Here is a 72,089-nt window from a genome sequence, read left to right on the forward strand (position 1 = left end):
AATTTTTATCTTTTTGTTGCTTTATAATCCCATTAATGCAACAACCTGTGTGCTATAAGTATAAAGTATAATAAATCGCAAATTACTTTGGGTATGCAATTGTCAGGCGTTTTATGCTAAATGTGGGGTATGCTTGGGGATATATAAAATGTTATACACTGTTATCTTCATTTTAAGGGTAAATAGGTTGTGCGGCTCCCTGAGCATTTTATTTTGTGGGACGGGGGAAAAGTGGCTCTTTTGATAGTAAAGGTTGCCGACCCCTGGGCTAGGGGATATGGCCAAAAACGTTATCGTGATAAAATAATAAAATAATTTTCATATAACTCGATATCGATAATTATCGTCGATATACATTTCTGTCAAGTTTAATTAACTTCTTATGGCCGGCGCCGACGGGCTATTCATAGACTCACTTGTTTTGCTGCGATAGAACCAACGAATAGTCGAAGACGTCATTACGAGACGAGTTGGAGCCGTCGCGTGTCGAGCCAACCCTTTGAGAAGCGTCGTGGTCCCGGCTTGAATTCTCCATGAATGTGTCCAAGTCCATAATCCATATAAATCCATTTTGTTATATCCAACAGTCTGAATGAATGTTTCTTGTTATTATGCCGCGTGATTTCAAACCACCAAAACAACTGAATGTCTCGAGTTGATGTCGTCATCAGTCCGCGCACATTCTTCTACGCAGTAATCACGGCCCAGTGCATAGATTATTATAATCCACCAGGGGGCAACCTACCGCCACTGGATCATATGCATGTTGTTTGGTCCAAGCTTGGAAAATTGATATATCGAAACTTTGCGACCACGTTTCATGTTTATTTCGAGGAAATAATTATCGCGATGATTCAAGTTTCAAGTTTCTTTAATAGTTGTCATACAGAAGTACAGAATACTTTTATACAAAATGCTTCTTACTGTATGATTATCGTTATCGTTATATAGCCCAGCCCTAGTGTAGGGTATTAGATAGCAGGTATATCTTGTATAAGACATTTATCTAAATGGTGATTTCATTGGATGTGCACTGTTAATTAATGCTTGTATATCTAATTTTATGTTGTCATGTTTGTTTATGCGTTTGTTTAAAAAATTATTATATAAAAAAAAAAAAAACGCCTGGAAGGGTTAAAGAACGACACGCGACGGCGCTTCCTATTGGTAACGGCGATGGGCTACCGGCAGCGGAACCAGTTGGCGTTAAGTCAGCTACGTTACTTGTATCTTTTTGTGTGCCAAGTGCCAACGCTAGCGTTTTGAGAGTTATAGCGTCAAGTAGGCTTGGGCGGTATGACGGTATTAAGGTATACCAGGGTATTTAGAAATACCTACGGTATTGATTTTCAATACCGTCCGTCACCGTCAAAATCACAGATGCGCTTCAGTTTCTATAACAGTGAAACGGAGTTTTGAGTGTAGTGCACACACTGAGTGTAGTGCACACACTCGCCAGCAGAGGGCGAGACCGCTCTAGTGGAGCGAGTGGGTCACAACGGTGTAATGTTGCGACAGTGCTGTCTGCTGTGAAAATACCGTAAAGCGTTGTGACGAGAGCAGTGTTGTTGTGGTCCTTGTGGAGCAATCAGTCTCTTATTATATGTGAACTAAAGAGTACAAGGTTTACACAACAGCCCCCACCCGCCTTTTTATTGTATTTGTACCGTCCTGTACTATCCGCTGTCAGCTGTTTATCTCTCTCTGTGAGCTACTGAGCTTGAATAAATAGCGTTAGCTCACGTTAGTAGCGTTAGCTCTGCGGCTAATCTTGGATTACCCTGAACTAAATCAATGGCTAGGTTATAAAGCATTCGAGTAGTTTTTACTGCACATAGAAGTAGCCAAACAACGGGAGCATTTCGGGAGCATATGACCAAAACCCAGGCAATTTCTAGCCCTTAAGGAATCAAATAGTCTGCCATGGCTATAGGCTAGATGCTAACGCTAAAACGGTGCGGGCTTCTACCGGTGCGGGACGGGACTATCATTCTGAGAGCTGACGATGATTTGTTTACTTGGTAACACGTAACACCCCCCCCCCCCCCCCCCCGCTGATGAAAATGAAAGTCATACCGTCAAATACCGTGCACCGGGGTATTATAACATAAAGGTTTGCCGGTTTGAAAATAAGGATACCGCCCAAGCCTAGCGTCAAGAATTTATAACTTTTCCGTTTTTAATAGCACTTTATTGTAAATCATCCCTCAGGGAAAAACGACGTTGTTTACTCACATTTCTAGGAATTGTGTGCCTTCATTTTCTTTAAACTGAATCGAGAACCTCATCCTTTGTCATCTTTCTCTCCCATTACAGAAGCCGAGACCCTGACACTGGTAACGTCGAACCATCCGACTACATGCCAGCTGGATCAGTTACCCTCTGCACTCCTCCAGACCATAGCACCAGACATCCTCCCATTCCTAACTGCAACCATCAACTCCTCACTCAACTCGGGGGTGGTCCCCACCTACCTAAAACAAGCCAGAGTCACGCTGCTCATAAAAAACCAACCCTGAACCCCACAGTCATAGGCAACTATCGTCCTGTCTCTCTTCTCTCCTTCCTTTCTAAAACACTTGAACGTGCTGTATCCAACCAACTTACTGCTTATCTCTTACAGAATGACCTCCTAGACCCTAATCAGTCAGGATTCAGGACTGGTCACTCCACAGAAACGGCCCTCATTGCGGTCACAGAGGCACTTCACTTAGCAAAAGCGAAGGGCCTCTCCTGTCTAGGGCTGACCTTCGAAGCTTTTTTTGGCAATCGAAGCTTCGGGGCCGAGCTTCGATTTTAATTCGAAGCTTTGAAAAAATAATTTTTTTTTTTTTTTTTTTATCTTATGTTGTGGGACTTGTACAGCACTTTCATAAACTTTGTTGTTTTTAAATGTGCTCTATAAATAAAGTGGGTTGGATTAATTAATTAAGTAGCCCCTTTCGTGACGCATCCAACAAGGTTTCACTCGGCTGTGTGATTTAATTCAAGGTGGATCGCTGTTGTCGTTTGAACAACTTCAGATTTCATGGGAACTACCAATCCCCCAAATCAAGAATGTTTAAGATGAATGAAGTAAGATTTTGATTATTTGAAATATGGCCTGTGTAGACTAAACTATGCACAGAATTATGTCAGTCTACAAGGTCCGGATTCTACATGGTCCGGCAATGTAGACCTTGTAGACTCCACTACAGACCAATTATCAGTGAATGTTCATGCATTTTTAAGAAGGGCAACTTCCACAAAAAAACAAAGAACTCACCAAAACATCTCAGTAGCACCTTATCTAAATTGTATTTCCTATTTTGTTTATTCATCCCAGTATCTTTCTTTCTTATGTGTGGAATTCTACAAGGCATGTAGGTGTATATGTATTTGAGGATGATATCCTTCAAACAGGCAATAGTGATGATATAATTTGGGCAGTGCTGAGCTGGGTTACTTTCCTCCAGTGTATTTGTCCCCCGGCCCCACCCAATGGCCCCATGCGCGCGCACACACACACACACACACTCACATTTACATTTAGTCATTTAGCTGACGCTTTTATCCAAAGCGACTTACAAGTTCTGTACGACAAGACAGCAAGAAGGGTACAACTCTATCAGCTGAGTAACAATGTTTATCAAAGTGTTGCGTGTTACAGTGTAGGTTAGTTTATTAGGACAAGTGCATGACAGTAAGGTTAGTCACGGTTAGATTTTTTTTTTTTTTTTTTTTTAATCATTTCAGATAATGGTTGAAGTAGTGAGTCTTTAGTCGACGGCGAAAGATTGGACGGGATTCGGCTGTCCTAACTGGGGTGGGTAGTTCTCACACACACACACAAATCGAAGTAAAAAAAAAAATTATCCTTTTTTTTTTACTTCGATTTTTTTTTAATGTTCGCAGCTTGTGCCATCGAACGAAGCTTCAAAGTATTTAAGACAGCCCTACCTCTGTCCTGATTATCCTAGATCTATCTGCAGCCTTCGACACAGTCAACCATCAGATCCTCCTTGCGTCCCTCGCAGGAATGGGAGTGGTTGGCTCTGAGCTGACATGGCTGACATCATACCTCAATGACCGCTCCTACCAAGTGTCATGGAGAGGGACCCTGTTGGCCACCCGCCCCCTGCGGACGGGTGTCCCCCAGGGCTTAGTCCTAGGACCCCTTCTCTTCTCCTCTACACTAAATCTCTGGGTAACATTATCACGTCTCATGGCTTCTCGTATCATTGTTATGCCGATGATACTCAACTCTTCCTCTCCTTCCCTCCCTCAGATATCCACGTCTCCGAGCGGATCTCGGCCCGTCTGTCTGACATCTCCGCCTGGATGACGACCAACCACCTCAAACTAGAAGCAAAACAGAACTGCTCCACCTGCGGCCAAATCCTCCCCCCTGACCCACCTTTCCATCACAGTGGAGAATGCAGCTGTGACTAGGGATGCACCGATATGAACATTTGCCGCCGATACCGATAGTTCAACTAACACAATCGGCCGAAACCGATACTTGTGGCCAAAAAAAAATATTATAATTATTATTATATTTTTTTTATGAAACTACTGTATATTTGTATGTCTCTAAATGTTTTGATGAATTGAAAATGGAGGACCCTTATGTAAAAAAGCCCCAAAGTCTTTTTCTGGTCTTCATCCTCCAGTCCACTGTTGTTGTATAGAGCTGTACTGTATTGTAGGGCTGCAACGATTAGTCGACATAATCGACGACGTCGATTATAAAAAATCGTCGACGAGAAATTGTTGCGTCGATTAGTCATTTATAAAAAAAAAAAAAAAAAAAAAAATTGTGTGCACTACCTATCTTTGTGAGAGTGGCTTCTCAGGGTTCCAGACAACATCATAACATGATGATCCCATAGCAAATTTTGGACATTGAAAACATTGTTCCCCTGCAGGAGATGATGATCAGACTAGACACACAATACATTACACACGTACTCCCAGGGAACAAACTTAACTTTTTGACTTACCAGCCATCCAGATTTTTTACAAGCCAAAAATTATAAATAGCTTTTTAGTATATCGCCATGTGTTATTATTACTATATAATACTCTCGTATGCTATTTTCAATTAATATCATAAACAACATAAGGAATATTAGCCTAATTTTGAGTGGACTGAAGGAATTAGTCAGCGTTAATAGTTTTAAATGCAAATAATTTATTGCGAATTTATTTACAATATGGAAGCAAAAGAATTAAAGAACATATTAAAACAACTTCAAACAAGATAAACAAATCCATACTTGCCACCTACAAGGCAACAAGGGATGTTAGCGGAGTCTGTAATGCATCCAGCCTTGTATGGAATAATAATATAATAATATATAATATCATGCATTGTTATGTAAACAATTCCACTGGGTAGGCTTTACAACCATAATTAGCTGAAAGTGAAAGCCGACACACCTATATGAACATGCTGGACTAACGTTATAAAAAAAACACAATAAACGTACTCGCACATCCAGGCGAAGTCCCTGTATGGTCTTGATTTTTTCGCTATAGCGTGGGCGTTACGGAATAGTATCCGCATTTTAGCCAGAGTCGACTCTGACAGCTTGGTCAACAGTCGGAGCAGCCAGGAGCGGAGTAGACTGTGCCTTGTATACAACAGAGCAGTCCCTGTGACAGCGTGACGTCTCGTGGCTTTTGATGGCTTCCAGTTTCATCACCGATGTCCCGATGACAAATGAATTTCGTTTTCTTTTATCCGTTGCTTTGGCACGACATGGTATACAAAACTTTACCCCCCCCCCCTCAAATTTAAGCCATTCTCGTGGTTTCCCGGAATCAGATGTGTACCATTTCTGGTTAAATTTCCTAACTACACCGACGCTAGTAGCAGGTGCAGTGTTATCGGTGGTGCTGGTGGTAGCAACTGACTCGTCAACGTTAATGTTGTCGCCTGTTTTTCTTAATTTTGAGGGGGGACCCGGGGGAGCTACTCCGGGAATATGCCTCCACATATTTGGTCAAATCAAATGCAAAATTAAATATCAGAGCACAATCAAAAACGCGATTGCAGGTTTTTTTTGTAGTAGGCTAAAGAACGGATGAAGACAGATCTCATGTGCGTCTCATGTTAAAAACTTGATCTCGTGAGCAGAGCGCATCTCACACACACACACACAGTTTCACTTTCGTTTCAACTCACCACGCCCGCATCCAATAGGGTCCAGCTGCAGCCCCGGAGATTGTTCCAGATTGGGCAACTTCCGCCCGCTCCCACGACATTTCTCCCGCTCAACTGGACTACTCCCTGCATCATATTAATCCCGACTCATGCAGTGGATTTAGTTGGCCGCCAGATGGCGCCCAGGCCTTAATTTATGACGGCCAAACATTATATCTACAAGCCTGTGGCGGTGGGCGTGTGACTATTTTGTACCCTGTACTCCTCTCACTCACACACAGCGATCAGAGTAAGACACACACATACACACTCCTCTCACTCACACACAGCGATCAGAGTAAGACACACACACATACACACTCCTCTCACTCACACACAGCGATCAGAGTAAGACACACACACATTCACACTCCTCTCTCTCACACACAGCGATCAGAGTAAGACACACACACATTCACACTCCTCTCACTCACACACAGCGATCAGAGTAAGACACACACACATACACAAATTACACAGTACACACCTCTCTCACTCACACAGCGATCAGAGTAAGACACACACACAAATTACACAGTACACACACTCCTCTCACTCACACAGCGATCAGAGTAAGACACACACACATACACACACACACGGACTCCTCTCACACACAGCAAACAAAAGTTATTTAAAGTACACTTCCACTTTAATTTGTATTATTTAATTTATTTATCTTATGAGTGATTGCTGTATTGTTCTTCAAATACATTTTCATTTAAAGTGGCTTAAAGATCCAAATTCAAATGTTTCATGAGTCATTATTTTAATTTGCTATGGGATCATCATGTTATGATGTTGTTGTTTGGTCCTGACAAGAGTCTCAAAGTCTGGGGTGATGGTAGACAAGCAACTCTGAGGTCATGCTCAATGTCCAATCTGTTCCTCTGCTCTGTCTTCAGCTCGACCAGAGCTGAGAAGCCACTTTCACAAAGATAGGTAATAATAAAAAAAATAAAAAAATCATTTTTTTTTTTTGGTTTGTTGTGGTTTACATTGGTTTTCGATTAGTCGACTAATCGAAAAAATAATCGGCAGATTAGTCGACTACCAAATTAGTCATTAGTTGCAGCCCTACTGTATTGTACCCATTCTGCAATCTGTTAATAAAGTGTTCAATCAATCAGACAAATGTATAGAAAAGCTTTTATTATAACGATATAACAAAAGATTATATTATTGTTTATGAAAATGTTTTAGCCCTATGCTTGACTATTATTTTAGGCATGGCAACAAATAAAATAATAATAATGTGAATAAATAAAATATTAAATAAAATAGGCTACACGTCTCTCTTTTTGTGTTACAAATTGTGCTCACCGATATGAACATAGGCCTCTTTACTTACTTATGGTACTTTATGGTATTCCACCATGCCATGTGTGTTTTTATTTTATAATGCTCATGAGTCATGATTATTGCTGAAGTCTGAGTCATACAATACTTACTGGCTTTCATAACCTAACAGACTAACTTGTCTTGCTCAAGATTTGTTTATGAGTTTTAATAAGAGAGCACTATCTATCTCAACCAAAGCAATGCAGGTAGACTGCAACAGAACAATTTTGATCGACAGTCGATTCTGCCAATTACATCACACCGCTTGCACCCGCCTCTGCTGTTCTTACCACCAATCGGCAAGCGCTTATTCGTTTTTTACTTCCGGGAAGTCCGCCATTGATTTACACGAGAGAATCAATAACAAACATACCGTAGCTAATAACGTTAGCTCCCCGCCGGCCACGAGTAGACTACCAGCGCTCCGCAAGAGTACCAAACGAGGCATGATGATTTTACTGCAACAAATGTTATAATAAAAGCTTTTCTATACATTTGTCTGATTGAAAACTTTATTAACAGATTGCAGAATGGGTACAATTCAGTACGGGCTCTGTGAGCAAAGGAAGGAACTGAGATATGAATGACCAACAACAATGCTATATGGTCGGGTAAATATGCTGATGTTATTGAACGTGTAACTATAACGTTAATGCCACAAAACGAATGCCTTTGTTAATCATAAGTAACTTTGATGCAGTAGCATGTGTGTGTGTGTGGGGGCGGGGTTGTGCAGGTCGCTTGACTGAAACTTGTTTCAAAGTTTGAACGTGTGGACCAGATTGACACGACACAAATTGACGGATATTTATCGGCCACTGCCATCGGCAAATTTGAGCTTATCGGCCGATACCGATACCCGACCGATATATCGGTGCACCCCTAGCTGTGACCGCGTCCCCGACCGCCAAGAACCTTGGTGTCGTCCTCGACAACCAGTTGAACTTCTCTGCTCACATCGCAGCGACAACCAGAACCTGCAGATTCCTCCTGAGCAACGTCAGAAGGATCCGCCCCTTCCTGACAAAAGAAGCCACTAGGGGTGCACCGATATATCGGTCGGGTATCGGTATCGGCCGATAAGTGCCTTGTTGACTGCTATCGGCCTATCGGCCGATAAGCTCAAATGTGCCGATAGCAGTCGCCGATAACTAACCATCCATTTGTGTAGCGTCAAAAGGCAAAAAAAAAATTCACTCGCGACCTACCTGCACAACGCCCGCCGTCCCCCCCACACACACACAAGCTACTGCATCAAAGTTACTATTTATGATTAACAAGGCATTCGTTTTGTGGCATTAACGTTATATAGTTAGTGTTACACGGACAATAACATCAGCATATTATTATTACCCATAGCAGCAAGGCATTACTCCGAGTCCGTTCATAGCCGGGAGGCAGAAGACTAACGTTACTGGTGAAAATGTGATTTACGTTGGAATACTCCTTTGCCAACTTGCTGTACTTTGCTTGCAGGTCTGCAGCCATTATTACTGGATTAAGAATAGCCCCAACTTTAGCCAACGTAACGTTATGGCTAAACCTTTAACATTAGTTAACCCTTGCTTTCGGTTAGCTGTTCAATGTTAATAACACAACCAAGCGAATCCATCAGAGCTCCCCATCAACACCGCTCTGTCGGGAGGATGGCATTTAAGAAAGTATCTGCTGTTAAAATGACACAAACATTCGTTTTGTGGCATTAGCGTTATTATAGTTAGTTACACGTTCAATTACATCAGCATAGTATTTACCCGAAGATAGCAAGCAAGCCGTGCATAGCTCGGTTACATTCCGTTGCTCATTCCGTACCCAACTACACATTCTGCAATCTGTTAATAAAGTTTTCAACCAGACAAATGTATAGAAAGGCTTTGTTTTATTATAAAATTTGTTGCAGTAAAATCATTGTGTCTCGTTTGGCCATCCTGTGGAGCGCGCTGGTCGGCGGGCCGGGCAGCTAACGTATTAGCTTGTTGTGGTTCTAAGTTTGACTCGCATTCGAGCAAGCAGATCAATGGCGGCATGCCCCGAAGTAGAAAAATGAATAAACGCTTGGTGGTAAGCAGGAGGTGGGTGCTAGCGGTGTGGCGTAATTGGCCGAATCGACTGTCAATCAAAATGGTTCCATTGCATTGGTTGAAAGCTCTGGTTGAGAGAATAGTATCCCGCTGCAGGCCGCCAGAATGGTTCCATTGCATTGGTTGAAAGCTCTGGTTGAGAAAATAGTATCCCTCTGCAGGCCGCCAGACGATACTGGGAGAGGGATCAGTGATACCATAAACATATTTCTTGATGTTTCCTTTTTTAAGTAAGTAAAGATGCCTACAAATACAAACACACATACAAATATACAGTAGTTTCATTAAAAAAATTTAAAAAAAAATTAAAAAAAAATTAAAAAAATTAAAAAAAATTAAAAATACTTATTTTTTGCCACAATTATCGGTATCGGTATCGGTATCGGCCGATTGTGTTAGTTGAACAATCGGTATCGGTATCGGTGGCCAATTTTCATATCGGTGCACCCCTAGAAGCCACCCAACTCCTCGTCCAATCAACAGTCATCTCCCGCCTCGACTACTGCAACGCACTGCTCGCTGGCCTCCCGGCCACTGCCACCAAGCCTCTTCAACTCATTCAGAACGCAGAGGCCCGCCTCATCTCAAACCTACCGAAGTCAGCCCATGTCACCCCACTTCTTAGGGACCTGCACTGGCTCCCCATTGCGGCACGAATCCGCTTCAAGGCCCTCGACTAGAGCCATATGAAATCCGCGTTCACGGAATCGCGGACAGAATCACGGAATTTACCAATAAAAATGGAATCAACTGCAAAACGTGGAATATTGCAGAATTTGGCCTAATCTGGACTGAAATTCCGTTTTTGGGTGGAACGTTTGTTGCAAAGCAAACATGACCGGGGAGGCGGGGACCGCTGCGTGTTACACACAACACAGCGGTGACCAAGCGTCTGCCGTCTGGCTGCTTCGGTGTTAACGTCGTCAAGAAGCTAAGAAATTCCGCAATAAGCCCTAAATTCAGAGCAGAGCAGTACTATGACTTATATGCTTCAGTCGATAAGGTGTTTTGCAAATTCTGTCAACATACCGTGGGGACTGGACCCGCAAAAACACGTGCGAAGATCACTTCAAAAGCCATGTCAGGAACAAGGACTGTGCTTCCCAAAACACACCAGCTCTCTACCAATGATCTCCGGTGATCACAATAGATACAGCTAGAGGGCGAGGCTAATCACTGACACTATTGTGATTTAAGTAGCTATGTAACGTTATGGAAATTATAGCTTCTTGCTAAATCTGGTGCACCCATCTATTTGCAAATGATTGTCAGTAGGCCTACACACTGTCCTTTATAAATTAAATAAACTAAAGGTGCATAAATTATGCATTACTATATTCCATCACAATAGAATAGATATAGCTAGGCTACTGACATTGTGATAAAAGTAGCTAGCTGCATCTTGTTTACACTTGAAATGTGTATTTTTATTTTGTCACAATATTATTTGAAGCATATTGTATAAAATTGAACTGTATTTCTGAGTTGCAGCACTTAAAAACATTAAATGGACTGTTATATCTTATTAAATTGTGGGCATTTATTCATTCCCACTTATTAGACACTATTTCTGATGGTAAAATGGGCGTAAAAGGCAAAATACAGAATTCTGAAATATTAAAATGGAAAAAACTGAATTTGGGAAAAAATGTATGGAATTTGGAAAATAATAAAATGGATTTCATATGGCTCTACGGCCATATGAATATAAATAATTTCTTTATTTAATTAAAATGTCGACGACAGGGCGGTCAGGTGGCGTAGCGGAGATTGCGTTCGTCACCAACCCCGGATACGCCTGTTCGAATCCAGCTCACAGCTCCGGGGTTGTCACCAGCTTGGCTGGCCGTTCACACTAATACAATTGGCAGTATTAGAGGGTAGAGCCATATGAAATCCGTTTTATTTTTTTCCAAATTCCATTTTATTTTTTTCCAAATTTCGTTTTTTCGTTTTAATATTTCAGAATTCTGTATTTTGCTTTGTACGCTCATTTTACCATCAGAAATAGTGTCTAATAAGTGGGAATGAATAAATGTCCACAATTTAATAAGATATAACAGTCCATTTAATAGGGCTATCTTAAATACTTTGAAGCTTCGTTCGATGGGCATGGGATTCGAATATGAAAATAAAATTTGATTATTAAAAAATATAAATGATATATATATATTTTTTTGCAAAATCAACTCTGCCTCTCTTTGTTAATTACAACAAGCAATGCTGTTTGTTATTTAAGATGAGGTCGGACTCGGCACTGACAGATGTGTTCATTGTGCTGCTTTTATAAAGCCTCAAATGACGGCTTACAATATTTCATGAAAGCAAAGTGTTTTATTTGTCTAAGATTTAAAAAGGTTTAAACTTTACAGCACTGACAAAGTTGAACAAAGTGCTGTACAAGTCCCACAATATTTATATAAAAAAAAAAAAAAATATATATATATATATATATATATTTTTTATACAGTTGATTCCATTTTTATTGCTCAATTCCGCGATTCCGTGATCGCAGATTTCATATGGCTCTATTAGAGGGTGGGAGAAGCTGGCGGGGTGGGTCCGGGTCGTTGTAAACAGCGACTCCTACAGTTCGGTCGGGCGCCTGCTAAGCGCGGATAGGATCTAAGTGGGATAGTGTGGTCCTTCCACACGCTATGCCCTCTCAGTGAGAGTCCGCGCTGCCAGGTGAAAAGAAGCAGTTGATTGGCTGGACGTGTGTCGGAGGAAGCACGTGATAGCCTCCACTCTCCCAGACCGACTGTGGGGGGTAAGTGCGCAGCGACCAGGAAGGGGATTGGGAATTGGCATAACGACTAACATTGCGATGGGAGAAATCGGAGGAAAAAGGAGGGGGAAAAAGATCGATAATAAAAAAAAAATTCCATGACAACGTGGATGCATGTACTCTGCCAGCATGTTTAATATCCATAATACTAAAGGTTTGACTAAGATTTTTATGAAACTTTATTGTAAAAAAAATTATAAATAAAAGTATTTTAGGCCCTAGCATACCGTGCGGCAAAGGGAACCGCTAGCGCCTACCTCCGGTCAATGGTCTCTAACTACACACCATCAAGACCCCTACGATCTGCATCTTCTGGCCGCCTCAGACCTACTCCTATCCGAGCTCCGAGAGAAGTCGCCTATTCTCAGTCCTTGCCCCACAATGGTGGAACGAACTGCCCACCACAGTTAGGACAGCTGAAACCTGTCCAATCTTTCGCCGCCGACTAAAGACGCACTTCTTCAACCATTATCTGAATAAAAAATATATATATAATAATAATATCTAACCCTAACTAACCTTACTGTCATGCACTTGTCCTAATAAACTAACCTACACTGTAACACGCAACACTTTGATGAACATTGTTACTCAGCTGATAAGAGTTGTGCCCTCTTCCTGATAACTTGTTACAGAACTTGTAAGTTGCTTTGGATAAAAGCGTCAGCTAAATGACTAAATGTAAATGTAAACAAAACATGAAACAAGTATATAGGCTACTGTAGGCTTACTGAACAGATATTGAATAATTAATTGACTGAAGCATCATACGGATGCCCAATGTTTTGATTACCATTTCACGTTTCAAGAAAATATATTGTTTGTTTATCACGCCTTTTTCAGAGATGCGCTGCTGTGTATAAATGTCCGTTCTATATACCGTGAACTTTCATTAATTTGATCTTGCTCCGAGAGACAGACCGTTCTGAGAGATTGAGATTATCAAAACTTCAAATTACTTTATTTTCCTTTCGGAACTTCATTTGTGCAGTGGTTGAAAGACAAACATACAGTCACAATACATAGACACTCACCACTATAGTTAAAACTACAATAAAAAGACCACTATATAAAAAAACACCAACTACATTAAAACTACAGTACTTAAAGCATGATATATTAAAAACTAGTGATGCACGATATATCGGCCGCCGATATAATATCGGCCGATATGGCAGTTTTTTTACACATCGGTATCGGTTCGATATCAAGATAGGGCAGATATATAAAAAAATAAATAAAAAAAAATATCTTTTGACATGTTTTGGCCTTAATTAAATAGTTTCAAAATAGTAATTTCTGAAAATAAGTTACAAAAGTAAGAAAAAAAAAGCGTTTTGGAAAATAGCTCTTTATTTGATTATCATAAAAAAGTGTTTTCTATACAGATATCGACATCGGTAAATATCGGTATCGGCCAGAACAGCGAATTAATATCGGTTATCGGTATCTGCCACAATTTTCACATCGGTGCATCACTATTAAAAACCATGTGGAGCAGTTCTGTATGTATATAAATAAGTAAGGGATAATGTATAGCTACGAGGTCATTGTCGCAAAATAATTGACCGACACGGAGTTTAAAATACAGAGGCGCAGCGCCGAGGTGTTTTAAACGTCAGTGAAGGTCAATTATTTTGCGACAATGATCGAGTATAGCTATACATTATCCCGCTTATTACATGGCTAACTTACTAACAAATATACCTAATTCATTGTACACCATCGACAAGACGAGATCAAATGCAAACGCAGTTGTTCTGTGGCTCTGTCAGCCCAAATAGTGATTATTATTATCGGCAGCCGGCAGGTCTGTGGTCTGATTGCACTGATGACTGAGTGCAGCTGTGCATATGCTGAGCAGCACTGATATACAGTGTTGTAGTGGGCTTGATTGCGAACAGCTGCGCACAGCAGTCATTATTGCTTGGCAGAGGTCCGTTATAGTGTGATAACGGACCTCTGACGTGCGCTATTGACCAATCACAAGCAAGCATTTCGGCGATTGTGAAAACGCCATGTAATAATAAATAATAGTAGTACAGGTAAATAGTATGTGTCCATCAGGTGGAAGGGGGAGTCTATTTTAAGTAGTCCAGAGTCCTTGGGGGGGGGGGGGGGGCAGTCCGGCCTCCACCAGACCTAGGTGTTCAGCAGTCTGATGGAGGTTGGCACGAAGCTACCTAAGCCCCTTTTATTCAGTGATGAAGCTCTGTATCGACGGCCTGAGGGCATTCGTTTGTAATGGGTGTGTGTGTTATCTACAACTATTTGGGAGGCCTTTTTAACTGTGCGTTTCTTGTGGATGCTGCTGAGTGGCTCCTGGTCCTTCCCAATGATCTTGCCGCTGATCTTAACGACCCTGTCGAGTAAGGATGGGTACCGAATTCGGTACTTTTGAGTAGAGATGTTCCGATACCATTTTTCCCTTTCCGATCCGATTCCGATACCTAAGCTTTGGGTATCGGCCGATACCGATATTTATCCGATACCAGTGCATAAAAAAAATAAAAATAAAAATAATTATATAAATTATATATATATTTTTTTCGGATACTGTTATACTGTGTTTTAGTAATAACTAGAAAGTAATGGTATTTATTCAACAACAGGTGATTGTATAGATTTGTATTAGTATCATTAATCAATGAGTATGGGCTACAGCACTGCAGATATACCCTACTCCAATGATCCACACGGACATTAAACGGTGTTGCACTCGCTACTCAGTGGCTCTGCAGATATACCCTATTCAGTCTGTAAGCTAGTGGCAGATAGAACGTTCATGTTGTGATTTTTGATGCAAAATAAATATTCAACATTCTCTTTTGAAACTCCGCCTCAGACTCTTATCCTTTGGCACTTGCTGTACTTTGCTTGCAGGTCTGCAGCCATTATTGCTGGATTATGCACCAACTTTAGACACGGTAACGTTATCAAGCTAAGCTAACTGACCTAGCTCGTCTTCCCGCATTGACATTTGATAACGTTAGTAATAGTCAGCTAACGCTAGTCCGTAGCTACTTAACTTAAATACAATTCACTGTGGGTGCATTATTGTTGATAGACGGTCACGGACAGTGTTAGGTCCTGGAGAAAGGACAGGCGATCATCTGATTTGATGTAACGTTAAAGCGGATGTTGTTCCAACTAGCTATCTTTCCAGCTAATGCTATCATAACACCAGCCAAACACATCCCGATTCCCGTCCGAGCTCCCCGTCACACCGCACTGTCGGGGACAATGGAATTTAAGAAAGTGTATCTGCTGTTAAAATGACACAGCATCACACTTTAAAACATGTTCATTTTATAATCCTCACTCTCCGCAGGACTCGGCAGGAGATAAATTACATCATGGGATCGGAGGCTAGAATTTACGTGTACTCGCCGATACCGATACCAGCATTTTAGGCAGTATCGGCGGCATTTCCGATACTGGTATCGGTATCGGAACAACTCTACTTTTGAGGCACCGAACCGAAACACGTCGGTACTACAGAGTATCGAATCAAGTGAACTTTTTTCTTTTCATGTCAACGTTCACACGCACAATATATGCTTACCTAGGATTTGACTTGATTCAACAACAAAGCAGTCGGAGCAATGACAAGCCGAAAACTGTCGAAATTGTAGTTATTTGAAGTTTGGATTTATTTATTTTTTTACGACTGAGGTATGTAAATGAAATTTATTGAGACTAAAGTACCGAAAAAAGGTACCGTTGGGTACCGGTAATGATTCACAGGTACCTGTACAAATGTGAAAGGTACCCATCCCTACTGTCGAGAGGTTTCCGGTTGATGGCACACATCACTCCAAACCAAAAAGACTGTCTTTTACTTTTAGTCTCAGTGAAGTTTCAACGGAGGTAATCTTCTATTCTAACCAACAAATTGAAGTAGAAAGCATTTTGTTGTGGCCAATCTTATTTGGAAACATGACACACAAAATATTTAGCTTTTTATTTGAATTTTACTTTATTCTTAAATCGACACTGTACAATTCCACACTTTTTACTGTACACTGTATATTTTGACTGTATGTGTTATATTAGAATGTATATACATAACATAGAAAATGTATATCCCAGACCGTATTTTATTCTTAGTCTTATTTCTATTCTTATTCATGACTTTTGTTTTTGACTACCTAAATGTTTACCGTTTACTGTGAGCGATCTGTAGTGCCACATTTCCCTCGGGATGAATAAAGTATTTCTATTCTATTCTAAGAATGACCATTCTGCTCTTCCCAGTTCCCGCTCCCCTTACAGTATACAGTTATGGAATTCTGGATTAAATCCTATGTGATAACAAATAGATTTTCAGATGAGGGTCCTTGGACGATTAACATTAGCTCAGCACAGCTGTACCCCTCCACACACTGAGCTAGCTAGCCTGCTAACGCCGGTTGGATGTCTGGATTATAAACAAAAACAATCAATTAATTTAGTATCGAGCAGGAAAATGTAACGTCAGGTCTGAATGTGGTGCTAAAGCAATGTCCAAATATGAGACAATTCAAACTGATTTATAAGGAAATTATGTTCACGAGGTACAGGGATGAGGAAGGGACTTGACATTCACGGGTGTTTACATTTCTATTTTATTTCTTTCATGTTTTACATATAGTTTATTTTTTTTGCATATATATATATTTGTTTTAAATTAGTGCACTCATTTGAGTAGTGGGAAAGGGGTAGGATTAAATAAGTGTACTTCTTCCTACTCCTTTTCGAACATGTAAATTGAGTTGAGTCGGAACTAGGCAAAATCTGCATATGGCTCGCTGATAAACTATCATTACACATGGGCAAAACAGAGTCCATTCTCTTCGGTTCAAATAACAAACTCAGCAAGACCGACGGCTTCTCAGTTACAATGAGTGACAATATTGTCACAAGGAAAGATGAAATTACATACCTGGGTTCCATCCTAGAGGCTAATCTCTCCTGTGACAAAATGGCATACAATGTAATAAAAAAAAGTCAACCAACAAACTCGATTCGTGTACCGGATCCCCTCTCTGGTAAACAAGAATACCCTGAAGACTCTGGCAGGAGCACTCATTCAAGGGTACTACGACTATGCTTGCACCTCATGGTACCAAAGCACCTCAAAGGCGCTAAAAACAAAATTACAAACATCTCAAAACAAACTGGTCAGACTACTGCTTGACCTTACTCCTAGAACCCACCTCGCCCCTGCCCACTTTGACAACCTAGGATGGCTTAGAGTAGATGACAGAGTACAGCAACTTGCAATGGGCCTGGTCTACAAGATACACTACACGACCAAGGTACCCATCCATGTACATAGGCCTGCCACGATAACACATTTTGCTGGGCGATTAATTGCCCCCGAAAATATCGCGATAAGCGATATTATTGCGACCGGTTAGAGAATTTTTTTTTGGAGAAATTTATTTCCCAAAACTTTTATTTTGAAGCCCACCGCTCCGTCTTTTCCGGTGTTTAAGACTTTTATTTTGAAGCCCACCGACCGGACCGGAAGTATTGTTGTGATTATTTCAGGTACTTTTTGGGTACCAGAAAAGTCACGTGAAACACTGCAGACCACTGAATAGAGACGCGTCTCTAGGATTTCATAATCATTATGTTTGCAGCAGGCACAAGTGCAATAAACAAAGGATACAGTCACTGTGTATTCTGCCTCATTTATTGATTAAACAAAACCGACATCAACACAATTTGCCACCGAGCGGAGAGTTTAGTCTCGCAAAAAGATCGCTGACTTGTTAAGGCTTGTTGTTAGGTTAGGTGCTAATGTTGTGCTAGCGTTTTAGCATGGCTATCGTACATAGCGTGATCAATATAACTCGCTATTGATTGTTTGTATGAGTAACGTTAATGCTAGTAGAATAGACACAACGTGAGGTAATCACCATCCATTTTAAACCGGTTATTACCTAATGCTAACGTTAGCAAATAGACGCGACTGGTAACGTTACAGCTTGTTAGCCTAATGCTCGTTAACGTTAGCATAGACAGCCTAGCTAACGTTAACGCTTGTAGAATAGACACAATGAGAGGTAACGTTAGCGTTAGCAGAATAGACACAACGAGGGTCTCGTTAATGTTGTTGTTGATTGATTGATTGAAAACTGTGTTTACTCTGTTTGTATGAGTAACGTTAATGCTAGTAGAATAGACACAATGTGCTGTGCTCTGTAGTAAAGCCAGCGGCCCGCCTCCCAACACGGACAGTGACTGACAAGGGGCACTGGGTCCGCCTCATTAAAACAAACGTAAATAGCAATTAATCGCGCCCGTCAAAATCATTGCATTCATTTTAATTATCGCGGCAATTAATCGATTTATTGCTTATCGCGGCAGGCCTACATGTACATGTCAAAATACTTCCCAAATGTCAGTGAATACCACGATCACAACACCAGAGGGAGCTCCACAAATCATGTTAAACCCAGATTCGGCTCAAACAAGGGACTAAACACGTTTTCGCAATTATGCCACATCAATGTGGAACGCCCAACCTAAAGCTGTAAAGTAATGTGAATCACTACCCACTTTCAAAACCACTCTCAAGGAACACCTACGGGAGACTGCCATTCGAAACTGGCCCCTGTAAATGTCCTAACCCAACCCTCTCCAATGTACAGTAATTTACCTAGTATGGTTGTCAATATTCCAATACAGTTTTGCTTGTTTGTACAGTGTTTCCCCCCCCCCCAACCCCCTCCAATGTACAGTAAATTACCTAGTATGTTGTCAATATTCCAATGTACAGTTTTGCTTGTACAGTGTTTCCCCCCCCCCCCCCCCCACACACACACTACCTCCTCCAATGTACAGTTTTTACATCAAATGTATATACTCCCTTTTCTGGACTCTTTTTGTATCACAAACAGTACTGTATTTGCAAATCTGTATGTCATGAATGTATAGATGTAGCAGTACTGTCTATCTGTATGTCGTGTGTGTCATATGATGAATTGAAAATGGGGGACCGTGATGTAAACAAGACGAAAGTCTTTCTCTGGTCTGCATCCCCTTTGTATGTATTGAGCTGTACTGTACTGTACCCATTCTGCAATCTGTTAAATACACTTTTCAATCAATCAATCAAAGGGATATGTTAGAAGTAAACTACCTGACTTGTCTACAACATGGCAGAACTCTAAACACTCTGTTGTATTTACTTCCCGATCAGCTGCTACACTCCAGCTGCACACATTTAGCTCGTGTTAGCTAGCTAGCTTACTTAGCTAACAGCCATGCTGATTGATTGATTGATTGAAAAGTTTATTAACAGATTGCAGAATGGGTACAGTACAGTACATCTCAATACATACAATTGTTAAGGGGATGCAGACCAGAGAAAGACTTTCGTCTTGTTTACACCAGGGTCCCCCATTTTCAATTCATCATAACATATATGACATACATGACATACAGATAGACAGTACTGCTACATCTATACATTTATGACATATCAGATTTGCAAATACAGTACTGTTTGTGATACAAAAGTGTCCAGAAAAGGAGTGTATATACATTTGGCGTAGAAACTGTACATTGGAGGAGGTTGGTGGGGTGGGGTTGGGTGAGGGCTGTACATTGGAGGTGGGGGGGGGGGGGGGGGGGGTTGGGTAGGGGACACACACACATTTTACACTGTACATTGGAATATTGACAAAGCCTTACTTGGTCATTTACTGTACAACTAGGTTAGGACATTTGTAGGGGCCAGTTTCGAATTGCAGTCTCACGTAGGTGTTTTTTGAGAGTGTTTTTGAAGGTGGGTAGTGATTCACATTCCTTTACAGCTTTAGGCAGGGCGTTCCACATTGATGTGGCATAATTGCGAAACGTGTTTAGTCCCTTGTTTGAGCCGAATCTGGGTTTTACATGATTTGTGGAGCTCCCTCTGGTGTTGTGATCGTGGTATTCACTGACCTTTGGGAAGTATTTTGACATGTACATGTAGGCCTGCCACGATAACAAATTTTGCTGGGCGATTAATTGCCCCCGAAAATATCGCGATAAGCGATATTATTGCGACCGGTTAGAGATTTTTTTTTTTAGAAATTTATTTCCCAAAACTTTTATTTTGAAGCCCACCGCTCCGTCTTTTCCGGTGTTTAGACTTTTATTTTGAAGCCCACCGACCGGACCGGAAGTATTGTTGTTATTATCCTAGCTTGCTGATGCTGCTGGTGGACTGGGGCCAGCTAACGTTAGCTTGCTGATGCTACTACTACTTCGACATGCTGCTAGTGGACTGGGGCCAGCTAACGTTAGCTTGCTGATGCTACTACTACTTCGACATGCTGCTAGTGGACTGGGGCCAGCTAACGTTAGCTTGCTGATGCTACTACTACTTCGACATGCTGCTAGTGGACTGGGGCCAGCTAACGTTAGCTTGCTGATGCTACTACTACTTCGACATGCTGCTAGTGGACTGGAGCCAGCTAACGTTAGCTTGCTGATGCTGCTGGTAGATCGACATGCTGCTAGTGGACTGGGGCCAGCTAACGTTAGCTTGCTGATGCTACTAGTAGATCGACATGAGCTAATGATAAAACAAATGTTGAGATTGTTGGTGAACAACTAACTTTAAGTTAGTTTTAACGTTAGCTACTAACGTTAAAACGCTAACGTTACACTACAAATAACGCTACTTGGTTAAAAGGAGCAACACTATTGAGAAATGTAGTTAAGCTATGTGGTGTTGCCCCACGGAGCCCCTGTGCTGTGCTCTCTGCTCTGTAGTAAAGCCAGCGGCCCGCCTCCCAACACGGACAGTGACTGACAAGGGGCACTGGTTCCGCCTCATTAAAACAAACGCGCAAATAGCAATTAATCGCGCCCGTCAAAATCATTGCATTAATTTTAATTATCGCGGCAATTAATCGATTTATTGCTTATCGCGGCAGGCCTATGTACATGGGTACCTTGGTCGCGTAGTGTATCTTGTAGACCAGGCCCATTGCAAGTTGCTGTACTCTGTCGTCTACTCTAAGCCATCCTAGGTTGTCAAAGTGGGCAGGGGTGAGGTGGGTTCTAGGAGTCAGGTCAAGTAGTAGTCTGACTAGCTTGTTTTGAGATGTTTGTAATTTGTTTTTTAGTGCCTTTGAGGTGCTTTGGTACCATGAGGTGCAAGCATAGTCGTAGTACCCTTGAATGAGTGCTCCTGCTAGAGTCTTCAGGGTATTCTTGTTTACCAGAGAGGAGATCCGGTACAAGAATCGCGTTCGTTGGTTGACTTTTTTTATTACATTGGATGCCATTTTGTCACAGGAAAGATTAGCCTCTAGGATGGAACCCAGGTAGGTAATTTCATCTTTCCTTGTGATAATATTGTCACCCACTGTAACCGAGAAGCCGTCGGTCTTGCTGAGTTTGTTATTTGAACCGAAGAGAATGGACTCTGTTTTGCCCATGTGTAATGATAGTTTGTTGTCGGCGAGCCATATGCAGATTTTGCCTAGTTCCGAGCTGAGGGCTTTTTCAACCTGTAACTTGTTCTTGTCAGAGACCAGCAGGGCTGAGTCGTCCGCAAACAGGAACAAGTTGCAGTCACAAGCTGACGACATGTCATTTGCATAAATTAGGAATAGTAGCGGTCCTAGTATGCTTCCTTGTGGAACACCACAGCTCACTGTGAGGGGGGGGGATAGGGTACCGTTTACTTCCACCATCTGTTCCCTCCCCTCCAGGTAGGATTGTATCCAGCTCACTGATAAACTATCAAAACCAATTGCTTTTAGCTTGTCAATCAGAATGGTGTGATTGACAGTGTCGAAGGCCTTTTGTAGGTCCAGCATGACCATGCCGCAGTATTTGCCCGCGTCCACCTCTTGTTTGATGTGGTCGTTCAAGTAGAGAAGGCATGTGTCAGTGGAGTGGGATGTTCTGAAGCCAGATTGGAATTCGTAGATTAGATTTTTTTCCGCGAGGTACTTTTCGATCTGTTCGTATACTATTTTTTCCATGACTTTCGAGATGGATGTAAGGATAGAAACAGGGCGGTAGTTACCCGGGTCTAATTTGCTGCCCTTTTTGTGCAGGGGTGTTACTCTCGCAATTTTGAAGTCCTTGGGGACGTGTCCCTGTTTTATGGAGAGGTTTATTATGTGTGTGATGACTGGGGTGATGGCTGCTGCTGGCTGCTGCTGAGTCTCTGAGGAATTTGGAGGGGATGTTGTCATGGCCAGTGGCCTTGTTTGGTTGGAGGGCGCTCAGTTTTTTGAGTACCTCATCTGTAGTTACTATTTCCAGTTTGAAGTCGTCTTTGTGGACGCCTAGGTTCATGTAGTATGCTACTATGTGTTCTACCCCATACTGCCCTGAGTGGGAGGGTAGTTTGTTTACCAGTGTTGTGGCTATGTTTGTGAAGAAAGTGTTTAAGTAATTGGCTACATCCAGCTTGTCTGTGATGAGCGTGTTGTCCGTCTTTATGTTTATGTTTGAGAACCTGGTTGAGTTTTTTACTGCAGCCTAGTTGATTGTTGAGTAATTTCCAAAGTTCACGTGGTTTATTTTTGTTTTCCTCGGTTTTGTCATTGATGAAATTTTTTTTAGCAGTTTTGATCATGGAGTTTACGTCATTTCTTAGTCTGTTTCTTTCTAGTTTGAGTTCAGTCACGTGGTCTTGGAGTTCACTGCTCGTGCTTTTGGTAAGCTTTGACTGACTTTTACGAAACTCAGAGCATTTTTTGTCTCTGGCTTTCATAGCGGTCAGTATTTCAGTGTGCATCCATGGCTCAGCGCGATTTTTTACCCTGGTGGTTCTTAGGGGGGCCATGTCGTTTAGTATTGTTGAGAATTTGGTTTTGAAGCCAAGCCAAGTTTCTTCAACCAGTGTACCATTGAGTTCATCTGACCAGTCCAGACTCTCCAGTTCAAGGTTAAAGGCCTCGCTAGAGTAGGTTTTGAGGTCTCTAGATGTGACTGTTTTGTGACAGCCAGCCTTTAGTTTTAGCTTTTTGCGGGTACAGAATATCATGTAATGATCACTTAACCCGCATGCTATAACCCCTTTACTGGAGATCTTGGACTTGTCAGAGGTCAGTATGAGGTCAATGGTAGTCTGAGTTGATTCACATATCCTTGTGGGTTGGGTGATTAGTTGGCTGAGGCCGTGCAGATCACAAAACCTATTGAAGGATTTGAAGACGGGTGCATTTTTTTGTTGCATATCCGTGTTCCAATCCCCAATACGAATTTTTTCCGCATCCTCAGCTCCAGCTAAGCACACATCCAGAGTATCATAAAAACCAGTTTGATCTGGCGGTCTGTATATTGTGCCGACTAGAACAGATTTTGCCCTTTCAAATAAAATTTCCACCCATACGGTTTCAATTGTCTCATGATGAAGGTCAGTACGGGTAATGAATTTGGTGTCCTTATGTATGTACATACAAACACCACCTCCATACTGGTTTCTGTCATTACGGACTATAGTATAGTTCTCTATTTCTATTTCAGGGTCTGTTACAGATGGATCAAGTTTAGTTTCAGTAAAGCATATTATGTCTACCTTACCGCTCATAAACAGGTTTCTTAATTCGTCCAGCTTATGCTAAAAGGTGTTTACATTAAGGTGAAAGATGTGTAGTCCGTTTTTATTAGCTGTGTTATTGATGTCTTCGAGTTCCAGGTAATGGTCTTCTGGTGCTGCTGTGGGGTTGCCGGTTGGGGGGGCTTTGTTGACGTGGGTGGGAAGGGGGGAGGGGGGGGTCGGGACCCGCGCCGTGCTGGTACAACAAAGGACTCGGTCCAGAGTCCTTTGTTCCTGGATGTTTTCGCCGTTAGCTCCGCTGGCTAGCCGGCTATCGGGCGTCGAGATGTTTAAATCCCGCGTCGGGATGGTCGTCATGGTTTCGACCCTCGGTTCACCTCCTCTCGTCTCTGCCTCACTCATCTGCTGCGGCGTCATTTGGGAAGAGTTGCCGTCCGCGCAGTGGATGTAGCCACAGGTTGAGTTGTTGATATTGGTCGCGATGGTAACCTCCCTCGCTTCTTGCGCTGCCAGACCAAGTCTTCTCGCCTGAGTTCTGGTCAAGACCGGGCCTGGGTTTAGATGAATGTCTCCCGAGAGTAGCAGGATAAGGGACAAAAAGGTCTTTCGGTCCATTCTGCCATTCGGGGGTCTGTTCTTTCTTTCAGGATTGGCCGTTAATGTTGCGTGAACGGTCGCTGTCCCCACGGCCAGGTGCTTATGTTCCGTGCCGTTTTGGAAATAAAAGTCGCTGTGTACCTCCTTTTCTATTTTTGCTCTTCTCTCCTCTTCTGTCTTGTTATGCTTCATCGTTGAGTAGAGGTACGAATCCGTTATCCAAAACATAACGAGGAGAAAATGTGCGCAAAATCTCTTTTGTTTGCTGTATTGACGAGGGCTCCGGGAGCTCAGGAATTTGCGACCGCTCATGGCTGTGTCCTGTTGAACCTTGGTCGTGCGGCTACAGTACAGGAGCTAACAGTTATTCTACACTAAAGACAAGTACGTACCGTTGTGGAAAGTGAACATCTATAGCGTTTATACATCACGTTATTATAACAGACGGAGGTGTGTTGCATCCAAAGTTCAAACGATAACACTGCGCTCAGCTAATTTTTCATGGTGGTTGCTAACTGGCTTAGCTAGCAGCTAACGTGCTAACGGCTGTTAAGATGACGGTTTGCTTGCATTCGTCAAACATTTAACCGACTTGAGGTAACGTTAGCTATAAACTGAGACCGCGTGTTGGTATATTCCTGACCCGGCAGGTCCATCTCACTTAGCCCACCGTCTGCTGGTCTCCCGGCTAACAGTTAGCCAGCAGAGCTAACAGAGCTAACAGAGCTAACAGAGCTAACAGTTAGCCAGCAGAGCTAACAGAGCTAACAGTTAGCAGCTAAAGCTCGTCTCCTCGACACACAGCTAACTGTAAGGCCGCGACATGTCTCCCAACAAAACAATAACAATAAGCTGAAATACAAATAACAGTCACAATTAGTTAGTCAAACAAAAGCCCCGTTTGATTTACCTGTGTACTTTTGGCGTAAGGTTGAGCGGCGATATGATATCTTCTGCTTCTGATTCTCCCTCCAGCCGTGACGTGTCTCCTGTTCCGGAGGCCTGCGTTTCCACGTCTCTGATTGGCCAGGTCATTTCTGGTCATGTGCCATGTACGCCCAATCGTGGGACCGCAAGTGTCTACACTGGTTAAGCTTAGGCGCTCGTTCGAAGTTGGTTAAGGTTAGAGTTTGTCTTAGAGCAGGGCGATAGAACCATAGATATATATAGAACACTAGATAGCTTGCCCGCGCTGCCGGCCAATGGAGAGCGACGTCACTGAACCGCCGCCATCTTGCTCCAGTTAGCCTTGAGTGAGAGTGAGTGAGCTGCACAGACAAAAATACTCATAACTCGCTGAAATATTGACGGATTTACAAACGGTTTGGTTTATTACAAGCATTATTAACGTGGCTATGATTCAAGCGGTTTGTAAAAAAAAAACATCTTTAATTTTTTTTTATAAGTATGCAGTATCATAACTACATCTTTGATGTTTATAGCAAAGCAACCCGTTTGTAAATCCGTCAATATTTCAGCGAGTTATGAGTATTTTTGTCTGTGCAGCTCACTCACTCTCACTCAAGGCTAACTGGAGCAAGATGGCGGCGGTTCAGTGACGCTGGTGACTCCGCCTTAAGCTATCTAGTGTTCTATAGATATCTATGGATAGAACGCCAGGTAGTTTGCAGGCTGTTAGACCCGGAAATAGGAGCAGAACTTGCTGTCCCACGATTGGCGCACATGTCACATGACCTGGCCAATCGGAGCGCAAAACTCGAACGCGGAAGCACTCTTCGGCTGCCCAAAGTATTCCGAGAGCTGTCATGCAGCGCAGCGCAGAGGGAGCACTATTGTTTGATTGAAAACTTTATTAACAGATTACAGAATGGGTAAGGGATGCAGACCAGAGAAACACTTTCGTCTTGTTTACATCAGGGTCCCCCATTTTCAATTCATCATAACATATATGACATACATGACATACAGATACAGACAGTACTGCTACATCTATACATTTATGACATACCAGATTTGCAAATACAGTACTGTTTGTGATACAGAAGGAGTCAAAAAAAGAGAGTATACACATTTGACGTAGAAACAGTACATTGGAGGAGGTGGGGTTGGGGGGGTACTGTACATAGGAGGTGGGGGGGGGGGGGTTGTATGTGTCACAGCCTACCGCTTCACAGATCACCGGCAAAAAAATATCAAATTCATATACGGTAGTAATTTTAGCACAAGTAATTTTAGCACAAGTTTATACAACAATAGATATTAATGCAAAAAAACAAAAAAGAATGTGCCATTGTATATAGATAATTTGATTTAGCTGTAACAATACTGCATTCAAATTGTGCATCAAAATATCAATATTGCAATTATATATTTACTATTATAATATGATAAAGATGGACAAGAAATAAAATAAACGGCAAGAAATAAATAATTCGCTTATTTCAATTCAGAAGGAACAACGAAACCACCCCAGATAATGAACACATTATGTATTTTTTCAATATGTCATGATAATAATAATGTGTACAAAAAAACTAAAAACAACCACTCAAGTATAAAACAAATATTAGTAGTACTAATTATTAGAAATCACCTCTCAGCATGTTCACTAAACTGCATTATTGACAATACAGACATTCAAAGCATGGAATCACTGGGGCAGAACAATGCTGGAGCCAATTTTATTCAAATATTAGATAAATACAAATATAATAAATAGACATTACGTTACAAACATTACTTGAACTGACAGGAGATTAATATATATATATATATAGACACCAACACTGATATGAGAGGAACACTGCCAGGCTGGTGACCCTGTTAGAAGTAACTGTTCTTCATGTATATCACTGAAAAACAGAGTGGATTATATTATAAAAATGCATCACTTGACTTTGCACTGATTGTCTCCAGAGGTTGAAGGTGACGCTCACAGCACAGCTGCTGTGTGGAGCATCACAGATATGTCTCCCCTCTCCACCTCCCTCACTCCCTCGTTCACGTCTCACATGGTCTCACATCACAGATATGTCTCCCCTCTCCACCTCCCTCACTCCCTCGTTCACGTCTCACATGGTCTTACATCACAGATATGTCTCCCCTCTCAACCTCCCTCACTCCCTCGTTCACGTCTCACATGGTCTCACATCACAGATATGTCTCCCCTCTCCACCTTCCTCACTCCCTCGTTCACGTCTCACATGGTCTTACATTTGTTGTGACAGCGTCAGGCAGGATATTAGATTAGATCCAAGTGCTCCTGTCCGTCTTCGTCAAGGACGCCACAGCGTTAGCGATCTGTTGTTGTGCATGTTTTTCCATTGGGTTTATCTTATCGGGGGTTGAAACCCTTGCGAGCACGGGGAGAACATGCAAACTCCACACAGAAAGGCCTGGGAGATACCCCACCTGGGTAACTGGCATCATGGAAACCTGGTCCCCAAGCGGGAATCGAACCCTGGACCTTCTTGCTGTGAGGCGACAGTGTTAACCACTACACCACCGTGCCCCTAGGGGGAGACAGTGTTAACCACTACACCACCGTGCCGCTCATTGATTGAAAATTGTATTAACAGATTGCAGAATGGGTACAATACAGTACAGCTCAATACACACAATTGTTAAGGGGATGCAGACCAGAGAAAGACTTTCGTCTTGTTTACATCAGGGTCCCCCGTTTTCAATTCATCATAACATATATGACATACACAACATACAGATAGACAGTACTGCTACATCTATACATTTATGACATACCAGATTTACAAATACAGTACTGTTTGTGATACAAAAAGCATCTAAAAAAGAGAGTATATACATTTGACGTAGAAACTGTACATTGGAGGAGGTTGGGTAGGTGGGGGAACTGTACATTGAGGGTGGGTGGGTTGGGTAGGCGAGGTGGGGGAAACTGTACATTGGAATATCGACAAAACCTTACTTGGTCCCAAGAAGAGGGTCTCGTGTATTATTGGGTTAGGACATTTACTGTACATTGGAGGGGGTTGGGTTAGGACATTTACAGGGGCCAGTTTCGAATTGCAGTCTCCCGTAGGTGCTCTTTGAGAGTGGTTTTGAAAGTGGGTAGTGTTTCACATTCCTTTACAGCTTTGGGTAGGGCGTTCCACATTGATGTGGCATAATCGCGAAACGTGTTTAGTCCCTTGTTTGAGCCGAATCTGGGTTTAACATGATTTGTGGAGCTCCCTCTGGTGTTGTGGTCGTGGTATTCACTGACCTTTGGAAAGTATTTTGACATGTACATGGGCACATAACCCCCTTATGACTTAGGCACACATACTACCACTACTTTTCAGTTCGGTATGCGGGCGGAATACAGCATATATAATTCGAAGCATGGTTTATACATACTCACCAATAAGTCGTTCAACCCCATAGGACTTAAAATGACGTAAAATGTTTCATGAGATTTTCCATCGACCTGGCAACCCACGGCTTTCATTCAAAAGCTAGCGAGATGTATTTACGTATTGAACATGTTTAATACTTACGCCACGACATCGCACACATTTGTTACGCCGATTGTGCACAACAACCTTATTGCCAAGCTTGTACAGTCAGTGAATACCGCTCTCAAAGAGCACCTACGGGAGGCTGTCATTCGAAACTGGCCCCTGTAAATGTCCAAACCCAACCCCCTCCAATGTACAGTTTCTTCCCCCTCAAATGTATATACTCTCTTTTAGAAACTGTCTCTTAAACAGTACTGTATATTTGTATATCTTGTATGTCATAACAGTCTGGATGTAACAGTACTATTTATCTGTATGTCGCGTATGTCATACATTTTATGATGAATTGAAAATGGGGGACCCTGATGTAAACAAGACGAAAGTCTTTCTCTGGTCTGCATCCCCTTAACCCTTTCACTGCCACACGACAGCCGGTTAACAATTGTGTGTGAATGAATGAATGAATGAATGAATGAAAACTTTATTTAACAGATTGCACAATTGGTACAATACAGTACGGCTCAATACATACAATTGTTAAGGGGATGCAGACCTGAGAAAGACGTTTGTCTTGTTTCCATCAGGGTCCCCCATTTTCAATTCATATGGACATTTATGACATACACAACATACATGACATTTATGGCATAGGGACATATAGGTATTTAGTACTGATACATTTGTGACATAAGCGGTATTCAAATATACAGTACTGTTACCCCTAGATCCTGACAGAGTATATACATATGATGGGGAGGGGACTGTACATTAGGAGGGGGTGGGTGGGTGGGAGGGAAATATACATACGGCGGGGAGGGAATATATACATGCGGTGGGGAGGAGACTGTCTATTAGGAGGTGGTGGGGGTTTTGGGCATTTACGGTGGCCAGTTTCGAATTGCAGCCTCCCGTAGGTGCTCTTTAAGAGCGGTTTTGAATGTGGGCAGGGATTCACATTCCTTTACAGCTTTGGGTAGGGTGTTCCACATTGTTGTGGCATAATTGCGAAACGTGTTTAGTCCCTTGTTTGAGCCGAATCTGGGTTTAACATGATTTGTGGAGCTCCCTCTGGTGTAGTGGTTGTGGTATTCACTGACCTTTGGGAAGTATTTTGACATGTACATGGGCACCCCGGTCGTATAGTGTATCTTGTAGACCAGGCCCATTGCAAGTTGCTGTACTCTGTCGTCTACTCTAAGCCATCCTAGGTTGTCAAAGTGGGCAGGGGTGAGGTGGGTTCTGGGGTTCAGGTCAAGTAGTAGTCTGACCAGTTTGTTTTGTGATGTTTGTCATTTTGTTTTAAGCGCCTTTGAGGTACTTTGGTACCATGAGATGCACGCATAGTGATAGTACCCTTGAATGAGTGCTCCTGCCAGAGTCTTCAGGGTATTCTTGTTTACCAGAGAGGAGATCCGGTACAAGAATCTAGTTCGTTGGTTGACTTTTTTTATTACATTGGATGCCATTTTGTCACAGGAAAGATTTGCCTCTAGGATGGAACCCAGGTAGGTAATTTCATCTTTCCTTGTGACAATATTGTCACCCACTGTAACTGAGAAGCCGTCGGTCTTGCTGAGTTTGTTATTTGAACCGAAGAGAATGGACTCTGTTTTGCCCATGTGTAATGATAGTTTGTTATCAGCAAGCCATATGCAGATTTTGCCTAGTTCCGTGCTGAGGGTTTTTTCAACCTGCAACTTGTTCTTGTCAGAGACCAGCAGGGCTGAGTCGTCCGCAAACAGGAACAAGTTGCAGTCACAGGCTGACGACATGTCATTTGCATAAATTAGGAAGAGTAGCGGTCCTAGTATGCTTCCTTGTGGAATACCACAGCTCACTGTGAGGGGGGGGGATAGGGTACCGTTTACCTCTACCATCTGTTCTCTCCCCTCCAGGTAGGATTGCATCCAGCTCACTGATAAGCTATCAAAACCAATTGCTTTTAGCTTGTCCATTAGAATGGAGTGATTGACAGTGTCGAAGGCCTTTTGTAGGTCCAGCATGACCATGCCGCAGTATTTGCCCACGTCCACCTCTTGTTTGATGTGGTCGTTCAAATAGAGGAGGCATGTGTCAGTGGAGTGGGACGTTCTGAAGCCAGATTGGAATTCGTAGATTAGATTTTTTTCCGCCAGGTACTTTTCGACCTGTTCGTAGACTATTTTCTCCATGACTTTCGAGATGGAGGTAAGAATAGAAACAGGGCGGTAGTTGCCTGGGTCTAATTTTGCTGCCCTTTTTGTAAAGAGGGGTCACTCCCAATCCCAATCCCAATGTCCTTGTCCAGAGGAAGCTGACAGGAAGCTCTGCTCTCTCTCTGTGTCCAGAGGCGTGATTTCTTTCCATAGCCTCTGTTTGCGAATACGCTCTCTGATTGGCTAGCCTGCGTACAGCAAAGACCCTCTCTGATTGGTTTAGCGCTCCGAAGGGTCTCTGGGATAGAAATGTCCGCCTTGTACATATATATTCTCTGCTTCGAAGTGGTTATGCTTTGGCCCTCTTTCGAAGTGGGTTATGCTTAGAGAAAGAGGGCCAAAGCATAACCACTTCGAAGCAGAGAATATATATGTACAAGGCGGAAGAGACCCTTCGGAGCTAAACCAATCAGAGGGTCTTTTCTTCTTCGCTGTACGCGGGCTAGCCAATCAGAGAGCGTCTTCGCAAACAGAGGCTACGGGAAAAAAATCACGCTGTCCAGAGGAAGCTGACAGGAAGCTCTGCTCTCTCTCTCTGTGTGTCCAGAGGAAGCTGACAGGAAGCTCTGCTCTCTCTCTCTCTCTCTCTCTGTGTCCAGAGGAAGCTGACGGGAAGCTCTGCTCTCTCTCTGTGTCCAGAGGAAGCTGACAGGAAGCTCTGCTCTCTCTCTCTCTCTCTCTCTCTCTGTGTCTCTGCTCTCTCTGTGTGTTAATTTTGGCAGCTATTTTCATTTTAGTTTTAGTCTTAGTCATGTGTCAAGTGCTCCTTTTTCGTTTTCATCATATTTAGTCATCTTCATTTATTTTTCGTTTAGTCAGTTTTAGTCAACTACAGGTCTGAGCATTTTAGTCTCAGTCAGTTTTTGTCTCTTTTGTTTTAGTCTAGATTTTGTCGACGAAAACGGATGACATTTGTCTATTTTTAGTTAATGTACTAAAAAAACCTTTTTCTTTTCTTCTTTTTTACAGCTAGTTTTATATATACTGTTTTTTAGTAATAACTAGAAAGTAATGGTATTTATTCAACAACAGGTGATTGTATAGATTAGTATTAGTATCATTAAATGACAACTATGCTCAACTATGCTTCACCCACAGAAAGGTTGTTCCACACGGACATTATACGTTGTTGCACTTGCTTCCAGAAGGCTCCGTTTAGGTCAGCTAGTAGCAGAGGCTCTGTTGTGATTTTTAATGCACAATAAATATTCAACATTCTCTTTTGAGACTCCGCCTCAGACTCTTATCATTTGGCACTAAAAGCTAAACATTGTCACCGGTATGGGTGTCTGCAGCATTACGTCATTAATTGTGTGCGAGAGCAGAGGTCGATCAGTGACCACGTTAGCATGAGCTAGGTTAGCCACTAGTTAACGCGAGCTAGATGGAAATACAAACAATGTAATGTTACTGGTGAAAAAGTGATTTACCTTGGAATACTCCTTTGCCAACATGCTGTACTTTGCTTGCATGTCTGCAGCTGGATTATGAATAGTCCCAATTTTAGCCAAGGAAACGTTAAGCTAAAACTAGCTTTTCAAATAGCTCTTCAGCTAATGCTAATAACAGAGCTCCCCGTCACACTGCTCTGTCGGGACGATGGCATTAAGAAAAGTTATAATTATTTTGTCTCGTCTTGTTTTAGTCAACAATATCAACATACATGAAGAGAAATTTCGTCCTGGTTTTTGTAAATTACATTTTTGTGTCCTCAGTTGTGGTCAACGATATTTAATAAACTATTTAGTCTCGTTAGCGTGACATGGTCTTCAATAACGTGACGTCACGTCTCGTTGTCGTCATGAAAAAAACCTTCGTTGACGAACATCTTTCGTCATCATTTTAGTTGACAAAATTAACACTGTCTCCATGTCCAGAGGAAGCTGACAGGAAGCTCTGCTCTCTCTCTCTCTGTGTATAGTACGCATTTCTAATTCATCACAATTTCTGTTCAATTTACAGCCAACATATTTTTACTTACATGTATACATTGACATACAGTATATTTCTATGAGAAGGGAAAAGCACACAACATTCTTGGTTGACAGTTTTATCATAATGTTTACAACAACGCAGAACTACAAATGTGTGGCAATTCGGAGATGGAGCTTTAAAGGAACACTTATTTGCCATCTACCCTGGAGTTAGACAAGAAGATACAGTACATACCTTTTTCTTCTCTGTGCATGCAGTAGGAGTAGGAAGACGTTGGGACCTAGGCTAATGGAGGAACCTACTTCCAGTGACTGACGCTAAGCTAGGCTAACGGTGCGTGTCTTCCTACTCCTACTGCACAGAGAAGAAAAAAGGTATGTATCTTCTTGTCTAACTCCAGGGTAGATGGCAAATAAGCTAATTTCCCAAAATGTTGGAGTTTTCCTTTAAATCCTCCCATCTTCCTTTCAAACCCCGATTCCATTCCCCAAGTTGATGACGAAGCAACAATGGCATTTTGGTCTCTTTGCTGTCAAATGTCCGACATGAGTCAATTAAAGACTTGCACAGTATCACTATATACAGTGTCATAGAACATTTCATTGGAATGTCTGTAGTTACAAAGCAATAGACCTACAGTATTCTGATCCACAAATGCGACAGTATGTACATTTAATAAAACTCAAACTTTTCCATTTGACCCGAGCCAGGTTTGGCCAAAACCCTTTTCCCCCTCAAGTGCTGATATTCTGGCAATAGTTATTCCTGACATCAACTTTAAACTATTGAACTTGAGATTTAAGGTACATTTCTTAATGCTAAAAACATTTTTGATCCACTTTTTCTCCCATCCCAATTCTGCCCCCCCCCCCACCTTCTCTCCACCCCCCCCCCCACGAGTCCCCCCCCACCCTCTCCTCCTCTCCTCCCCCCCCCCCACGAGTCCCCCCTCCTCTCCTCCTCCTCTCCTCCCACCACCACGCCCCCCACGAGTCCCCCCCCCCCCCGCTCCTCCTCCTCACTCGTACTCTGCGATCAGCACCATCATCGCCACGCCGAGCAGCAAGGCCAGGATCTCCATCACCGACTGGCCCAAGCTGGCGCGTCCCACCAACAGTTCTGGAAGCACGGTCACCGTGGCGATGTAAACAAATCCTCCGGCCGTGAACGGCAGGATCCAGGCGGTCGCCGCGGCGCCCACACCTTCAGCCAATAGGGAGCAGGCTGTGCCGGCCAGAGCGCCCACGGCTGTCAGCAGCTGTAGACACATGGCCTGGTGGGACAGAGAACAGAGCGGGGCTCGCAACTCACTTGATGCTCCAAGGTGTTTTAATTGACTAAATAATAGCAGTGGATACAACGTTTCGACGACCCTTCCGTTCTTTTTCAAGTATAAATACAACACAAAAAATGACATCTTTTAATACAGGAAATTAAATAGATTACATATCAGCCCCACCTGGTGATCAGGGGCGGTCCCAAGACTTGCGTGATTTATACATTTTATACACGATTAAGTAACAATTAGGGCTGTCAGTTTATCGCGTTAATTAGATTAATTAATTACACAGCAAATTATCGCGAAATACTGTGTCTGTTACTAGGCTTGAGTAAATTGTAATGAACCAAATGAGAATATCAATTACATTATTTAATTTTTTTTTATCTTTGACTGTGAATAACACCATGCTAAAATTTACCAGACCTGAAAAATCTAAGCAAATTAATAGATGGAAGAGGATTAAACAGAAGGTTTTGTAGATACAGTACTGAATTCTGCCATCCGGACACATGCAATTTTAAATGTGATTATAGAATAGCAGGCATAAAATGGTTATGCGATTAATTAGATTAATTAATTAACAAATCCTGTAATTAATTAGATACACATTTTTTAATCGCCTGAGCAGCACTAGTAACAATTTATCTTTTCCATTTGACATTTTTTAGAAGGAGAATTTTTTTAGAGAAATATATATATATATATTAAACACAGTATTAGACATCATTTAAAGATAGGCAGCAGTGAGGTACTTTCTTTGGACCCGGTCCAGGTCCTAGCCACTGAAAACAAACTAAAACGAAAAAACAAAGTCTATCTATTGACTGTCTCCCTCTATGAGTTACATTTACAAATAAGGTCTAATGTCAAAGTCCTCATTGAGTCCTGTTGGTGCCATAGTTTTAAGATAATGGATCCACCACACTTCTCTCCTCAGTAGGAGATTATCTATATCTCCCCCTCGTCTTGGAAGATGCACTCCCTCTATTCCAGGGTATCTTAGTGATGAGACATTGTGGTGTGCCTTTTTAAAATGTAAAGCTACTGGGCTTTTTTCATCCCCAGTCCGTATCGTACTCCTGTGTTGGGACAGAGGCCACAGTTACCATCTATATGAAGCAGATAGGGAATCATTCATAAATAAACTGTGTTCATATTAATCTCAGAAGTCATGAGATGGTTAACCAACAATATCCACAGAATCGTACTAAAAACAACACAGTGGCAGGAGTTTCATTTCAAAGACAGGACATCCCAACGTCGACTCTAAACGACATGTTCGCAAACTAGGGATGTTAACAATTAATCGAAGATCGATTGATTGATCGTTAAGGATTTACTCGAACACATGACATTTACTCCATCTACTATCAAACAATGACGTGTTAGAATGTTGTCTGTCTCTTATCACATTGTAGCTGTCAGTAGAATGATGTCTTTTCCAAGCATGTTTCAATGGACAGATAACGATAGGTTATGTAGATAACCTAGTTATATTAGTATTGGCTGAGCGTCCCGCTCTGAGCCTTACGAGATACTCCTATCTCCTGTGATACTTAATGTATCTCCCACGAATAAAAACACATGCACCCCACCTGTATGGGGCCCCGCCCCTTATGGTGGCACCACCCATATAACCATGACTCTGGTCATGAAACACCCTTCCTCGCCAAAACCCGTCCCAGGAAAAGATCCCTCAAGAGGGAACTCAGGGCCGCGCAGAGCGGGACGCTCAGCCAATACTAATATAACTAGGTTATCTACATAACCTATCGTTATATATCGTATTTGCATCGCGTCCCGCTCTGAGCCTTACGAGATAATGGGGAAGAGCGGGCGCGAGACCCGACAGATGTACCCCCTGAGGACCCGTAAGCCCACATCAAGGGGTGCGGGGAGCCCTGTCACCCCATCCTTCCTAACGAAGGGGGGGCGCAGTCAACTCCACCTGAATGCGAACAAGAGGGAAACTAGAACCCCTTGAACACACCGTACAGGCGGAACCACGTGTGACCCAACACACTGTGGCCCATACCCACACACTCCTGCTACCCGACCAAAGGACGGGAAGCAGGAAAGGCCACAGACCCCAGAACCGCCTGGGAGACAGAACCCCCGGTCATGTCCATGAGGAAAAACCTTACAAAGGAGCCCGGGGAGGACCATGAAGCTGCAGCACAGATGGCCTCCACCGAGGCCCCACCCAGGAGAGCGGCAGAGGCAGCCACCCCACGAGTGGAGTGCGCCCTGACGCCCCCAGGGGGATCCTGCCCAGCCAACGTGTAGCAGCGGGTAACACCCTTGCACAACCAATGGGACAGGCGCTGCTCCGACAGTGCCTTACCAGCACGAGCCCCACCGTAACAGACAAAAAGCTGGACGGTAACCCTGAAATCCTGAGTACGGCTGAGGTAAATCCCCAAGCACGGACTGGACATGACAGGTGAAGGCCCGCATCTAACTCACTAGTGTGAGGAGGAGGACGAAACGCCTGAACCACAATATCCCGGGAGCGGAAGGAACTCCGGATATTCTTAGGCACGAAAGCAAGATCAGGTCGCAGAGTGACACCGCAATCGGTCCGAAAAGACAGGCACTCTGGACGTACCGAGAGAGCACAGAGCTCACCTACGCGTTTAGCGGAAGTGACAGCCAGAAGGAACGCGGTCCTGAAGGACAGCTGTCCCCACGGCGCCTGCTCGAGCGGCTCAAACGGGGCCAAGGACAACCGACCGAGGACCAATTGAAGATCCCAAGTCGGAGCCAAGGAGCGTTGCACCGGCTTAACGCGTCGAGCGCCAAGCAGGAAACGCTTCACAAGAGGGTGGCTGAACAAGACATCCCCTCAAACCCCTCATGATAGGAGGATATAGCTGCTGCATATACCCTCACCGTCGAAGCCGACAGTCTATCAAGGAGAGACTGGAGGTAACCAAGGACAGCATCCAGGGGGCAGGAGACTGAGTCCCGGCCCCCCGCCTTACACCACACTTGGAACATACGTCATCTGCCCGCGTAAGCGCGACAGTGGAGGGAGCATGCGCATTCCAGATGGTAACACCATCAGGATCAAGAACCTGCGCCCCTCAACGTACCCGTCCCAACAACTGACCTAACAGATGTATGGGGAAGAATCCCTGGCGGCACGGCATCGGTCCCAGACCTGCCTGGCCATGTCCAGACGCAATCCTCACCCGTCAGGATGAGGGCCGCCCCGCGACAGTACACCTGCACCCACATTCTCCCTGCCGGGGATGTGGGGAGCCCTCAGGCCGCGCAGATGGAGGACGCCCATAGCCAGCCGCCCGCCGCCTGGTGCAGACAGGGGGAGCGTACTCCTCCCTGTCTGTCGATACACGACACTGACGTCGTATCGTCCGTCCTGATCAACACCATTTGTGGACCAGAAGGACCGCTTTCAACACCAACACATTGAACGTAGCGCAGACCGGGCAGCATGGTTTGCCAGCTGCCCCCTACTGCGTTGGCCCGACGCATCACCAGCGAGGGAGGCGTCGGTGAAAACGCGACGTGAGACAGCGCCGTAACCGTCCTAGGACGGAACCTCCCGAGCGTGTTGACAACACGCTCTGAGATGGATGCCCATAGCCCTCCAACCGTTGACTGGGAAGAGGAATACTCTACATCCAGTCTACAGCAACCCCAGGCTGGTAGAGACCTGCCTGGTATGAGACCTGACGATCCACCTTGACCGCGAAGGACCAGAACGTCATCAGGGCAGAACACTCCGTAACCCCGGACTACGCAGAGGCCCCAGTGCGGCCTCCACGCACTTGGTGAAGATGCGGGGAGCCAGAGAAAACCGAACGGCAGCCTCTGGTACTCATACGCTAACCCTGCAAAGGAAGCATAGGTAAGCCCTAGGATGGAAGATCGGGGATGCGCATACGCATCCTACAGGTCTATGGAGGAGAACCAGACCCCCACCTGACAGTGTTCAACAGGTAGGAGACGATCCAAAAAATGCTGAACCTTCCCATGGGACAGGTCCAGCCTGGGTCTTACACCCCTCCCTCCCGACTTCTCGGGCTGAGAACACCGGGAGGAGAACGCCACGACGATGGCTTGCTTCGTCCACAGAGATTGGATCTCGTTGACCAGAGCTGTCCCTGCTGGAGACCCCGACAACAGGGTCTGTACCAAACCTGAAAACGGGTGGGGTTGTGAAAACACAAGTCCCCGCCTCACCGTTCTCTCCATCTACCTCGACATATGGTACTGCCGTAGTCATATGTAACGACACTCCCAACGCACCCGCCGTCACGTGGCGCAGGTCCGCCAGGAACTGTAGATAGTTGGCCCGGTCCCCCCGCTGTGCGTAGACAACCCCGGAACCGTGCGAGGAGCGCGTTCCATGTCGGAACACCTGACCCTGACACACCCACGAGGCAAACGCACCCAAGGGGGAACCCCGACAGAAAGGGCCGATCTGATACGGGGGGCTTCCGATGAAAAAAGCCCCCCCACTGAACACCCCTCCAGAACATGCTGAAGGAGTTGTTCTGCAGCCGGACATGCAAGGTGTAAGGCCCCCATGGGTTCCTACACACCGTAGCCCTGCAGTGATATTACTACCACCCCAAACCATGTGAGCTGCGACCACTTGCCAATATTTCAGGAGTGGGAGGCACCAACATGATACCTGGCCTGGCGAAGGCGAGGCCGGGGAAGCCCGCACTGTGTGCCTCAAAAAGTTTCGAGCCCCCCTGCTGACAACACTTAAGTTGACAGACGTAACACCAGGCTCAACCAACACAGTTCAAGGTGTGGGAGCCGCTTGACAGCACAACATTCTCACGGACAGACCCAGGCTCAGCCATCAACTGGGTGTCAGCCCCTGTCCCCATGAGAAGCGAAAAAGGGGGGCCGGCCGCGCATCAACGAAGGCACGCGGCCCGCAGCCAAAGGAAACAATCAGAGCCCACTTCTTCCGCTGGTGTTGGGGAAGGGAGTGATCGGAGAGCGGGCTGCTCGCGGCAGGACGGTGACGGCTTGTTTGTTCAAGCCGAACCCATCCTACATGGCCGATCCCTCGGCCGCCAAGGCTGTCGGCCTTGTGAACACCTGTCGAATCAACGCCCAGGATACCTCTGGTGGGGGAAAAACATGGCCGCCTGTCGAGGGCCCCGTCATCGCCGCTGACGAGGCCGTGCTCTCTCTTCTTCTGGCTGCGTGGTGTGAGGCGGTGTAGGGCCTAGGACAATACCGCCCGCGCTCCAGCAGAAGACCAAAATCCCCTGCGGAGAGGGGAACCCTGAGCGGTTATAGCTTGCGGCTGGGTCAAAGCTAATAACGTCAACAACCTCGCGCGATGTGTCGACGTCGGCTGGCCCTCAAGGCCCCTCCACCAGACACAATTTTTTTAATAGAAAAAACAGCAATTCGAACACAGTTCTAATCGTTGCCAATTCCATACCGTGGCGGTACAAGCCTTAACAGCCCACCAGCCACTCGCCAGGCCGACCCACCCATGGTGTCGGCCGGGCGGGGCATTGTTTCAATATATCAAAAACAAAGGACTGACGTTAACATGGAGCACCAGTGGTGATTGCAAACAGCACCCTCCACTGTGGTGTGCACCATGAAAGGGTTAAATGAATAAAAGAGCTAAACCACAAAAAACTGTAGAATGAGCAAACCCATACACACAAAGTTTAAGGGGAGACGGACCAGACCCGTCTTCATTCAAAATATCCACAACAGAACACCAGCCCTAGTTTAGCCCATTTACCAAAAAAGGTAAACAAAGCCCCCCCCCCGCACTACTCCCCCAGTATACCGATTGACCGTCAGTATGAATGGTTTGAGAGGAGAGAAAGCTGTAGCAAGACAGACCTTCTCATAGCAGAGTGACAAAACGAAACAATAGCCCCCTACACAGGGCCGCCCCAGGAGGTGGGGGGCCTCGCGTCTAAAAACGCACAGGGCCTCACATTTCTCCCAGGCGGCCCTGCCCTTATACTACTGCAGCCTAACGCCAGGCAATGTGGGACCCAAGACAACAATTGCCTGTGCACAGACACGCAACATGTTTATCATGTCGGCTGGACCCATAGCCCCACTACCCGACGCCAACCCAGATGGGAACACCGTTCAACAAACCCCGCCGGAACACAAGGTAAAATACCTGGCTAGGAACCTAGCCACGACCTACCCCGTTGTCAACCCATTTACCCAAAAAAGGTAAATAGAACTCAAAAAAACCCACAACAGCTACCGACTGACCTTCATTGATGAACCGGGCAAGAGGCGGGAGAGTGACAACATCTCACGGCGGAGACATTAAAACAGCATAGCAATTAGCAGTAGTAATAGCATGCGGCAGTAGCGATAGCATGTAGCATAGCTTTAGATGTTTTATCAGCACGCCCAAGACAGCTTGGAAACCGTTCCCTGCAGAGAACGTTTACCAAACCATCCTGCCCCCGGCGCCAACACACAACATGGTTGTGTTAACAAAACAAACCAGCATTACTAACACTAATACCCATGCCTGAAGACACAGGGCCTACCTGAGTACAAGCTGGCCCGACAGCCAGCCTTGTACAGCTGAACCTCGATGTGCAGTCATCAAACGAGGAACATCAACACAGGCCCGTCGTGTCGCCGAAAACATGCGTCGAAGATGCCAGGGGCCAGCAACCTCCGGTAAGCTTCCAACATTATTAATCTTCCTTAATCTTTTCATTCCGCTAGTCTCGTATGGTGCACGCATCCAATACGCTGGGACAAAAACAGAGGAAGGGTGTTTCATGACCAGAGTCATGGTTATATGGGTGGTGCCACCATAAGGGGCGGGGCCCCATACAGGTGGGGTGCATGTGTTTTTATTCGTGGGAGATACATTAAGTATCACAGGAGATAGGAGTATCTCGTAAGGCTCAGAGCGGGACGCGATGCAAATACGATATATAACTATGACGAGGAGGAGTCTGGAGAAGAAGCCACTACATCATGAGGACTGGCGGGTCACCACTGCTGTGTTGCCAACTAGGGGTTAACCCTAACTAGGGCTGGGCGATATGACCAAAAACGTTATCGCGATAAAATGATAAAATTATTTTCATATAACTCGATATCGATAATTATCGTCGATATACATTTCTGTCAGTAATTAACTTCTTATGCCGGCGCCGACGGACGGGCTATTAATAGACTCACTTTGTTTGCTGCGCCGGTCACTACGAGACGAGTTGGAGAGCCGTTGCGACTCGCGTGTCGAGCCAAGTCAACCCTTTGAGAAGCGTCGTGGTCCCGGCTTGAATTCTCCATGAATGTGTCCAAGTCCATAATCCATATAAATCCATTTTGTTATATACAACTGTTCCAACACAGTCTGAATGAATGTTTTTTCTCTTGTGATTATGCCGCGTGATTTCAAAACACCAAAACTGAATGTCTTGTCTCGAGTTGATGTCGTCATCACGGTCATCAGTCCGCGCACCTTCTCCTACGCTGTACACACACGGCCCAGTGCATAGATTATTATATTCCACCAGGGGGCAACCTACCACCACTGGATCATATGCATAGAATGGAACTCTGTTTGGTCCAAGCTTGGGAAATCGATATATCGAAACTTTGCGACCACGTTTCATGTTTATTTCGAGGAAATAATTTATCGCGATGATTATCGTTATCGTTTTATCGCCCAGCCCTAACCCTAACCATAACTAGGGGTTTACATTACAGCGCTGTATATTGTTGATGGAAAGATGAATTTGCCGCCTTTCGATCGTCACCCTACTCAACCTATTGCGTGCTTCCTGTCTCGAGTTACAAGACGAAACCTCTGACGAGTGTCATTTGACGAGCCATTCGGACACTGTAAAACACTAATTTTCCCAGGGATTGTTATGTTTGGACCTGTACTGTAGATAAGACTACAGGTTATGGACAAGTTATGTTTTCCAGCTCCTACCTCTCAGCTGGAACTCAAACAGGCATCTGGCAACAAGTCAACACAACGTGAGTCACTTGTATTTTTATTTCAGTGTTCAAACCTTGTGGAAGAAAGTTCAGAATGTTTCCTTTCAAAAGAGACCAGACTCATGCATGTGGTTCAAGTAATAAATCGCTAATAACTTTGGGTATGCAATCGTCAGGCGTTTTATGCAAAATGTGCCCTCAGCATAAGGGGTTAAGAAAATGTTTGAGTTTGTTAAATACATGCTTTAGATTTTTTAAGTGGCGACTGACGTTTTCTTTTTTTGTAGCCACATACAGCTCGCCCTCTTTAAGTTGACACAAAGCATGTGTAGGCCTCTACATTTCTATGTGTTTCATATGCCATGCAATGCTGTGGAAATAAACCTTTTGATTGAGGAAAGAAATACATTATTGTTTGGTAAATTTGGTATCTTTTGTTACAATGAACACATTGACCGCCAGCAGCAGGGGGCGCTGATCCCCCTTCAGCGCCAGGTCTTTATTCAATGGATATAGTTTTGCCAGAATGCCAAACTTGCGAGTCCTAAAATTATATTTTATATTATAGCTATGGATCTAATAACACCGTCGACTGTCAGTGAGTTGCTTCTGGTCAACATGCAAGAAACGGATTGTTTTTTCATCCGCAAATTTTCGTTTTATACCGTTTTGAATATGAGTATAGTTTGAGTGATTCTGAGTAATTCCAGGAAAAGACGAGGAAAAGGCATTTGAGTGTAATCCAGTTATCACGTTGTAATTTTTCGGCTGATTATCGAATCATCCTGAAATCTACGCTAGATTATTATCATGTCTCTCCTCGTGCATACATGAAATGCCCCCCCCCCCCCCCCCCCCCTTCCACCGCAGCCAACGGTAGAAAGCACAACACGGTCCACACAGATAGCTTTGATCGCGGGAGAAAGAAATATCAGATCAACGTTGACCGTCTGCCAGCTCAGACACATTCACCAGGGTCTGCAGAGGCTGCAGCCATGAATTATGAATAGATATAGCGAATAAAAGAAATAACGATCATAAAAACGGCGCAGAACCAGTTAATGGGTTATTGATCGTTAACGTTACCAATGATCGAGTAAGGAACGTGCTTACAATTTGCAACCCTATCTCAAACCGTTCAATCTCAAGCAGGGATCCAGGCTCATGAACACAGGAATCTGCCACAGCTCTGTGTTCTGGATGATAGAAACACTGCTCTCTGCACCACAGCTTTGTGTCCTGGATGATAGAAACACTGCTCTCTGCACCACAGCTCTGTGTCCTGGATGATAGAAACACTGCTCTCTGCACCACAGCTCTGTGTCCTGGATGATAGAAACACTGCTCTCTGCACCACAGCTCTGTGTCCTGGATGATAAAAACACTGCTCTCTGCACCACAGCTCTGTGTCCTGGATGATAGAAACACTGCTCTCTGCTCCACAGCTACTGCTTGAACCGTTACCTTCTTCTTGGTGCATCCGGACTGGACGAGGATGGCGAAGTCTCCGATCTCATGGGGAATCTCGTGCAGGAGGATGGTGATGGTCGTGACCGTTCCTACCGCAGGACCCACCAGGAAGGACGCCCCGATGGCCAGGCCGTCGGTGAAGTTGTGGGTAAAGTCGGCCGCAAGATTCAGGTACGCAGACACCTTGATGTCTATAGTTAGTGAGAGAATCAGCCAATGAGACGCACAAGAGCTACAACTGCAGACTTCAGAGTATTATCTACACTATCTAGTAGGGCTGACGCCTATTAGTCGATTAGTCGACTAATCGGTCGAAAGGGGCCGTAGTCGACTAACCAAACTCTTAGTCTTATAGTAATTTTTTTTTTTTTTTTTATTATTATTTTTTTTCCATTCTTTCCAAAAGAAAAGAGGCCTAGAAGCGTGGCTAACGCTAATGGCACGCATACCAGAGGCTAACTGCCTAAGAAAACAGGCACAGAGGCACTGAAAGAGGATTTCACCCATCTAATGAACACACTAGACTAGACAAATATCAAGATGTATCCATCAGTGGACCAATTGCATGCTTTTGCAGAGGACAAGAAGCCTTCAGTCGACTCCTTCAGACATTAAGCACCCCCCACAGCCCAAATGGAATGATAAAAAAATTATAATAATAATAATAATTTAATAAATTTAAGAAATATTATGATTGGCAAATTTTGGCCAATCATAGTCGACCATCCAAATCCTTAGTCGGGGACAGCCCTACTATCTAGTAAAGTATGAAACTGTTTCAAGTGCCTTCTGTCTACTAAAAGGTGCATCAGTGTTAATGCTTGTTTTTATTTATGTTTTCAGTTCTTAAAAGTGTTGGGTTTATAATTCAGTTAGACATCAGTGTAAACACACTGAAGTCTGCGTTCAGGATGACAGCATGTACATTAATTACTACTGTGTGTAGTAATAATACCAAGAAGAAGGTCTCCAAGTTGACTCATGTTGGATGAATAAATTATCTCCTCACCCGGGCTTTTCTCTTCATCTTTCTCTTTCTTTGGTGGCTTCTGATCTTTGCCTTCCTTCCCCTCTTTCGTCATCTCCTCCCCCTCGTCTTCCTCTCCGTCGCTCTCCTTTGCCTTGGGAGCGGCTGGCGATGGAAGGACAAACACAAAGCATCATTTAATGCTACTTCGCTAAGAGCAACCATAACAAATATATAATTTGAAATGGGCTCAGATGTAGTGACATTCAGCAACTATTGGGCGAGGAGGGGAGGTTGGATGGGGGAGTGCAGGAGAATGGAGGAGAGGAATAGAGGAGATGAATAGAGGAGAGGAATGGGGAGGAGGAGAATAGAGAGGAATAGAGGAGAGGAATAGAGGAGAGGAATAGAGGAGGAGGAGAATAGAGGAGAGGAATAGAGGAGAGGAATAGAGGAGAGGAGAATAGAGAGGAACAGAGACTGAGAATAGAGAGAATAGAGAGGAGAGGAATAGAGAGAATAGAGGAGAGGAATAGAGATGAGGAATGGGGAGGAGAATAAAGAGGAGAAGGGAAGAGAGGGATAGAGGAGAGGAATGGGGAGGATGAGAATAGAGATGAATAGAAGAGGAATAGAGAGGAATAGAGGAGAGGAATGGGGAGGAGAATAGAGAGGAGAGGAATAGAAGAGAGGAATAGAGGAGAGGGATAGAGGAGAGGAATGGAGGAGAGGAATGGAGAGGAGAGGAATAGAGGAGAGGAAAAGAGAGGAGAGGAATAGAGAGGAGAGGAATGGAGGAGAGGAATAGAGAGGAGGGGAATAGAGGAGAGGAATAGAGGAGAGGAATAGAGAGGAATGGAGGAGAGGAAAAGAGAGGAGAGGAATAGAGAGGAGAGGAATGGAGGAGAGGAATAGAGAGGAGAGGAATAGAGGAGAGGAAAAGAGAGGAGAGGAATAGAGAGGAGAGGAATGGAGGAGAGGAATAGAGAGGAGAGGAATAGAGGAGAGGAATAGAGGAGAGGAATAGAGGAGAGGAATAGAGGAGAGGAATAGAGAGGAATGGAGGAGAGGAATAGAGAGGAATAGAGAGGAGAGGAATAGAGAGGAGAGGAATAGAGAGGAGGAGGAATAGAGAGGAGATGAATAGAGGAGAGGAATAGAGGAGAGGAATAGAGGGGAGAGGAATAGAGGAGAGGAATAGAGGAGGGGGATAGAGAGGAGAGGAATAGAGAGGAGAGGAATAGAGAGGAAAGGAATATAGAGGAAAGGAATATAGAGGAGAGGAATAGAGAGGAGGGGAATAGAGGAGAGGAATAGAGAGGAGGAATAGAAGAGAGGAATAGAGAGGAGAGGAATAGAGAGGAGAGGAATAGAGAGGAATAGAGAGGAAAGGAATATAGAGGAATAGAGAGGAGAGGAATAGAGGAGAGGAATAGAGAGGAGAGGAATAGAGAGGAGAGGAATAGAGGAGAGGAATAGAGGAGAGGAATAGAGAGGAGAGGAATAGAGAGGAGAGGAATAAAGGAGAATAGAGAGAGGAATGGAGAGGAAGAATAAAGAGAGGAATGGAGAGAATAGAGGAAAATAGAGAGGAGAGGAATAGATCGGTTCCCAGCAGAGAGCTACCATGTGAATGACTTGTGTTCCCAGAGACCTACCATGTGAATGACTTGTGTTCCCAGAGAGAGCTACCATGTGAATGACTTGTGTTCCCAGAGACCAACCATGTGAATGACTTGTGTTCCCAGAGAGAGCTACCATGTGAATGACTTGTGTTCCCAGAGAGACCTACCATGTGAATGACTTGTGTTCCCAGCAGAGAGCTACCATGTGAATGACTTGTGTTCCCAGAGAGACCTACCATGTGAATGACTTGTATTCCCAGAGAGCTACCATGTGAATGACTTGTGTTCCCAGAGAGACCTACCATGTGAATGACTTGTGTTCCCAGCAGAGAGCTACCATGTGAATGACTTGTGTTCCCAGAGAGACCTACCATGTGAATGACTTGTATTCCCAGAGAGACCTACCATGTGAATGACTTGTGTTCCCAGAGACCTACCAGGTGAATGACTTGTGTTCCCAGAGACCTACCATGTGAATGACTTGTGTTCCCAGAGACCTACCAGGTGAATGACTTGTGTTCCCAGAGACCTACCAGGTGAATGACTTGTGTTCCCCGCAGAGACCTACCATGTGAATGACTTGTGTTCCCAGCAGACACCTACCATGTGAATGTGAATGGCCTCCTCCCTTCAACAGGCGCACAAACTTCTCCACGACCAGGAAGGCCACGATCCCGGCCAGAACCCACAGGCCGACGGACATCATGTGGTCGTGAGCGGCGCCTGTGGAGAAGCAGGAGAGACGTTCTGTATGAATAACATCTCAGCCACAGACTCATAACCCCCCCCCCCGACACTCAACTAACCGCCTCGGACAGTCCTTCATACCAGCGGCCATCAGGCTCCACAACAGTGGGCAGGGACTGCTGCCAGACATCCAACTAGAACTAATAGGAACCCAAGGAGGACAATAACACTACCTTATGCATACTGCACCTTATGTGAATACTGTGAATACTGTATATTTCAGTTAGTTAGATAGTAAATTATAACACTACCTTATGCATACTGTACCTTATGTGAATACTGTGATACTGTGAATACTGTATATTTCAGTTAGTTAGATAGTAAATTATAACACTACCTTATGCATACTGCACCTTATGTGAATACTGTATTTGTTCAGTTACCGGTAGTTAGATAGTAAATTATATTGACCTATTTGTTTACACTGCTTGTGTTGTTTTTACCACCTCAGTGTTTCCCCTACCATTGCCCCGCCAACCGGACGCCCCGCCCCTCCAGAACAAATATATTTAAAAAAAAATATATATATATTTTTTTTTTATTAAAGTTTGCTTTAATCAGCTAAATTATACATCAATCGGTTTTCATATAAATCAATCTTCACTAAGACATTAAACCGGTGGTGCAGCGCGGTCTACGGAGACGCAGAAACCAAATCCATTCCGAGACAACTCCGAGACTGACTAGCATCGCGCGTAACAAGTCTCAGGGCTAGATCCACAAAGAATGGATTGCACGGTGCTGCTAATTGCACCCTTACTTACAATTCACTATGAATTGAAAAGGGGGGACCCTGGTGTAAACAAGACGAAAGTCTTTCTCTGGTCTGCATCCCCTTAACAATTGTGTGTATTGAGCCGTACTGTATTGTACCCATTCTGCAATCTGTTAATAAAGTTTTCATTCAATCAATCACCTTGTTAATATTTATTCACCTAATTTATGTGCAATCATTTCATTTCAGCTCAGTGTAGAGAAATGCACCGATACTAACAACCGCCTTACTAGTAGTTTTGGGGGCCTACCACCCCCCCTGAAAAAAATCCTAGGTGAAACACTGTACCTGTACCCCCCCCCCCCCCCCTCCCCATGCTGCTATGATGCCTGAATTTCCCCAAGGGGATCAATAAAGGAATAACTTATCTTATCTATGTTCTGGATCTACTGGGTTTGGACAGGCAGCAAGATCAGCAAAGCATGACATATGAAGATGTAGTTGTTTGTAGTTTAAATGTCAATAAGTCGGCTATCAAGTAGAGCGTTTCATCATCACAATTTCAATGTATCTTTGAAATTAGATTTATTTTTTTATTTAAAAAGCATTACTGTATATTTTATTGCATTTCTATTCTATTTTATTCTACTCTTATCTTAGGCAATTTGATTTGTTTTGTTATTCTTATTCGTGACCTGTTCCGTCTAAATGTTTAATGTTGAGCGATTTGCCAAATTTCCCTCTGGATAATAAAAGTATTTCTATTCTATTCTATTCTACAGGAGATCCAGGGTTTAAAACATGCAGAACAAGGAATTACGACCCTTCTCACGTTTCAGTGTTGCAACCTTCATTAGATAATTAAGCAATATTTCTCAACAGGGAGGACTATACCGTGAGACTTGGTAGTAACCAGGTTAGTGCTATTTTTTACTATTATTAGTGAAGAGTTTTATTTATCCATTTGTGTTTTTTTAAATGGGAGTGTGTTCCGACGGCGATGCTCCATCATTAGCATCATTAGCTCTGCGGATGCTAAAGGGTTAAATGAGAGAGTGTTCCACCTCTACCACTCGATCCAATAACAGTTCCATACCGTGGGCGTGGCCGTGGTCATGTGACTCTTCACTGGCGTGTGAGTGGCCAGGTCCTTCATCTCCTGTGTGAGAATGGGGTGCTGCAAGAACAAACGAGAGGAAAAGGTCAAACAGATATATAATAATAAACTTTATTTGTGTTTACTACTTGATGCACTACAGGGCCAGGCTGCGTGAATCCTTTCCGCAACGGAATTCGGTTTCCGGGTTCCTCTGATTGGCCGCGACCCCCACGTGACCCGCCCCCCTATCCACCGCGGACTCGCTCGCTTCCTCAATTTATACGCATGGAAGTATTGACTGAATGAATGAATGAAAACTTTATTTAACAGATTGCAGAATGGGTACAATACAGTACGGCTCAATACACACAATTGTTAAGGGGATGCAGACCTGAGAAAGACGTTTGTCTTGTTTACATCAGGGTCCCCCATTTTCAATTCATATAGAACGACTACGCCGTAACAAATCATTAAAAAAATATACCGTTAACTGGAATATGTTGTGCCTTTACATATGTTGGATTATGTAATTGGTTTGTCATGACAAAACAAATAAAAAAATCGCGATTTACCCGCTGGCTACAACAACACTCAGTTATCGCGATATGATTTTTTGCCATATCGCCCAGCCCTAATGAAAAGCGCTATACAAATAAAGTTATTATTATTATTATTACTACCCAGAGCGTGGGGGATGAGGTGGAGGAAGGCGTCTCCCAGAAGTCCTCCGGAGGCGAAGCTGAGCAGCACCTTCAGCAGGTTCTGGTGTTTGTCCGTGTTGGACTGGACCGGGATGAGGAAGAGGATGAGGAAGGGCGCGGCGCTGATCAGCAGAGTGGCTCCAATGGCCTAGAGAGGTAAACAAAGAGACCAGGGTTTATGTTTATGTTTATTAGGATCCCCATTAGTCATCATCAACGTGTTGACTATTCCTCCTGGGGTCCTCACAGATAAACACATACAAATATGAAACATTCAGTGTAACTCAGTCATATATCACATCCATAATCAATAGAAAATAAAACAAAAGGTCATAGGTGAATCCATTTCACCATACCTTTAAAAAAAGCACAAAGTAAACAGAAGGAGTTTGGATAACATGGCTGCAGCTACACGCATGCATGATGACATATATTGATTTCCTTCCGGATTATGGCTCCTTTAAGTTTATTTTTGAAACTGTCCTTGTTTTCCGTCCGTATGATATGTAATGGGATCCTATTCCATTATGTTATGGCTCTATACTATACATTGCAGTTTTCTTTAGATTGTTGGTTCTAGGCCAGACCTGGGCATTGTACGGCCCGCGGGCCGGGATGATTCTGACCGGCCCGCGAAAGATTACATGATAATAAAAAAAAATTTAAATTTTTTTTTTTTTTTTTTAACTTTTTTCTTTTCATGTCAACGTTCACACGCACAATATACGCTTAGGGCCCGCGTCCACCTAGCGCATATTTAGGACCGCACGCGTCTGTTTTCAATGTATTACAATGGGGAGGGAGCGCATGCGGCCGCCTCTAGGAAGTGCGCTGCCTTCGGCGTCTTTTCTCAGCGTTTTTGTGCGGACGAAAGTTGAAACTTTCTGAACTTTCAGAGCGATGCGCTGAGCGCATATTCAAACAATCAATCACAGCCATTCATCTACCACTCTGTTTGTAACCTGACACCGGAGCTGCCTGCCTGTCTGGCTGTCTCCACACAGACCATTGAGATTCACGACAAAACTAATAATAATAACTACACAAATACACTACTAAAAAGCTAATAAAAAGCAAAGGGCGAACTGTGGTGTCAGGCAATAACTATATATATAATTAATATACAATAAAGTTATTCAAATATGCTATAATATGTGCAAAACCGCGGCATGGCTGTAGATTTCTCTCTGTCATCTACAAGATGCGCTGCATGCCAGCGCTGCCGGCGCACTCCCAGCATGTTTCACGGAGAAATATGCGCTAGGTGGACGCGGGCCCTTAGGAGACATGCTCAGAAGATGTTGGTTCTCTTTGGATCCACCTACAGACATTCTCAGTCATGACGTTTACCAAGTCCAGGTACAGATCCTCTCTCACCAGTAGCGGCTGGTACTATCGGAGCCTTGTGGGTCGCAGTTCACGTTAGGTCGAGTTTAAAATGTAATGCTCTGAGATGCTCTGGAGCAATCTCTCTCTCTGTATCTCGGATCAATCCAATAAAATAATTAACACATGTATGTTGTCATTTTAAACAACTCACCATTCATTCATTATGCATCAGCAGCAGCTAAATTAATGTTATAGTTCACAACACAGCAGCGCGTTTTGAATCGCTAGCCTATTATCGTCTCAGCAAGCACAGTCAATACTTTTTTCCGTAGCCGCATTTCGCGGAGACAGCTGTGTAGCGAGAGCGAGAGAGAGAGAGACTCACTGTTTAGTTGAAACGTCCAGGGCAGGAGGGCTTGATAAAGTGTATAATCCACTGTTGATGTATTCCAGACCACTGTCCAGACTGCATCCGCCATATAGCTTGTTAGCCAAGTGTTAGCTGTTAGCACCACACAACACAAGTACTTCATTTCTTTGTCCATTTCCGCGTCGAACAGACTGCAAACTACCTGGCGTTCTATCGCCATGCTCTAAGACAAACTCTAACCTTAACCAACTTTGAAAGAGTGCCTAAGCTTAACCGTCTAAAGAACTTGCAGTCACGCTCTAAGACAAACAGCTGCATCTCACAACAACAACAACTATCTACCACCAACCTAGAATAAGCTAGAATTGGAACATTAGAAAGTGGATTTGGCCAATCAGAGATCGTCTCCGCGGAATGCTGCTACGGAAAAAAATACTGGCGTCGGCCAATCAGAGAGCGTCTCCGCGAAATGCGGCTACAGAAATTCTTGACGCTGCTGCCTAGACCGCTTCAAATCGCGCCCGGATTCCAACATAATAGTCATATTTCAACGCACAACGCGTTACGCACTGATTGGCTGCGACGGATACAGCGATCAACCAGTGACGCGCACTCAGAGCGCTATTGCGTCTAGCCCGGGCCGAGAAATAAAAAAAAAATAAAAAAGAGTATGTCACTTCCTGTTCAGGAAAACGAGTATTTTTTATTTTATATATTAACGTTATATTGTGCATTGGAAACACAAACATACTTAAAATGAGTAAATATTGTTCATTTTAAACATGTTTATATTATTTATAGGGCTATAAAACAAAAAACTAAAAAGTTTTTTTTTCTTCTTCTCTCATTTAACAGGTGGGTCGGCGCCCTAGCGCCCCCGGTGGCGAGCCGCCACTGTCTCTCACTGATGAACATCTGGCAGCTGTGCTTTGCATCTCCACCTCAGACATGCAACCTGACTTTGATGGACTTGTTAAAGCTCAACAGAGACTGGATTTCTCACACTGAATGAAAAAAAAAGAACTGAAGAACACTAAAATGTGGAAATATAACAAGTGAAATGGGACAATTGATATTTTTTTTCTTTTTTTTGCACAGTTCTGAAAACATTAAAAGTTTAATATAGGCATGTAAAGTAAAAAAGGCTACAAAACTGGGACACTTTTCTTTACACAGTTCAGTGACATGTCTTGTTTATTTTTGCTATAAGATGATGTGATGTCTTTAGAAAGCTAAGAAAATCCTTGTTTCAATAGTATATGAAACTCAAAATGCCCTTTGTTATTAATTTTGGAAATAAATTCTATTTGAATAAATGATATTTTTGAAAGCTAACCTAACCTTTTAATTGCCAAATAAAAACATACACTCTTACCAGGGGTCAAAACAATGCCATTTACTGCTTTTTATATAGAAATAAAATGTATATTATGCATAATTGAGTTTGGAATTTTGGCCCGGCCCCCCAACATATTTTCAGTTGCTCATTCGGCCCCCTGGGAAAAATAATTGCCCACCCCTGTTCTAGGCAGAGGTAGGGTGAAGCGACTACTTGAAGCATGTATTATGGTCATGTCTATCATTGGTGGATAAAAGCATAGAATACAATCGAGTGTGTTTACCTAAGGTACAAATGTTCTTTAAAAACCTAATCAAACTGCATGCTAGCCTCTCCTCCACCCTCATCCACACAGGGATTCAGAAAGGTGAGCTTGAACACATCAAACCCGTGTTTCCACTGCCGATACCGGAGTCATAACCTTTGATTGTAGTCCGATACGGAGTACTTTACTCAGCGGTGTAGCCTTAGAGACCACTGGTTTGGGGTCACTAGGCAGACATGTATATACTGTACCTGTAGGGTTATATTCAAAGGTTGAAACTTCCCATGGGAATATATGAGAATTAATGGGAATGAACCAGAAAAGAAAAAGGAAATATAGGGGTTATTTGCACAGGCTGTATTTACCATGTCATATGAAGGGTATCTGCAAGTTCAATTTAAGACTTTTTAAGACCTTTTTAATACCACTCAGAGCGAACCACGACAATGCTAGCAAACAACAACAACACATAGCGACACTGAACTGGGAGCTGCACCAATTTAAATTATTGCACGTTCCATATAAGCCGTCACCAGACAAGCTCCTGGTAGCCCCGCAATAAAGAACATTTCATACATTTTATATTATTTCATCTCCCGACAGCCCAACCAAAATGTAATACCTGTGCAAATGAAATGTAAGACTTTTTAACTGAACTGACCTGGGACACCTTTCCCAGAGTCTTAAACTCGGCTAGATGATCCATAATCCACTTCCATTAATTTGTGCTAAGCTAGGCTAGCTTGCAGCCAGATAGCTTTCTACTGAACGCACAGAGAGGAAACTGGTCTCTATCTTCTTGTCTGACTCTGGAGAAGACGGTGAGCACATAATCCCATAGTTTCCCATAATGTTGGCGTGTTTCTTTAACATCAACATACTGTATGTGACATGGTGTTACGCTGCATGGTGTTGCTGTGGTTTGGGTTGTCTGCTTATTATGGGAACTGTGTCACACAGGGTTGCACTCTGTCACCTCACTGCAACGTTACAGCTTCCTGTTCACATACTTGCTGTATATCTGTATATCTGAGAGTCTATATTCAGGGTTGATTGTTTCTAATCTACATATAGATGGGCTCAGTGGCAGTGCGTTGCTAGGCAACAGATTGGACCCAGGTGTATTTCCTGTTGCAGTGTTTACTAATATCAAATATAGGCGTGTTGTCCATTTAGAATGTTTATGTTGCAGTGTTTACTAATATCAAATATAGGCGTGTTGTCCATTTAGAATGTTTATGTTGCAGTGTTTACTAATATCAAATATAGGCTTGTTGTCCATTTAGAATGTTTATGGTGCAGTGTTTACTAATATCAAATATAGGCGTGTAGTCCATTTAGAATGTTTATGTTGCAGTGTTTACTAATATCAAATATAGGCGTGTTGTCCATTTAGAATGTTTATGTTGCAGTGTTTACTAATATCAAATATAGGCGTGTTGTCCATTTAGAATGTTTATGTTGCAGTGTTTACTAATATCAAATATAGGCGTGTTGTCCATTTAGAATGTTTATGTTGCAGTGTTTACTAATATCAAATATAGGCTTGTTGTCCATTTAGAATGTTTATGTTGCAGTGTTTACTAATATCAAATATAGGCGTGTTGTCCATTTAGAATGTTTATGTTGCAGTGTTTACTAATATCAAATATAGGCTTGTTGTCCATTTAGAATGTTTATGTTGCAGTGTTTACTAATATCAAATATAGGCTTGTTGTCCATTTAGAATGTTTATGTTGCCAAGTTGAAACCGTGTATAAACTGACTGCCTACTGACTAGTGAGTCATGTGTTGTGATTGATTATCTGCCTTAGAAAGGTCCAGAACATTTTCTATTTAGTAGAAAGAATGACAGCAATGGTTCAGGACAACTGGTCAGGTGACCCATAGAAACGTCACTATGAATTAGAAGTACGATGGTGTCAGACAGCAGCACGCCTGTTCTAGGAGGGTTGATGAAGCCTGTTCTAGGAGGGTTGATGAAGCCTGTTCTAGGAGGGTCGATGAAGCCTGTTCTAGGAGGGTTGATGAAGCCTGTTCTAGGAGGGTTGATGAAGCCTGTTCTAGGAGGGTTGATGAAGCCTGTTCTAGGAGGGTCGATGAATGAAAAACCCAACACTAAACCAAATAGCACCACATCAAGGTTTGGTGTGTGTTGCACAGGGGCTTATGGAGGTGATGGGATCATACCTGCGTCCAGAGCTCCACCAGGTCTCTCTTCTCTCCCTCCGCCTCCCGCTTCACTCGCTCCTCTCCGTGCGCGTGTCCATGGCCGCTCTCTTTGTGCACACGCACAACCTCCTCATCATGGGCGTGTCCGTGGTGTTCCTCATCATGGGCGTGTCCGTGGTGTTCCTCATCATGGGCGTGTCCGTGGTGTTCCTCATCATGGTCGTGTCCGTGGTGTTCCTCATCATGGGCGTGTCCGTGGTGTTCCTCATCATGGTCGTGTCCGTGGTGTTCCTCATCATGGGCGTGTCCGTGGTGTTCCTCATCATGGGCGTGTCTGTGGTGTTCCTCATCGTGGGCGTGTCCGTGGTGTTCCTCATCGTGGGCGTGTCCGTGGTGTTCCTCATCGTGGGCGTGTCCGTGGTGTTCCTCATCATGGGCGTGTCCGTGGTGTCCCTCATCGTGGGCGTGTCCGTGGGCGTGTCCGTGGGCGTGTCCGTGGGCGTGGTGTCCCTCATCAGGCAGGTTGGCCCCCGCGCTCCACTTACTCGCTCCGTGGTGCATTTTTACCTGAGGACCGTGGCCGTGGCAACCGCCTTCGCCATGGGAGTGGGCGTGGCCGTGATGATGGTGGCCGTGGTCGCCATGGGAATGGCTGTGAGCGACAGCAAGCAGCAACACTGCAGACGTGAGCAGCAGACGTACATGGGTCATCTCGGCCCCTGTGAGGGAGAGGGAGAGGGAGAGACTGTTGAGGAATAAAGAAACACAAACATTGTATGGTTGGTGGGTTAACAACCTCTTGAGCCCGGAGCACTATTTTCTGAAAATCTGCCTAAAAATACATACCTAAGTAAATGGAAGATTGCTCCACTTGGGTTAGGGTTGATTGTTTCAAATCTACATCAAATGAGCAAGAAATTTAGTCTTAAATGATGGTGGAGAGAGCAGAGTGTGGAAACAAACTGGATTTAATATTGAAATGTGTTTTTACGTTAGAGCCAGGTGGCACGGATTATACATACAGTGAGTCATTGTCTCTACCATTTGATGAAACGTCAATACTCCGTTGACTCTTTTAACTTCTGGTCATTGAGCTACATTTTGAACGAATTAATGAATGAAAACTTTATTAACAGATTGCAGAATGGGTACAACACAGTACGGCTCAATACACACAATTGTTAAGGGGATGCAGACCAGAGAAAGACATTTGTCTTGTTTACATCAAGACAAACACCATTTTGCCCTTGCTTTTTCCAGCTGGGACTTTTCATTCAAACAGCAAGGAATTTTTAACACAGACTTGTGGGTCCAAGCAGTACGCTACATAATTAACATTATTAACATGTGTGTGTTTCGTACGAGGTCTGTGCTGTGCATAGATTCTCGTAATATACCTGCATATAATCCTTCTATATACCTACACCTGCATATAACCCATAACTCTGTATGATAGCATGTGCAATAATGCTGTTTAGACCATATATATATTTATTTATTCTTACTGTAATTATATCTATTCACATAATATGTATACCTGCATATAACCCTTTTGACATAACTGTAGATTCTATATCTGTACATATCCCTTACCTACTCTTACTAGTTACACTGCTGGTCAGTATGACATACAGGTATAAAGACACTATGGTAGTATCACTGTACATATTAAATACTACAACTCTGTACATACTTCTGATTAGCACTATTACTCAGTAGTACTCATTTATTGTTTAACCTTTATTTACCCAGGGTAGGTTCGCTGAGCTGGTGCTCTTTTTCAGGAACGCCCTGCTTCACACTCACACCTCTGGTTGGTGCCAAACTGCCAAACTTATTTTCGTTGTAATGTACTTGTGCTGTATAATGACATAATACATTATTTTGAATGTAAAATGTAATGTAATCTAATGTATCCATGTACGCAATGAATGGGCCAGGTGATTATACCAAGTGATTGATTGATATGTTTATTACAGATTGCAGAATGGGTACAGTACAGTACAGCTCAATACACACAATTGTTAAGGGGATGCAGACCAGAGAAAGACTTTAGTCTTGTTTACATCAGGGTCCCCCATTTTCAATTCATAATGACATATGACATATATGACATACAGATAGACAGAACTGTGTAGTAAAAAGAAATCGTAAAAAAAATATATACATCCGAAAGGGAAGAACCAACCAACCTCCTCCAATGTACAGTTTCTACATCAAATGTAAATACTCTCTTTTAAACGCTTTTTGTATCACAAACAGTACTGTATTTGTAAATCTGGTATGGCATGAATGTATAGATGTAGCAGTACTGTCTATCTGTATGTCGTGTATGTCATATAATGTCCTGATGAATTGAAAATGGGGGACCCTGATGTAAACAAGACGAAAGTCTTTGCATCCCCTTAACAATTGTGTGTATTGAGCCGTACTGTATTGTACCCATTCTGCAATCTGTTAAATAAAGTTTGCAATCAATCAATCAAAGGGAAGAAACTGTACATTGGGGGGGGGCAGGATATGATCTGGTTCCCTAGTTTCGGCTGACGTGACGTAGCTAACGTTAACTTATTGACCAGATATGCCTGTACATATATGTATATATAATAATATAGTTGTGTATGGTAAGGTGACCAAACGTCCTCTTTTGCCCAGACATGTCCACTTTAGGTATCTTGAGGCAGAGTGTCCTCTTTTTTGGAATCAGCACTTTGATGGAGTTAGCATCTTTAGCTCGCTGGCTAACGTTAGCTCGCTCACAACAACTCGCTCACAACAACAACAGCAAGGTGTTAACTAGGTCCTGCTGAACACAGAGGGTCGGCGTCGGTGCTCACCTGTGTGTGAGCTGTGTTGCTCCTGCTGCAGGGTTCAGTAGATGTGTGTGATGTGCAGTTAGAGCAGCAGGTCGCAGTCTGTCTGTCTGTCTGTCTGTGTTGCTGCTCGCTCAGAGACGTGGCGTCGAGTGGTGGAAACCTCGCGAGATCTCGTTCCTTTCCTCCGTGAAGCCGCGACACATATCGTAATATCGCGAGAGGTGTGTAACAAGTTTGAAAGATCTTTCTGAAAACCAAAAGCCGGATACATGACGTCATGATGATTAATGAATGAATGAATGAATGATGAATGAATGAATGATGATTGAAAACTTTATTAACAGATTGTAAACTGGGTACAATACAGTACGGCTCAATACACACAATTGTTAAGGGGATGCAGACCAGAGAAATACTTTCGTCTTGTTTACATCAGGGTCCCCCATTTTCAATTCATGACATTTATGACATACAAGACATACAAATATAAAGTACTGCTACATCTATACATTTATGACATACAGATATATGTCATAATATACAGTACTGTTTACCAGAGATCCTGTAATGATAGGTGCTATCATAGCTGCTACCACTAAGTGGCAGTATAACATCATGCAACCTGTTACTATGGTTACTGGTAGGGCTATATAATTAGGGCACCTGTGTACAACCTGCAGACAATAAACAACTGGCTGAAGCATAAAGATCTAACTGTCTGTCATAAAGAAGGGGGATTGGGGGGGGGTTGGACATTTACGGGGGCCAGTTTAGAATTGCAGCCTCCCGTAGGTGCTCTTTGAGGGCGGTTTGAAGGTGGGTTTTAGGAGTAAGGTCAAGTAGTAGTCTGACCAGTTTGTTTTGAGATGTTTGTAATTTTGTTTTTAGCGCCTTTGAGGTGCTTTGGTACCATGAGGTGCAAGCATAGTCGTAGTACCCTTGAATGAGTGCTCCTGCCAGAGTCTTCAGGGTATTCTTGTTTACCAGAGAGGAGATCCGGTACAAGAATCTTGTTCGTTGGTTGACTTTTTTGATTACATTGGATGCCATTTTATCACAGGAAAGATTTTCCTCTAGGATGGAACCCAGGTTTTGATTGATTGATTGAAAACTTTATTAACAGATTGCAGAATGGGCACAGTACAGTACAGCTCAATACATACAATTGTTAAGGGGATGCAGACCAGAGAAAGACTTTCTGTACAACTGTACAAGCAAAACTGTACATTGGAATATTGACGAAACCATACTTGGTTCCAAGAGGAGGGTCTCGTGTATTCTTGGGTTAGGTCATTTACTGTACGTTGGAGGGGGTTGGGTTAGGACATTTACAGGTTCGTATTGCAGTCTCCCATAGGTGTTCTTTGAGAGTGGTTTTAAAAGTGGGTAGTGATTCACATTCCTTTACAGCTTTGGGTAGGGCGTTCCACATTGATGTGGCATAATTGCGAAGCGTGTTTAGTCCCTTGTTTGAGCCGAATCTGGGTTTAACATGATTTGTGGAGCTCCCTCTGGTGTTGTGATCGTGGTATTCACTGACCTTTGGGAAGTATTTTGACATGTACATGGGTACCTTGGTCGTGTAGTGTATCTTGTAGACCAGGCCCATTGCAAGTTGCTGTACTCTGTCGTTTACTCTAAGCCATCCTAGGTTGTCAAAGTGGGCAGGGGTGAGGTGGGTTCTAGGAGTCAGGTCAAGCAGTAGTCTGACCAGTTTGTTTTGAGATGTTTGTAATTTTGTTTTTAGCGCCTTTGAGGTGCTTTGGTACCATGAGGTGCAAGCATAGTCGTAGTACCCTTGAATGAGTGCTCCTGCCAGAGTCTTCAGGGTATTCTTGTTTACCAGAGAGGAGATCCGGTACAAGAATTGAGTTCGTTGGTTGACTTTTTTTATTACATTGGCCATTTTGTCACAGGAAAGATTTGCCTCTAGGATTGAACCTAGGTAGGTAATTTCGTCTTTCCTTGTGACAATATTGTCACCCACTGTAACTGAGAAGCCGTCGCTCTTGCTGAGTTTGTTATTTGAACCGAAGAGAATGTTGTGTTACTTCACACGGTAACAAATACGCGAGTCCTCTGCTTTGGTTGTTAGTATCTTTATTAGCTTATCCATAGCTACATTACACAGGCGTCCATTCCTTGTCCCTGTTGTACTCTGCCTGACCCCGAGTACGGTGACCTGTACACTGTCTCGTATAGCACACACACGTTAACATAACACCACATCTCCCTTTCTAGAATCAATGGGTAGACTGCCATTGATTCCCCAGACCTTAGAGGATTATTCTGCCTCTATATCTAAAAGGTCTGTCCCTATCTGAACTGATCTAAACATTTTCTTTAACGCCATATAAACCATAGGCTATATTAAACATAGCAATTGCTTTCTTTTGAACACTATATCTAAACGAATATATATATATATATTCGTTTAGATATAGTGTTCAAAAGAAAGCAATTGCTATGTTTAATATAGCCTATGGTTTATATGGCGTTAAAGAAAATGTTTAGATCAGTTCAGATAGGAACCACATGTCTTAGCTTAACCATAAACCTCTTTTATTCTATTGCAGGAATGTCACTTTTCTTTACTTTCTCTCCATTTGTCTCTTACAAGTCCAACCTAGTTGGGTTCACCACACCTCTCCAAGACCGTAGGTTCTGCTGCACTCTGCGCCGGTGAGGGCTCCATGGGGACGAGATGGCGACGGTTTCGCCTTAATGCTCCATGGGGTCCATCTATGATGTACAAACGTGGAGTGGGGTGACTGCTGACCACAACTCAAGTTTCAAGTTTCTTTATTAGTTGTCATACAGAAGTACAGAATACTTTTTTATACAACGGCATGCAAATTTCTCGATTCTGATTGGCCATTCACACGTCTTTATTGGCAACAATCCACGGTCCTGGGCTCAGGACCCGCCCACAACCAAATCACATAACCCTCCCCGGCTCACTCCGGGAGAAAACAAGATCGCGGACAACAAATGGTTATGTTGAAAGCACCATAACGACTAAATATGAAGCGATTCTGTCAAGGGGAATGTGTTAGTCCTTTAAACAATGTTGGATGATGTAATTGATGGGTCTTGACTCAATCTAGAACAAAAGAAAAATCGCGGATTGATTGATAGATTAATTGATTGATTTAAATTTCTTCCTTCCTACTTTCTACTGACTGCAGCGTTCTCTCTCACACACTGTCCGACGCTGGCGTACCCACAAACACACACACACACATACACACACACACACACACACACACACACACACACACACACACACACACACACACACACACACACACACACACACACATACACACACACACACGCACACACACACTGTGACACACACACACACACGCACACACACACACACACACTCCTGTCTGCAACAGCGGGGGAGTCAGACTGAGAGAGAAGCAGCGCTGTTTTAAGTGAGCATGGTCTATTGAATTGATTGATTGGTTGATTGCTAATTTTATTACTGTACCCCTGGTTTCCAACTGGTTAAGTTTAGGCTAAAAGAAATAAATAAAAAAATAGGGCGAAGAAAACGTTTTTTTCCTATAGGGCAAAGAAAACGTTTTAATTTGTTTTACCTACTTTATATTCTGCATCTGGTAATAAAATTTTCAATCAATCATTCCAATAATACACAGTTGGATGTGTTAGTTGGTTGGATGCACTTCAAGCTGCTTCCACATGAGGCAACTTCTCTCAATCATTCCAATAATACACAGTTGGATGTGTTAGTTTGGTTGGATGCACTTCAAGCTGCTTCCACATGGAGTTGTGGGAACAACTTTTTCTGGCGGATGGTTTTTTCAATAAATCTTCGATTAATGTGTGTTTATTGTATAGAAATAAGGTTGGATGAATCTGGCAGTTGTATAAAAGCTTTACACCACGTGCAGTCGTGATTTGTGACCAATAAACCATGCCTAGGGGGGTCTAACGACCCTCGGCTGCGCCTCGGGCCTAACAACCACCCCTAGGCATGGTTTATTGGTCACAAACCACTCCTGCGTGTGATGTAATGCTTAAATACAAAATGCTTCTGTCTGTTACGCTCCAGAGACTGTGCTAGACAAAAATAGATAAATATAAAATAAGTATAGCAAGTATAAAATAGAAGTCAAGTACGTGGACAAAAGTGTTCAGTATATACATATGTACAATGTGCAATGCAGAGTAGAAGTAACTGAGTTACAATACAATATACTATATACTATACAGTGCAAAGCAGAAATGGGATGAGGTACAATTTAGGTACAATTTACAGTAAGGTGTAATGAGGTATGGGTTGTAGTGCAAATTCTTTACCAATAAATATAAAGTGTGTTTAGGTGTTCTAAAGTGGGTGCTGCAGTGAGTTGTTTGTTTAAAGTGAGTGTGTGCATGTGGATGTGTGTGCTGTGCATGCATTTGATGGTTGTTACATAGTGTTATTGTCATTTAGCATTCTGATGGCCTGAGGATAGAAGGAGCTTCTTCTGACTCTCTCTGTGCTTGCCATGAGACTCTGGTATCGCTTGCCTGACCGCAGCAGTTCAAAGAGGCAGTTGTTTGGGTGGCTGGAGTCTTTGATAATTATCTTAGCCTTACCCATGCACCGCTTGTTGTAAATGTCCTGGAGAGTGGGAAGCCCCCCTCCAATTGTGCGTTCGGCTGAACGGGCCACTGCCTGTAGTCGGCTACGGTCTTGTGCGGTGCTATTCCCAAACCAGGAGGTGATATTGCCAGTCAGGATGCTCTCTATTGTGTATAAGTAGAAGTTCTTAAGGATCTTCTGACTGACTTGGAACTTCCTTAGGCGCCTGAGGAAGTAGAGGTGTTGCCGTGCCTTCTTCACAACACTGTCAATGTGTGTGGTCCATGTCAAGTCCTCGGATATGTGGACTCCGAGGTACGTGAAACTGTTCACTCTCTCAACCGGTGCCCCGTCGATGCTGAGGGGGCTGTAGTCCCTGACCCCCGACCTCCTGAAGTCCACAATCATCTCCTTTGTTTTGCTGACGTTCAGGGAGAGGCAGTTCTCCTGACACCACTGTGACAGATTCTCTACCTCTTCCAGGTAGGCCCTCTCGTCGTTGGCAGAGATCAGGCCCACCACTACTGTGTCGTCAGCAAATTTGATGATTGTGTTGTTGTTCCGCTGTGCCACACAGTCATGTCTGTACAGGGAGTAGAGGAGGGGACTCAGAACACAGCCCTGGGGGGCCCCTATGTTGAGCGTGATGGATGAGGAGGTGCAGTTGCCTGCTCTCACCACCTGGGGTCTGCCCGTCAGGAAGTCCAAGACCCACTGGCGTTCATAGTTCATAGTTCAAGCCCAGGTCCCTGAGCTTGGCTATGAGTTTGGAGGGGACTATGGTATTGAATGCTGAGCTGTAGTCGATGAACAGCATTCTCACATAGTTCCCCTTCCTCTCTGGTGGTGCCTCTCTGGTGGTGGCTCTCTGGTGGTGGCTCTCTGGTGGTGGCTCTCTGGTGGCTCTCTGGTGGTGGCTCTCTGGTGGCTCTCTGGTGGCTCTCTGGTGGTGGCTCTCTGGTGGTGGGCTCTCTGGTGGCTCTCTGGTGGCTCTCTGGTGGCTCTCTGGTGGCTCTCTGGTGGTGGGCTCTCTGGTGGCTCTCTGGTGGCTCTCTGGTGGTGGCTCTCTGGTGGCTCTCTGGTGGCTCTCTGGTGGCTCTCTGGTGGCTCTCTGGTGGTGGCTCTCTGGTGGCTCTCTGGTGGCTCTCTGGTGGCTCTCTGGTGGTGGCTCTCTGGTGGCTCTCTGGTGGCTCTCTGGTGGCTCTCTGGTGGCTCTCTGGTGGTGGGCTCTCTGGTGGCTCTCTGGTGGCTCTCTGGTGGCTCTCTGGTGGCTCTCTGGTGGCTCTCTGGTGGTGGCTCTCTGGTGGCTCTCTGGTGGTGGCTCTCTGGTGGCTCTCTGGTGGCTCTCTGGTGGCTCTCTGGTGGCTCTCTGGTGGCTCTCTGGTGGTGGGCTCTCTGGTGGCTCTCTGGTGGCTCTCTGGTGGCTCTCTGGTGGCTCTCTGGTGGCTCTCTGGTGGCTCTCTGGTGGCTCTCTGGTGGTGGCTCTCTGGTGGCTCTCTGGTGGTGGCTCTCTGGTGGCTCTCTGGTGGCTCTCTGGTGGCTCTCTGGTGGCTCTCTGGTGGTGGCTCTCTGGTGGTGGCTCTCTGGTGGCTCTCTGGTGGTGGCTCTCTGGTGGTGGCTCTCTGGTGGCTCTCTGGTGGTGGCTCTCTGGTGGTGGCTCTCTGGTGGCTCTCTGGTGGTGGCTCTCTGGTGGTGGCTCTCTGGTGGCTCTCTGGTGGTGGCTCTCTGGTGGCTCTCTGGTGGCTCTCTGGTGGCTCTCTGGTGGTGGCTCTCTGGTGGCTCTCTGGTGGCTCTCTGGTGGCTCTCTGGTGGCTCTCTGGTGGCTCTCTGGTGGCTCTCTGGTGGCTCTCTGGTGGCTCTCTGGTGGCTCTCTGGTGGCTCTCTGGTGGTGGCTCTCTGGTGGTGGCTCTCTGGTGGCTCTCTGGTGGCTCTCTGGTGGCTCTCTGGTGGCTCTCTGGTGGCTCTCTGGTGGTGGCTCTCTGGTGGCTCTCTGGTGGCTCTCTGGTGGCTCTCTGGTGGCTCTCTGGTGGTGGCTCTCTGGTGGTGGCTCTCTGGTGGCTCTCTGGTGGCTCTCTGGTGGCTCTCTGGTGGCTCTCTGGTGGCTCTCTGGTGGCTCTCTGGTGGCTCTCTGGTGGCTCTCTGGTGGTGGCTCTCTGGTGGCTCTCTGGTGGCTCTCTGGTGGCTCTCTGGTGGTGGCTCTCTGGTGGCTCTCTGGTGGCTCTCTGGTGGTGGCTCTCTGGTCGTGGCTCTCTGGTGGTGGCTCTCTGGTGGTGGCTCTCTGGTGGCTCTCTGGTGGCTCTCTGGTGGCTCTCTGGTGGCTCTCTGGTGGTGGCTCTCTGGTGGTGGCTCTCTGGTGGTGGCTCTCTGCTGGTGGCTCTCTGGTGGCTCTCTGGTGGCTCTCTGGTGGTGGCTCTCTGGTGGTGGCTCTCTGGTGGTGGCTCTCTGGTGGCTCTCTGGTGGCTCTCTGGTGGCTCTCTGGTGGCTCTCTGGTGGTGGCTCTCTGGTGGCTCTCTGGTGGCTCTCTGGTGGCTCTCTGGTGGTGGCTCTCTTGTGGTGGCTCTCTGGTGGCTCTCTGGTGGCTCTCTGGTGGCTCTCTGGTGGCTCTCTGGTGGCTCTCTGGTGGCTCTCTGGTGGTGGCTCTCTGGTGGCTCTCTGGTGGCTCTCTGGTGGCTCTCTGGTGGCTCTCTGGTGGCTCTCTGGTGGCTCTCTGGTGGTGGCTCTCTGGTGGCTCTCTGGTGGCTCTCTGGTGGCTCTCTGGTGGTGGCTCTCTGGTGGTGGCTCTCTGGTGGCTCTCTGGTGGCTCTCTGGTGGTGGCTCTCTGGTGGCTCTCTGGTGGCTCTCTGGTGGCTCTCTGGTGGTGGCTCTCTGGTGGCTCTCTGGTGGCTCTCTGGTGGCTCTCTGGTGGTGGCTCTCTGGTGGTGGCTCTCTGGTGGTGGCTCTCTGGTGGCTCTCTGGTGGCTCTCTGGTGGTGGCTCTCTGGTGGTGGCTCTCTGGTGGCTCTCTGGTGGCTCTCTGGTGGCTCTCTGGTGGTGGCTCTCTGGTGGCTCTCTGGTGGCTCTCTGGTGGCTCTCTGGTGGCTCTCTGGTGGCTCTTTGGTGGCTCTCTGGTGGCTCTCTGGTGGCTCTCTGGTGGTGGGCTCTCTGGTGGCTCTCTGGTGGCTCTCTGGTGGCTCTCTGGTGGCTCTCTGGTGGTGGGCTCTCTGGTGGTGGCTCTCTGGTGGCTCTCTGGTGGCTCTCTGGTGGCTCTCTGGTGGCTCTCTGGTGGCTCTCTGGTGGCTCTCTGGTGGTGGCTCTCTGGTGGCTCTCTGGTGGCTCTCTGGTGGCTCTCTGGTGGCTCTCTGGTGGTGGCTCTCTGGTGGTGGCTCTCTGGTGGCTCTCTGGTGGCTCTCTGGTGGCTCTCTGGTGGCTCTCTGGTGGCTCTCTGGTGGCTCTCTGGTGGTGGCTCTCTGGTGGCTCTCTGGTGGCTCTCTGGTGGCTCTCTGGTGGCTCTCTGGTGGCTCTCTGGTGGCTCTCTGGTGGTGGCTCTCTGGTGGCTCTCTGGTGGCTCTCTGGTGGCTCTCTGGTGGTGGCTCTCTGGTGGCTCTCTGGTGGCTCTCTGGTGGCTCTCTGGTGGCTCTCTGGTGGCTCTCTGGTGGTGGCTCTCTGGTGGCTCTCTGGTGGTGGCTCTCTGGTGGCTCTCTGGTGGTGGCTCTCTGGTGGCTCTCTGGTGGCTCTCTGGTGGCTCTCTGGTGGCTCTCTGGTGGTGGCTCTCTGGTGGCTCTCTGGTGGCTCTCTGGTGGTGGGCTCTCTGGTTATGGCTCTCTGGTGGCTCTCTGGTGGCTCTCTGGTGGTGGCTCTCTGGTGGCTCTCTGGTGGCTCTCTGGTGGCTCTCTGGTGGTGGCTCTCTGGTGGCTCTCTGGTGGCTCTCTGGTGGCTCTCTGGTGGTGGCTCTCTGGTGGCTCTCTGGTGGTGGCTCTCTGGTGGCTCTCTGGTGGCTCTCTGGTGGCTCTCTGGTGGCTCTCTGGTGGCTCTCTGGTGGTGGCTCTCTGGTGGTGGCTCTCTGGTGGCTCTCTGGTGGTGGGCTCTCTGGTGGTGGCTCTCTGGTGGCTCTCTGGTGGCTCTCTGGTGGTGGCTCTCTGGTGGTGGCTCTCTGGTGGCTCTCTGGTGGCTCTCTGGTGGTGGCTCTCTGGTGGCTCTCTGGTGGTGGCTCTCTGGTGGCTCTCTGGTGGCTCTCTGGTGGCTCTCTGGTGGCTCTCTGGTGGTGGCTCTCTGGTGGTGGCTCTCTGGTGGCTCTCTGGTGATGAAATATATAGAGAGAATGTTGATGAAATATAGAGAGAGAGAATGTAGATGAAATATATATAGAGAAAGAGAATGTTGATGAAATATATATAGAGAATGTTGATGAAATATAGAGAGAATGTTGATGAAATATATAGAGAGAATGTTGATGAAATATATAGAGAGAATGTTGATGAAATAGAAAGAGAGAATGTTGATGAAATATAGAGAGAATGTTGATGAAATATAGAGAGAATGTTGATGAAATATAGAGAGAATGTTGATGAAATATATAGAGAGAAAGAGAATGTTGATGAAATATATATAGAGATGTTGATGAAATATATATAGAGAGAATGTTGATGAAATATAGAGAGAGAATGTTGATGAAATATAGAGAGAGATGTTGATGAAATATAGAGAGAGATGTTGATGAAATATATATAGAGAGAATGTTGATGAAATATAGAGAGAGAATGTTGATGAAATATAGAGAGAATGTTGATGAAATATATAGAGAGAATGTTGATGAAATATAGAGAGATGTTGATTAAATATATAGAGAGATGTTGATGAAATATATATATAGAGAGAATGTTGATGAAATATAGAGAGAGAATGTTGATGAAATATAGAGAGAATGTTGATGAAATATATAGAGAGAAAGAATGTTGATGAAATATAGAGAGAGAATGTTGATGAAATATAGAGAGAGAATGTTGATGAAATATAGAGAGAATGTTGATGAAATATAGAGAGAGAGATGTTGATGAAATATAGAGAGAGATGTTGATGAAATATATATAGAGAGAATGTTGATGAAATATAGAGAGAATGTTGATGAAATATATAGAGAGAGATGTTGATGAAATATATATAGAGAGAATGTTGATGAAATATAGAGAGAGAATGTTGATGAAATATATAGAGAGAAAGAATGTTGATGAAATATAGAGAGAGAATGTTGATGAAATATATAGAGAGAATGTTGATGAAATATATAGAGAGAGAGAATGTTGATGAAATATAGAGAGATAATGTTGATGAAATATAGAGAGAGATGTTGATGAAATATAGAGAGAGAATGTTGATGAAATATATATAGAGAGAATGTTGATGAAATATAGAGAGAATGTTGATGAAATATATAGAGAGAGATGTTGATGAAATATATATAGAGAGAATGTTGATGAAATATAGAGAGAGATGTTGATGAAATATATATAGAGAGAATGTTGATGAAATATATATAGAGAGAATGTTGATGAAATATAGAGAGAATGCTGATGAAATATAGAGAGAGATAATGTTGATGAAATATAGAGAGAGAATGTTGATGAAATATAGAGAGAATGTTGATGAAATATAGAGAGAGATGTTGATGAAATATAGAGAGATGTTGATGAAATATAGAGAGAGAGATGTTGATGAAATATATATAGAGAATGTTGATGAAATATATATAGAGAGATGTTGATGAAATATATATAGAGAGAATGTTGATGAAATATATATATAGAGAGAATGTTGATAAAATATAGAGAGAGAGAATGTTGATGAAATATAGAGAGAGAGAATGTTGTTGAAATATAGAGAGAGAGAATGTTGATGAAATATATAGAGAGAATGTTGATGAAATATAGAAAGAAATATATAGAGAAAATGTTGATGAAATATAGAGAGTGAATGTTGATGAAATATATATAGAGAATGTTGATGAAATATATATATAGAGAGAGAATGTTGATGAAATATAGAGAGAGAGAATGTTGATGAAATATATAGAGAGAAAATGTTGATGAAATATAGAGAGAGAATGTTGATGAAATATATATAGAGAGAGAGAATGTTGATGAAATATAGAGAGAGAGAATGTTGATGAAATATATAGAGAGAATGTTGATGAAATATAGAGAGAAATATATAGAGAGAATGTTGATGAAATATAGAGAGAGAGAATGTTGATGAAATATAGAGAGAGAATGTTGATGAAATATATATAGAGAGAGAGAATGTTGATGAAATATAGAGAGAGAGAATGTTGATGAAATATAGAGAGAGAATGTTGATGAAATATAGAGAGAGAGAGAATGTTGATGAAATATAGAGAGAAATATATAGAGAGAATGTTGATGAAATATAGAGAGAGAGAATGTTGATGAAATATAGAGAAAGAATGTTGATGAAATATAGAGAGAGAGAATGTTGATGAAATATATAGAGAGAATGTTGATGAAATATAGAGAGAATGTTGATGAAATATAGAGAGAAATATATAGAGAAAATGTTGATGAAATATAGAGAGAGAATGTTGATGAAATATAGAGAGAATGTTGATGAAATATAAAGAGAGAATGTTGATGAAATATAGAGAGAGAATGTTGATGAAATATATATAGAGAGAGAGAATGTTGATGAAATATAGAGAGAGATGTTGATGAAATATAGAGAGAATGTTGATGAAATATATAGAGAGAGAATGTTGATGAAATATAGAGAGAATGTTGATGAAATATAGAGAGAGAATGTTGATGATATATAGAGAGATAGAATGTTGATGAAATATATATAGAGAGAGAATGTTGATGAAATATAGAGAGAGAGATGTTGATGAAATATATATAGAGAGAATGTTGATGAAATATAGAGAGAGAATGTTGATAAAATATAGAGATAGAATGTTGATGAAATATATAGAGAGAATGTTGATGAAATATAGAGAGAGAATGTTGATGAACTATAGAGAGAGAATGTTGATAAAATATAGAGATAGAATGTTGATGAAATATATAGAGAGAATGTTGATGAAATATAGAGAGAGAATGTTGATGAACTATAGAGAGAGAATGTTGATGAAATATAGAGAGAGAGAATGTTGATGAAATATATAGAGAGAGAATGTTGTTGAAATATATAGAGAGAATGTTGATGAACTATAGAGAGAGAATGTTGATGAACTATAGAGAGAGAATGTTGATGAAATATAGAGAGAGAATGTTGATGAAATATAGAGAGAATGTTGATGAAATATAGAGAGAGAATGTTGTATGAAATATAGAGAGAATGTTGATGAAATATAAAGAGAGATGTTGATGAAATATAGAGAGAGATGTTGATGAAATATAGAGAGAGAGATGTTGATGAAATATATATAGAGAGAATGTTGATGAAATATATATAGAGAGAGATGTTGATGAAATATATATAGAGAGAATGTTGATGAAATATATATATAGAGAGAATGTTGATGAAATATAGAGAGAGAGAATGTTGATGAAATATATAGAGAGAGAATGTTGTTGAAATATAGAGAGAGAGAATGTTGATGAAATATATAGAGAGAATGTTGATGAAATATAGAAAGAAATATATAGAGAAAATGTTGATGAAATATAGAGAGTGAATGTTGATGAAATATATATAGAGAATGTTGATGAAATATATATATAGAGAGAGAATGTTGATGAAATATATAGAGAGAGAATGTTGATGAAATATATAGAGAGAAAATGTTGATGAAATATAGAGAGAGAATGTTGATGAAATATATATAGAGAGAGAGAATGTTGATGAAATATATAGAGAGAATGTTGATGAAATATAGAGAGAGAATGTTGATGAAATATAGAGAGAGAATGTTGATGAAATATAGAGAGAAATATATAGAGAGAATGTTGATGAAATATAGAGAGAGAGAATGTTGATGAAATATATATAGAGAGAATGTTGATGAAATATAGAGAGAGAATGTTGATGAAATATATATAGAGATAATGTTGATGAAATATAGAGAGAGAATGTTGATGAAATATATAGAGAGAATGTTGATGAAATATAGAGAGAGAATGTTGATGAAATATAGAGAGAGAATGTTGATGAAATATAGAGAGAAATATATAGAGAAAATGTTGATGAAATATAGAGAGAGAATGTTGATGAAATATAGAGAGAGAATGTTGATGAAATATAAAGAGAGAGAATGTTGATGAAATATAGAGAGATAATGTTGATGAAATATATATATAGAGATAGAATGTTGATGAAATATATAGAGAGATGTTGATGAAATATAGAGAGAATGTTGATGAAATATATAGAGAGAGAATGTTTATGAAATATATAGAGAGAGAATGTTGATGAAATATAGAGAGAATGTTGATGAAATATAGATAGAGAATGTTGATGATATATAGAGAGATAGAATGTTGATGAAATATATATAGAGAGAGAATGTTGATGAAATATAGAGAGAGATGTTGATGAAATATATATAGAGAGAATGTTGATGAAATATAGAGAGAGAATGTTGATAAAATATAGAGATAGAATGTTGATGAAATATATAGAGAGAATGTTGATGAAATATAGAGAGAGAATGTAGATGAACTATAGAGAGAGAATGTTGATGAAATATAGAGAGAGAATGTTGATGAAATATAGAGAGAGAGAATGTTGATGAAATATAAAGAGAGAATGTTGATGAAATATAGATAGAGAATGTTGATGAAATATAGAGAGTGAATGTTGATAAAATATATATAGAGAGAATGTTGATGAAATATATAGAGAGAGAATGTTGATGAAATATAGAGAGAGAATGTTGATGAAATATAGAGAATGTTGATGAAATATAGAGAGAATGTTGATGAAATATAGAGAGAATGTTGATGAAATATAGAGAGATAATGTTGATGAAATATATAGATAGAATGTTGATGAAATATAGAGAGAAATATATAGAGAAAATGTTGATGAAATATAGAGAGAGAATGTTGATGAAATATAGAGAGAGAATGTTGATGAAATATAAAGAGAGAATGTTGATGAAATATAGAGAGAGAATGTTGATGAAATATATATATAGAGAGAGAATGTTGATGAAATATAGAGAGAGATGTTGATGAAATATAGAGAGAATGTTGATGAAATATATAGAGAGAGAATGTTGATGAAATATAGAGAATGTTGATGAAATATAGAGAGAGAATGTTGATGATATATAGAGAGATATAATGTTGATGAAATATATATAGAGAGAGAATGTTGATGAAATATAGAGAGAGATGTTGATGAAATATATATAGAGAGAATGTTGATGAAATATAGAGAGAATGTTGATAAAATATAGAGATAGAATGTTGATGAAATATATAGAGAGAATGTTGATGAAATATAGAGAGAATGTTGATTAACTATAGAGAGAGAATGTTGATGAAATATAGAGAGAGAATGTTGATGAAATATATATAGAGAGAATGTTGATGAAATATAAAGAGAGAATGTTGATGAAATATAGAGAGAGAATGTTGATGAAATA

The 72,089-nt window shown here is 43.3% G+C and overlaps 1 protein-coding gene across 3 annotated transcripts; it reads right to left on the minus strand.

Annotated features, from left to right (window-relative positions):
- Nucleotides 1-34,080: 34,080 nt before the first annotated feature.
- LOC311239606 (zinc transporter Slc39a7-like) lies at nt 34,081-58,068 on the minus strand. 3 transcript variants are annotated; one of them, XM_084327978.1, is made up of 9 exons: nt 57,935-57,997; nt 55,944-55,994; nt 55,116-55,816; nt 49,602-49,770; nt 48,919-48,999; nt 46,964-47,083; nt 44,778-44,900; nt 43,763-43,959; nt 34,081-34,339 (listed from the first exon to the last, which is right to left on the minus strand). In XM_084327978.1, exons 3-9 carry the CDS (start codon nt 55,806-55,808, stop codon nt 34,085-34,087), a joined length of 1,638 nt encoding a protein of 545 aa, XP_084184104.1. In that variant the 5' UTR covers nt 55,809-55,816; nt 55,944-55,994; nt 57,935-57,997; the 3' UTR covers nt 34,081-34,084. The 3 variants fall into 3 exon arrangements, with proteins under 3 accessions (XP_084184104.1, XP_084184103.1, XP_084184105.1); XM_084327977.1 differs by lacking the exon at nt 55,944-55,994 and having other exon boundaries at nt 57,935-58,068; XM_084327979.1 differs by lacking the exon at nt 55,944-55,994 and having other exon boundaries at nt 55,116-55,842; nt 57,935-58,024.
- Nucleotides 58,069-72,089: the final 14,021 nt, after the last annotated feature.

This window comes from Notolepis coatsorum (genome assembly GCF_963971535.1).
Source record: "Notolepis coatsorum genome assembly, chromosome: 13".
NCBI classification, from domain to species: Eukaryota; Metazoa; Chordata; class Actinopteri; order Aulopiformes; family Paralepididae; genus Notolepis; species Notolepis coatsorum.

Bases quoted from the DNA above. Each gene is read 5' to 3' on its own strand.
- LOC311239606 (XM_084327977.1), bottom strand. From the start codon at position 55,808: ATGACCCATGTACGTCTGCTGCTCACGTCTGCAGTGTTGCTGCTTGCT. The intron at 49,000-49,601 runs GTAGTAATAATA...TTGTTCTTGCAG, and splicing joins CCTCATCCCCCACGCTCTGG to CACCCCATTCTCACACAGGA. The intron at 47,084-48,918 runs GTATGGAACTGT...GCTTCTCCACAG, and splicing joins TGACCACGGCCACGCCCACG to GCGCCGCTCACGACCACATG.